The sequence below is a fragment of the Anomaloglossus baeobatrachus genome, chromosome 9 (genome assembly GCF_048569485.1).
Source record: "Anomaloglossus baeobatrachus isolate aAnoBae1 chromosome 9, aAnoBae1.hap1, whole genome shotgun sequence".
Lineage (NCBI taxonomy): Eukaryota > Metazoa > Chordata > Amphibia > Anura > Aromobatidae > Anomaloglossus > Anomaloglossus baeobatrachus.
The window spans coordinates 44,889,146-44,949,015 of record NC_134361.1 but is presented as its reverse complement, the minus strand read 5'-3'; the positions used below and the strand labels follow the sequence as shown (position 1 = coordinate 44,949,015).

At 45.4% G+C, this 59,870-nt stretch overlaps 3 protein-coding genes across 4 annotated transcripts in view; all 3 read right to left on the bottom strand.

Annotated features, from left to right (window-relative positions):
• Positions 1-9,957: 9,957 nt before the first annotated feature.
• Positions 9,958-26,522, bottom strand: LOC142250433 (C5a anaphylatoxin chemotactic receptor 1-like). Of its 2 annotated transcripts, XM_075322605.1 has the most exons (3): positions 26,397-26,522; positions 16,017-16,198; positions 9,958-11,233 (listed from the first exon to the last, which is right to left on the bottom strand). In XM_075322605.1, exon 3 carries the CDS (start codon positions 11,197-11,199, stop codon positions 10,147-10,149), a length of 1,053 nt encoding a protein of 350 aa, XP_075178720.1. In that variant the 5' UTR covers positions 11,200-11,233; positions 16,017-16,198; positions 26,397-26,522; the 3' UTR covers positions 9,958-10,146. The 2 variants fall into 2 exon arrangements, with proteins under 2 accessions (XP_075178720.1, XP_075178719.1); XM_075322604.1 differs by lacking the exon at positions 16,017-16,198.
• An 8,089-nt stretch (positions 26,523-34,611) lies between these two features.
• On the bottom strand, positions 34,612-42,002 carry LOC142250432 (C5a anaphylatoxin chemotactic receptor 1-like). The gene is made up of 2 exons (XM_075322603.1): positions 41,970-42,002; positions 34,612-37,227 (listed from the first exon to the last, which is right to left on the bottom strand). The coding sequence occupies exon 2, from the start codon at positions 37,197-37,199 to the stop codon at positions 36,141-36,143; it is 1,059 nt and encodes a 352-aa protein (XP_075178718.1). The 5' UTR covers positions 37,200-37,227; positions 41,970-42,002; the 3' UTR covers positions 34,612-36,140.
• Positions 42,003-59,315: 17,313 nt separating this feature from the next.
• The window catches only part of LOC142250431 (C5a anaphylatoxin chemotactic receptor 1-like), a 5,992-nt gene continuing 5,437 nt past the window's right edge, over positions 59,316-59,870 (bottom strand). The window contains exon 2 of the mRNA XM_075322602.1: positions 59,316-59,870. This exon is cut by the window's right edge and continues 2,603 nt beyond it. The gene's annotated coding sequence lies outside the window, so the exon portion shown is untranslated.

Below are 59,870 nucleotides of genomic sequence, written 5' to 3'. Positions count from 1 at the left end.
GAAGCAGTGTGTTACATCTATTACACCCCCAGATGGTTACTCCAGCAGAGCCTGTGGAGGTTCTGTTTTTTTTTATTTTATTAGCTATTATAATATGATTTTAACCCTTGTTGTATTCATTAAATGTTGAAATTACCCCGGTTACCCAGAGGCGACACTGTAGGGCTGTAGTCACATAGGGGATTTTAAAGGGAACCTGTCACCAAATTTGGATTTGGGGCCTTTAAGCTGCGGCCACCACCAGTGGGCTCTTATATACAGTATACTAACATGCTGTATATAAGAGCTCAGGCCGCTGTGTAGAATGTAAAAATCACTTTATAACATTCACCTAAAGGGCGGTGCGGCGAGACTGGTCAGATGGGTGTCTCCGTTTTCCGGGTGCGGTGCCTCCTCTTTCGGCCATCTTTGTCCTCCTTCTTCTGAAGCCTGGGTACATGACGCGTCCTACGTCATGCACACTAGCTGGCATTGAGGTCCCGCGCAGGCGCACTTAGTAGGGCAGATCAAAGTATTGTAATGCGCATGCGGAGGACCTCAATGCCGGCTAGTGTGCATGACATAGGATGCGTGATGCACCCAGGCTTCAGAAGGAGGAGGACCAAGATGGCCAAAAGAGGAGGTGCTACACTTGGAAAACGGAGCCACCCATTCGACCAGTCTGCACCGTACCGGCCGTTTAGGTGAGTATTATAAAGTGATTTTTACATTCTACACAGCGGCCTGGGCTCTTATATACAGCATGTTAGAATGCTGTATATAAGAGCCCGGTGGTGGTGGCCGCAGCTTATAGGCCCCAAATCTGGTGACAGGTTCCCTTTAAGAGCTTTTTCGAGTAGATACGTATAAAAAAAACAATGGCTAAAAAAAAAATCACTTAAAAATGCCTTGAATACTTTTTCTATTTATTTAAATGTCAAGGCAACTTTTTGATCTTCACACAATGAGCTTTTCGAACAGTTGGGTTTTTTTCTGAAGAGGTTTAAAAAACGCCTGGCAGTAAAAAGTAAGTGACCAGTCACTTTTTTAAAGTGGATTCTTAGTGAGATGAAATTGACTTCAAATTAAGGCACCATCCAACCAATAGGCTTCAAAAATGCTTCAGAAATAAAAGCGCATCAATAAAAATTCCTCTTCAGAGGTTTGTGCAGCGTCTTTTTGCTGGGTTTTCAGAGCAGAAACTGAACACAACCTCCCGAGATTTTGAAATTTGCGTTTTTGAGGACAATTTCCAGAGTTTCCACTCAGTTTTTGCTTCAACACCTAAAATAACTCTGTGCGCACAGCCCAAGCCTCCAAAACAAAATAAAAAGACTCAAAAGTGTTTCAAAACTTCTTCAAAGATCAAATAAAGGTCTTCACACCTCAAAAACTCTGCGAAACCGATTCAAGCCTTATTAAAAAAAAAGGCTTAAAAACTTTTCAAAACTCCTCAAAAAAATCTCAAAAACTCTTCAAAGCCACTTCATGTCCAATTAGAAATGTAACATAGTTCTCCTGATATGGCCTTTTTCACACGTTCGTGAAAATCCCGCACGTTTTTCACGGACGTGTCAAAGGTGCGTATTGCCGTGCGTGAGCCGTGTTTATGGCCTAACACATGATAATACACGGAGAACGGGAACTTTCTGCTCACTTGTCCCTGGCGCCGCTGTCCGTGGTGCTGATCTTCGGTCTCCGGTCCTGCCGACTCCCCGCTGCTGCTGCTGCTTCCGGCTGCAGTGAAGTGAATATGCAATGAGCATAATGAGCGGCGATCGGAAGCAAGTGACTGTAGCGGCAGAGACAGGAGGGCTGGAGAAGGTGAGTAAAGTTGTTTGTTTTTTTTGTTTTTTTCTCAGACACGTGTGTTTTCTCCGGCAAGTGTCACACGGAACACCTCCGTGTGGTTTGTTTGCGTTCCGTGTGACAACCGTGATGCCGGAGAAAAACGGGCATGTTGACGTGTGGAGCACACAGACACATGATCCATGGCAGAATACGCACGCGAGCGCAGATTCATTGATTTTAATGGGTCTACGTGTGCCTGTGTCTCCAGTACGTGACGAAAAGGACCAAACACGTACCAGAGACACGGACGTGTGAAAGAGGCCTATAGCTGTGTCTCTTACCTCATTTGCAGGGCATTGCAGCTTAGGTATCCATGGTTAAGACCACTCATATAGTGACAGTTAGTTACTCGTGGACATAACCATGGATACCTAAGCTGCAATGCCCTGCACATGAGGTAAAAGACATGGCTATATCAGGAGAACTGTACATTTCTATTTAATCTTTATTTTTAATAATTTTTATTTTTATATAGCGCCAACATATTCCGCAGCGCTTTACATATATCGGCAACACTGTCCCCATTGGGGCATACAATCTAGATTCCCTATCACTATGTCTTTGGAGTGTGGGAGGAAAAAGGAAAACCAGGAGGAAACCCGCGCAAACACGGGGAGAACATACAAACCCCAGATTTGCAGATTTTGTTCTTGGTGGTATTCGAACCCAGGACCCCAGTGCTGTAAGACTGCAGTGCTAACCACTGATCCACCATATGGTGCTAACCACTGATCCACCATATGGTGCTAACCACTGATCCACCATATGGTGCTAACCACTGAGCCACCATATGGTGCTAACCACTGATCCACCATATGGTGCTAACCACTGAACCACCATATGGTGCTAAGCACTGAACTACCATATGGAGCTAACCACTGCACACTATACGGTGCTAACCACCGCACACCATACGGTGCTAACCACTAAGCCACCATACAGTGCTCACCACTGAGCACCATACAATGCTAACCACTGAGCCACCATGGTGCCCCTAATTGGAGGTATTTGCTAATATTATTATTATTATTATTATTATTATTTCACCTACTACATATTGGAAAAGGCTCTTGGAGATTGGAATAACCCTTTAAGCTTCTTTAGCCTGTAAGAACTTGTCCAGTTGTGGACAACCCTTTATTAGGTCTAGTTTCTGTATTCCTGGGGTTTAATATATGTTGATGGAGGTAATGCTAGCACTACTGATGGTTTACGATAGTGATTAGGGAAGGCCATTATCCCTGGTGGCCTAGGGTAGTCAAAAAGCGAATGCAAGTATCAATGGGGGTCTAGGGTAATGATGAGGTTTATGTCAGCAATGTCTTCTGTAGTATTATGGTGATATAGGGGATCGGAGGTCAGTGCTGGCAACTCTGGTGCTCTATAGTAATTAAGGCAAAGTACATGGTGGTCCGGTGGGGGCGGGGGGGTTACCTACCTTTTCTTGCTCCAGTGTATAGCAATGTAGCTGTGTGCGATGGACACCTTGCCTTCATCATCCCCATCGCAAAGTCACAGATCGGTGTGAGCCATAGAGAGGACCAGGTAGCCATCACTTATCATTCTCACAGTTATCTCTGTGCTCAGGTTCAGTCCTTAATGAATGCTCCTCCTAATCGCCAGTGATCTTCCAGGTCTTCCACCAGAAGGGCTCACAAAGCTTTGCAAAAATGGGTCACCGTTCTACTTTTTGTGTCCGTGATTATTTTGAGGTTGGAGATATTTGAGCAGGTTATTATGCCTGTGATAATCATCAGTTTACGGCAGATGCAGCTAATGTCTTGGTTTCGGGTCCTCAATCTTATATCACTTACGATCTTAAAGATTTAGCAGCTCCGAGCTGTCTTGTTTTATCTTGGCTGGGTATCAAAATTGGGGAGGATTGCACGCCATTTTTTTTAAATTATTTATTAAAATAATTTTAAAAAACCACATGCGGTTCTTCTTATTTTGGTACACAGCCAAGATAAGCGCACGGCTGGGGGCTGCAGCCTGTAGCCATAGGCTTTATTTGTGCTGGGTATCAAAAGATAGGGGGACCTTAGGCCAATTTATTTAGTTTTACACCAATATAGACACAGACAGCATGTGGGATTGGTTGCAGTCAGACGCTGTCACACAGGATGGGGGTGTGTCTGACTGCAACCAATCAGTGACGCGAGGACTGCCAATGGGTGGGGAAAGCAGTGCATATGCATGAAGATAATGAGCGGCCCCGGAAGCAGTGTACAGAGACCGGTAAGTATATTCATATTTTCTTTCTTTTTTCTTTGATTTTTCTTTGTTACCCTGGTACCAAATCCGGATCATTATCCAGAGTTCACTGAGAACTCCGGAGTCGGTGCTCGGCTTCTTTTGAACCCACGCGGATCTAGACTTTTATAGTCTGGGTCCGCCCATTACTACCCAAATCCAAAGAGACCTTGCAATCGCAGCCTCTTATATTTATTTCATTGTATTTTATTGAATTTCTTCTACAAAACAAACAGGTAGATCCATTTTATTTAGTATAATTGCGTATAGTAGCCAGAAAACACATATATAGATAAAAATGACAGAGTCCTGTGTATATGATGTGCCTATATGAAGACAATAGCTAAGATACATGCATAAGCCAGCACAGTATACCAGTCGCTGTCTGATGTATTTGGTGAGCAGCATTTTCTAACTTTATCCTTCTTTATGCTATATACACCATGGTGTAAATCCTCTACTTGCTCATATTCAGCTCTTAGGGAGTCTTTTGGGCACTGCTACCTGGGAAAAAGCATGCGAAATAGCTCCCATCTATAAAGAAGAAAACTGTAGCGCCACCTATAGCTCAATATCCAGCACTTTAAAGCGTTTTTTTTCAGGTGGGGGGTAGTGCTGGAGTGGTGTTTTTAATCTAAGCTCCCTGCCCCCGGTCTTATACTCATTCTTTGGCGTCTTCACCTTTGGTGTTGCTCCCATCCTGCGGTGCCATCTTGTGACCACAACTTCTAAATGTCCAGAAGTCAAAAGTTACATCACAAGCTCTCAATACAAGTCTATGAGGGCCTAAACGAGGCTTACATAGACTTGTATTGAGGTATGACCTTCGGCGCACTCCATGAAACACTGGAGCTACCGGCAGGTCACAAATCAACTGGAGCAACGCTGAAAAAAGATGAAACTGTCGGAGGGTGAGTAAAAGGGTGCGTACTAACGATCAGTGTTTGCAACGTTTTGGATGTAATGTGTTTTCGCTGCATCCAAAACGTTGTATTCTACAGGACAAACACAGTGGATGAGATTTCTAGAATTCCCGTGCTCACTGTGCTTGGTTTTTCCGCAGCAAACACTGACCTGCGGTTTGACTTTCCAGACTGCAGCATGTCAATTGTTTGCTGCAGATTCGCATGCGGTCTCCATAGGGAGAACACAATCGAGAGACCGCAGCGCATGGAACCCTGATCGTGGGCACGAGGAGCTGTGGTCTCCTGCGTTCTCCTGAAGAGGAGACTTGCGGACCCGCAGGTCAGGACCCGCTCTGTCCAGGACATTGTGAGTCCTGATCGTGGGCATATACCCTTAAAGTAGGGTCAGAGAACTTAGATTTAAAGCACCACTCCAATGATTTACCTGCTTCTCGACATAGGATCCAAACCTTTATTTACTCACAAGGAAGTTATCAGCTATTAGAAAACTACTAATGTGGTCCCAAAGTGTTTCCAAGTAGAATCCATACTAAACACTTCAAAAGACCATGTTTAAATCAATATATCAATCTTTATTAACATGATTAAAAACATAAACACTAGACATAATAGACATATTAAAAAATTGACAAAAACAGGGTGTAAGATAGAGGGTCCACCATAGTTCATTAATTTATAATATCACAAAATATTTAATTCATAATGAAATTCTCATGTATTTAAGTATCATAAAGCATTAAGTTCATAGTAGTGCTTCATTTAATTTATATATATCAAATGTAATCTGTATACCTTCTCTTGTTACTCAATATTCAAAGGGTTAAATATCTATTTCATCACTACGATATTCAATGCATCAAAACAAGAGGTTATAATTTGTTTTCCTTTTCAGTACCACAGAATGTTTAATTCATGATAATATTCACATTTATTTATGGTAACATAGAGCACTGTATTGATAGTGTTCCCCTGATTTATGTATACCATACAACAATCTGTATGTTTCCTCTTGCTTCTCAACATTTCAAGAGTAAAATCTCTATTTCATTATAGTATCCAGTGTATCAAAACCCAGAGGGTATAAATTCCCAGATCCACAATATATGAAAAGTAAACATCCTCTCCATTCCCATGAAGGGAATTAGCAGAGACCTCCCAGGCAAGAGATAAACCAGATAAACATTTGATTAGTTTTTAAGATACTTTACCTAGGCAGACCCTCCCCACACCACTCCAACGATCGTTTCAACGTATCTTCGTCAGGGAGACCTCCAGCATCTGTCTCTAAAGGCTGCTTTACACGCAGCGACATCGCTAGCGATGTTGCTGGTGAAAGTGTCGCGGGCGGGGAGGAGGGTGTCAGCACTGCGCTCACCCCTCTGCTCGGGTCCGGCTGCTGCTGCTCAGTGGTGGCTCGAGCGGTGGGCCGGATCCCGAGGGTTCTCGAGCGGCGCTCCTCGCCCGTGAGTGAAAGGGGATTTTGGGTGTAGGGATTGGTTATTGTCCGTGACGCCACCCACGGTTGTGGTGAGTTGTTGACACCACCGCTGCTCTGTGTGGGGATCCCGGGAGTGATGGTGTGAAGCAGCAAGTTGTTGTGTTGCCCCTCCGTGGGTAGGGGTTGGTGATAGCGGGGCCCAGTGATGAGGTGGGAGATGCAGGGCTTGGTGGGCGCAGGGACGCGGGGGCAGCGCTGTGCCTTGCGGCACTGTGGTACTCACTCAGCCTGAGACGTTGACACAGTTCTCGGTAAAACACACGGCTGGAAAGACGGTTCCCACGGACGGCTGCACTTGCTTTCCCCAGTAGGTGACGGTGATGTCCCTTTTCCTGCACCTAATGTTGTTGATGGTCTCGATGGGTTCCCACCGGTAACCCGCTCCCCGGCTTCAAGCTGGACCGGAGGAGCTCTACTCTTTGCCCGCAGGCGCTGGCCCTTAGAAACTGGTGCCCTGGCGGTGGCGGTGTCTCTACTTTACTGGTTGGACTGTTGCCTTCAATCGGGACTTGGTTGTTGGGAGACAGCCGTCCCCTTCACTGACGGATTCGGCAAATTGTGGCGACTCCTAGCCTTGCCGGGGTCCGAGAGGCCCCTGCCCTGGTGCTGACTGTTCCTTGTCCACTGCTCCAGACCGCCGGGTCATCACCCGTCCGCGGTCCTTTCAGGAACCTCCGAGCAGTCACCCCTGCGGACAATCACCGCCGTCTGCTGACCTTGCTGTCTCAGTCCGGGGCACACACCCGGACCAGCTTCAGGCTTTCTTACTGTCACTGTTACTCCTTTACTCCAGTTTTCTCCTTTGCTCCTCTACCACTTCACTTCCTTCTACTTTCACTTCCTTAACTCAACTCATGTTTACTCCTTCACTTCCCTAACTGATCTGCCTGGTTCTTCCCGCCTCCAGAGCTGTGAACTCCTCGGTGGGCGGAGCCAACCGCCTGGCCCACCCCCTGGTGTGAACATCAGCCTCTGGAGGAAGGCAACAAGGATTTTTGGGTTAGCTGGTGTGCCTAGCTGGGGTGTAGGGTGTGGTGGTGTGATGACCTGTGACCCCTGGCTTGCCCAGGGCGTCACAAAAGCACCCGCCCCCGTAGTTTGTGCGTCACAGGCAAATCGCTGCCCGTGGCGCACAATATCGCTAGGACCCGTCATACATACTTACCTGCCTAGCAACGTCGCTGTGGCCGGCGAACAGCCTCCTTTCTAAGGGGGCGGTTCGTGCGGCGTCACAGCGACGTCACACGGCAGCCGTCCAATAGAAGCGGAGGGACAGAGAGCAGCCGCATGGAAGTCACTCTAACCTCGTTGCCGGAGGACGCAGGTAAGGTGTTGTTCGTCGTTCCTGGGGTGTCACACGTAGCGATGTGTGCTGCCTGAGGAACGACGAACAACCTGCGTCCAGAACGAGCAACGACATTTGGGAAGTGGTCGACAACGATTTGGTGAGTATTTTGCATCGTTAGCGGTTGCTCGTACGTGTCACACGCAACGACGTCGCTAACGAGGCTGAATGTGCGTCATGAATTCCGTGACCCCAATGACATCTTGTTAGCGATGTCGTTGCATGTAAAGCCCCCTTTACAACTTAAATGCCTCTAACAATGGCCTTTAAGGCAAATGACCACAAGAACACAGTTCTTTGTGCGCCCATCGGTCCCCCTCACTGGCTTGGCTGCCATCTTAATACTCCCAAAATGCACACCTTCAGGCTGAGCTTCATCATAAGAATCAAGTAATTTCTCTACATATTGCAATACAATGGAAATGCTCATTATTGGCATTAAATTTGCCAAAATTGTGGCAAATTTGGCATATTTAAAGACTTTCAAAACCCCCTTCCCAATGGTTACAGAGTTTAGACGGCGGCTTTACCACAAATAATATTTTTTACATCAGAAAATCAATTTATACAATAAAAGCTAAGTTCCCTTTAAGTAATTATTTGCATATAGGGATATCAATATTGGGGGGTGCAGAGATTATATTACCCAAAATGTCTATGTACCCCAATAGGTTCAGACCACATGATAGTTGGTGACATATATTGCATTGGTGCCAAGGAGATTCACGTTAAACCTCTCATTTATCAAATAATCAAAGGCTGAAATCCTAACTAAAAAATACATAAAAAATAGAGAATGTTTTTAGAAATATAAATAAAAATTATATAAAACTTTGAATCACCCCCCCACCCACTATTTCTCAGTTTAAAAATAAAGTAGTAAATAAAGAAAAAATATTTATTAACACCAAATCCATAAAATTCCGATCTATCAAAGTATAAAATTATTTAACTTATACGGTAAACACTGTAAAGAAAAATGTAAAAAAAACCTCAAAACACTAGAATTTCCATTTTCTTCAGTTGTAAGTCTCCCCAAAAATGTCAGCAAAAAGCAATCAACACATTGACTGTACCCCAATATGCTGTATTAAAAACATCACGCTCGTCCATTGATGTGAACATTAAAACCTAGAATGTTTCAAGTCATAGCAAATTTTTTTTATAATTTCTGAGGTTATGATGATGAAAACAACTTTACAAGTTTTGATATCTGACCATTTTGCAAACTTGGATTTTTTTTCATCATTTTCTCTATATTATATGGTAATATGAATGGCGTTAGTCAAAACTACAAAATATCACCCAAAAAAATAAAACAAACCCGAGTACGGCTTTGAAAGAATAAAATAAGTCATCGCTTAAGGAAAGGAAAAAGCCAAAGTGCAAAAACAAAAATTAGCCGTGGTGAAAAGTAGTTAAAGAGACATAAAGAGGTTGTCTAAAATGACACGTCTGCAGTCACTCTGTGTCCCTCTATGTGACTCCTCACATCGCGCACACTGTGCACTGTGAGGATTCTCCGGTCTGAGAGCCAGGAACAGTAGTCAAGTGTTCACAAGTTTGTGATATGCAGACTCCCGGCCAGAATCTGACTAGAAGGGCTTGGCCTCTTTCAATGTAAGTGTACTATATATCACATACTCGCGTTCACGTGACTGCTGTTCCCAGCTCTGACATGGGAGAATCCTCACAGTGCACAGTGTACGCGATGTGAGGAGTAACAAGTCTGTAGTCATATAGAGGAGGAGGAAACCAGGTGATCCAGCTCTACTGGGGCAAAGTCCGGCATGCACGGATACACTCTGACAGTGCAAGGGTCCAATGAAAGAGAAGAAAAAATGTCCAGCTTCCGGAATATTAGTAAAACTGCTGCAATTTTATTTAAGGACGTGAAAATTGACACAATGACAAAAATAGGGAGCCCATATGTGGCATAAGGCTACGCGTTTCGAACGCTGCCTGCGTTCTTTGTCAAGCCCCTTGACAAAGAACGCAGGCAGCGTTCGAAACGCGTAGCCTTATGCCACATATGGGCTCCCTATTTTTGTCATTGTGTCAATTTTCACGTCCTTAAATAAAATTGCAGCAGTTTTACTAATATTCCGGAAGCTGGACATTTTTTCTTCTCTTTCATTAGTCATATAGAGGGACTGCAGACTTGTCATGTTAGACTGGATAACCCCTTTAAAACAATTATGAAGATTTGTTGGTGGTTAGCCAGTTAGCCAGTCCCAAAAATATCATCAGATTCAACCATTTTTGCACCAGTGTGTATGGGCACCTCTTTTGGACTATATGGAAGTGTCTGTGTTCTTTGATTCAGATGTTAGATTTGTCCTGTTAGAGTCAGCAGACTCAGGAGTAATGTCCTCTTCTTCCAAGACGTCCTTTAGAATGCCCTTGACTGACCTTTTAAACTTACTTTTGAAGTCTTGACCCACTAGCACATAAATTATGGGATTGATACAACTGTTCATGAATGCCAAAGCAATGAAAATGTGAAAAAGGTTTAGCGTAGGGTTATAAAATGGCGAACTAACTGCATGCATAGCTATGATGGTTCCCGACACGTGGTACGGTAGCCAACACACGAAGAACCCAATGATCACCACAATGGATACTTTCATCGTCTTAGTGTTTTGAGTAAATCGCAACTTTACCCGATGTATCAGCAAAGTGTAGCAACCAATGATGACCAGAAATGGAAAGACAAACCCAAGCAGTAGACGGCAAGTGGCGATGGAATCTTCCACTTTCTGTCTTTGATGTTTGAGAATACTATAGTCAAGTAAGCATTTTAGTTTTCCCTCGTGTTCCTTGACATGTCGAAAGATTAAGTTTGGGCTACTCAAGATGATGGCTAGGATCCACAAAATGGCACATGCCAAGTAGGCCTTTCGCAGAGTTCTGCTATTCTGACACCAAACGGGTTTCATCACCAAGGCACACCGGTCAATACTGATCATGGTCAGGAGGAGGACACTGGCATACATGTTAATTAACAGAATGGAAGGGATAAGTTTGCAGGCGAAGAGACCCAGGGGCCAGTATCCCAGACTTATGTTCATGATACTAAAAGGTACAGAGATGCAGCACAGGAGATCAGCCACTGCCAGATTTTGGAACCATATGGTGTTCACCGAGCGCTTCATTTCGAAGGCTGTGATCCACACAACCAAGCTGTTTCCAGGAACACCAAGAATAAAAACAAGAAGGTACTGGAATATGGAGACCCAATCAGTGACTGAAAGTGGATCATTCTTATTTTTAGGAAAAAAGCTTGGGGGAAATGTAGAGTTTTCATCATAGTCATAGTCAAAACTATCATTCCATGACGTCTCCATGACCAACCAGAGAATTCTCAGATTCTGTTAGGCCCTGAAAAATATAACAAAAAGAGCTTCTCTTACTTTCTAAAAATATTCAACATTTACAGGATCAGTCTACGCATTTACACAATTCCCAATTTATCATTTATGCTGAGCCACTTGTTAGAAGTGCTATGGTTGGCTGTAGTCTACTGGTGTGAAAGGAGCATGAGAGGAGCATACATTGCAAACTTGTATATTATTATTATTATTATTATTATTTATTTTTATTATTATTATTGTCTTTTTAGGGAGAATATTTATTGTGTTCCCAATTCACAAAGGCAATCATACATGAGTGGTCAACTTTCGACAACTTGGGTCAACGTTCGACAACTTGCTTTGTTTCTTGCACAGGCAGGCAACATCTTCAGTGCCATTATTATTAATCTTCTCTGTCCCTTCCCCTGTCACCTTCTGCAGGCCACCTTTCTGCCAACCAGGCCACCCTTATCAAGGTGTGTCTCACCTGTACCTTCCTCCCACAGTACCATTTTGGTTTGGATTCCCTTCCCCATAAAATCACCCCCTTCCACAGCTTCTCATCTCTTACACAATGGTCTCTAGACCCCCCCAGAAGCTTCTCAGATGTAATAGGTAACATGGAAATCCTCAAATCTCCTTTAGTGAAGGTAATGTGTGATTGCACCCAACGTCGTAATAAGACTTGGAAAATATGACCCTTTTCTGATGTCCATGTTAGTACTTCATGGCAGCTGGACCACAGTAGTGTAAGCGTCTTTGGCTGGCACTCAAATGCCAGGATCCTGGGGGTCTCTTATGTTTACCTAGTAATCACAAGAGGCATCCAGGCTGCCGATGTAATTTGCACTGCCTTGGACAAGCTAACGTGGATCCAGGAGCAGGGTCCTCCAAAAATGTTTGCTCAACTCTAGTTTTGAGTTGTGAATATCAGGACTTGGTGTGACAGTGCTGGAAGTAAAGAGGGCAGTAGAATAAAAAGAAGTAAATAAGGGCTCTCAGTTTTTGCCTTCGTACAGTCAAAAGATTTAGTGTAATAATTTTTTATTATGTTGCTCACTACAACCAAAAAAGAGTCTCTCCATGCCTATGGTCTCTTCTCCCGCTCCTCCACACTAGCCTCCTGCTTCTGCTATTTTCCTCTTCTCCAATTCTCTTCCCTTACCCATAGAGCCCTCCTGCCTGGCATTTGTTTCTGAAATTAAGTTTTGTTGTACGTTTCTGTAATATATCAGAAATTAATATTTACTGCCTGCCTTTTATATACTACTAGCTGTAGTACCCAGGTGTTGCCTGGGATAGTAACTGTCTCTGTCTCTCTCCCAGTCTCTGTCTGTGTGTCACTGTCTGTCTCTTTCCTTTTCTGTCTGTTTATATCTCTCTGTATTTGCATCAGTCTATCTGTCTCAATCTTTGCATCTGTCTGTCTCACTCTCTCTGTCTCTTTGCCCGTCTGTCTCTTTGCCCGTCTGTCTCTTTGCCCGTCTGTCTCTTTGCCCTGTCAGGTTTGTCTCTTTCCCAGGTCTGTCTCTTTCCCAGGTCTGTCTCTTTCCCAGGTCTGTCTCTTTCCCAGGTCTGTCTCTTTCCCAGGTCTGTCTCTTTCCCAGGTCTGTCTCTTTCCCAGGTCTGTCTCTTTCCCAGGTCTGTCTCTTTCCCAGGTCTGTCTCTTTCCCAGGTCTGTCTCTTTCCCAGGTCTGTCTCTTTCCCAGGTCTGTCTCTTTCCCAGGTCTGTCTCTTTCCCTGTCTGTCTCTTTCCCAGGTCTGTCTCTTTCCCAGGTCTGTCTCTTTCCCAGGTCTGTCTCTTTCCCAGGTCTGTCTCTTTCCCTGTCTGTCTCTTTCCCTGTCTGTCTCTTTCCCAGGTCTGTCTCTTTCCCAGGTCTGTCTCTTTCCCAGGTCTGTCTCTTTCCCAGGTCTGTCTCTTTCCCAGGTCTGTCTCTTTCCCAGGTCTGTCTCTTTCCCAGGTCTGTCTCTTTCCCTGTCTGTCTCTTTCCCAGGTCTGTCTCTTTCCCTGTCTGTCTCTTTCCCAGGTCTGTCTCTTTCCCAGGTCTGTCTCTTTCCCAGGTCTGTCTCTTTCCCAGGCTGTCTTTCCAGATCTGTCTCTTTCCAGGGCTGTCTTTTTCCGCGTATGTCTGTCTTTCTCTTTCCCCATTTGTCTCTGTCTGTCTTTTTCTGCCTCTCTATCCATCTCTCCACCGACATCTTATTACCTCACACATAAGCTTCAACTTAGGCTATGTGCGCACATTGCGTACAGTCACTGCAGAAATTTCTGCAGCGATCTGAAGAGCACACGTGCGCTTCAAATCGCTGCAGAAAATGTCCGTAGAGGAAAAAAAAAAAGCCGATTCCATGCGCTCTGCCTGCAGCTCCTGCCATAGACAGAGCAGGAGCTGCCGGCAAAGCGCACGGAAGAAGTGACATGTCACTTCTTAGAACGCAGCGCTTCGGGCAGCAGCCGAAGCGCTGCGCTCTAAGACGCCACGTGCGCACGGCCCCTGCACAATCTCCATAGACTGTGCAGGGGACGCAGGACGCATGCAGTTACGCTGCGCTACAAAGCGCAGCGTAACTGCATGTATTTACTCAACGTGCGCACATAGCCTAACAGTTTATTTTGTTCCTATAGCAACCACTGACAGTTGCTATTAATAACCTATAGCTCCCACCTCCATTCAATTTAATGGCAGCAGGATTTTAGAGACTAACTGTAAAGCACGGGGTTACATTTTTCTGTCAAAACATAGTCTACGACGCTCCATGGGTCACATGAGGCGTCTGTGCAAAATTTTGTGATTGTAAATGCGATGGTGCGGATTCCTTTAGCGGACATACATACACATACATACATACATACATACACACACATACATACATACATACATACACACATACATATACATACACATACATACATACATACACATACATACATACACACATACATACATACATACATACACTCAGCTTTATATATTAGATTTTAATGTAGATTTGAAGCCAAAAAACTGCCAGCGACAATTAGAAGGTGGTACCAAAGGAAAAAGTGTTGAGTAACATAACTCTACTTTTATGTCATATACAGTCAGGGCCAGAAATATTTGGACAGTGACACAAGTTTTGTTATTTTAGCTGTTTACAAAAACATGTTCAGAAATACAATTATATATATAATATGGGCTGAAAGTGCACACTCCCAGCTGCAATATGAGAGTTTTCACATCCAAATCGGAGAAAGGGTTTAGGAATCATAGCTCTGTAATGCATAGCCTCCTCTTTTTCAAGGGACCAAAAGTAATTGGACAAGGGACTCTAAGGGCTGCAATTAACTCTGAAGGCGTCTCCCTCGTTAACCTGTAATCAATGAAGTAGTTAAAAGGTCTGGGGTTGATTACAGGTGTGTGGTTTTGCATTTGGAAGCTGTTGCTGTGACCAGACAACATGCGGTCTAAGGAACTCTCAATTGAGGTGAAGCAGAACATCCTGAGGCTGAAAAAAAAGAAAAAATCCATCAGAGAGATAGCAGACATGCTTGGAGTAGCAAAATCAACAGTCGGGTACATTCTGAGAAAAAAGGAATTGACTGGTGAGCTTGGGAACTCAAAAAGGCCTGGGCGTCCACGGATGACAACAGTGGTGGATGATCGCCGCATACTTTCTTTGGTGAAGAAGAACCCGTTCACAACATCAACTGAGGTCCAGAACACTCTCAGTGAAGTAGGTGTATCTGTCTCTAAGTCAACAGGAAAGAGAAGACTCCATGAAAGTAAATACAAAGGGTTCACATCTAGATGCAAACCATTCATCAATTCCAAAAATAGACAGGCCAGAGTTAAATTTGCTGAAAAATACCTCATGAAGCCAGCTCAGTTCTGGAAAAGTATTCTATGGACAGATGAGACAAAGATCAACCTGTACCAGAATGATGGGAAGAAAAAAGTTTGGAGAAGAAAGGGAACGGCACATGATCCAAGGCACTCCACATCCTCTGTAAAACATGGTGGAGGCAACGTGATGGCATGGGCATGCATGGCTTTCAATGGCACTGGGTCACTTGTGTTTATTGATGACATACCAGCAGACAAGAGTAGCCGGATGAATTCTGAAGTGTACCGGGATATACTTTCAGCCCAGATTCAGCCAAATGCCGCAAAGTTGATCGGACGGCGCTTCATAGTACAGATGGACAATGACCCCAAGCATACAGCCAAAGCTACCCAGGAGTTCATGAGTGCAAAAAAGTGGAACATTCTGCAATGGCCAAGTCAATCACCAGATCTTAACCCAATTGAGCATGCATTTCACTTGCTCAAATCCAGACTTAAGACGGAAAGACCCACAAACAAGCAAGACCTGAAGGCTGCGGCTGTAAAGGCCTGGCAAAGCATTAAGAAGGAGGAAACCCAGCGTTTGGTGATGTCCATGGGTTCCAGACTTAAGGCAGTGATTGCCTCCAAAGGATTCGCAACAAAATATTGAAAATAAAAATATTTTGTTTGGGTTTGGTTTATTTGTCCAATTACTTTTGACCTCCTAAAATGTGGAGTGTTTGTAAAGAAATGTGACAATTCCTACAATTTCTATCAGATATTTTTGTTCAAACCTTCAAATTAAACGTTACAATCTGCACTTGAATTCTGTTGTAGAGGTTTCATTTCAAATCCAATGTGGTGGCATGCAGAGCCCAACTCGCGAAAATTGTGTCACTGTCCAAATATTTCTGGACCTAACTGTACATATATAAGAATATAAAACTGCTGCATGTTATGTAAAGGGTTACCCATCATAAATGCAATAAATTTTATCTTGCTTACCCAGTAACAACCGTCCAAGTTCCCATAGATGTCTGACCAGTTATCTAAGAATCCTCTGAGATTTCTCCTTTTTTGAAGGGGTTTGGTGGTAGATATCTCTCCAGATAACATGACATCACTTGCACATTTGTAAGAAGTTGCTGCATAATTATCTGTGCCGTCCAATGGAGAACCTGAAACTTCTGCAAGATATACAGTAAGTGGTGAGATTTTAGTGACAGTCATAAAGATCTAGACAAAAAAAACCCGACGGCACTCCCAAAACTACAATGTGAACAAGTGCATAACTGACCATGACATGCTTTAGCATTTCAGAGTGCAAACGGTCTCTTTTTTTGTAGTCATAAAGATCTATTCATCTTTGTCTTTTTTGTCATTTATATTTCATTTTTTGCTTCCCCTGAAACTTTGCAATAGGAATCTATATGAACATCTAGCTGTTTTGTTGCAACAGCGTCTATGCAGACCATTACATCTTCGTAACACACTACGGATAAACTTTGTGTAGTCTGTTTAATGACTGAGCGTCGATCTGGCCACTTGCACCAGGGCGAATTATTCTTAATTATAGCTGTCGTATTGTCCCTTTGTTCAGAGGGTAAAGAAAAATTAGCCATTGTTTTCTGTGAGACTGCCTGGAGCCCTTGTCTACTAATTTGTGGAATGACTGCTGATTGTGAATTGCCTCAGCCGCCTAAAGACTACATCATTTAGGGAACAAATTGATTTTTTATTTATTTAATGACAGCATAACAGAAAACACCACACTATTAAAAGAGATGCACACAGAATGAAGTAAAAATGGGACCAGCGGCATACAAGAATTGGCATCAAATTTCATTATCGCCGTTACAAGCTGACAAATATTCTAAATATCCAATCAAGTAATGCAGGACAAAAACACCCACTCCTAACAAAGTGCATATAGTGCCTAATTGCGTATGCATCACAATGAGGTAGATAGGTAGATGAAAACCAGCATCACTATGAGATAATCTATTTGTCATGTAGAGATTTAGACAATCAATAACTGCCACCTCCTGCTGGTGCTATGAGCCAGTAACCACAAGGAGTTATATGCGCTATTCTTCGCATGTCAGAATGAACAAGTGAGCCGTCTTACCATACACTAAAACTTCCGGATTATAGGCTGATCACCATACCCCATATACGGACCAAGTGCATGGCTTTGTGCACACCGTCAACCAATGACACTCAACATACTGCGCCCCTTAATGGTAAGATGGAAATAGAAAGAGGAGATTACCTGCACGGAGGATACGAAGGTGCCACGGTCCCATAGGCAACCCGACGCGCGTTTCGCACCCGGCTTCGACGGGGGGCGTGCCGGGCAAGAGGGAGCATGGGAACTAAATACTAGTATTTCACCAATCAGAGGATAAACAGCGCTCACGTGATCTTTCGCCATCCGATTCAAAGACAACTTCCTGTCAGGCGGCTCTGGTACACAACCTGCGTGTCAAGCACCGGAAGTTGTGCAGCGACGCAGGTTGGTCCCATCATATGCGCCGTTCATTTGGTTCCAGAGGAGTCAGATCATAAGAGCGCATACCCCCGATGGTGTATATAATTTACGGATGTAATGACATATATACTATACTCCATGAGATAGAAAAAAATTTCCCTTGAAGATGGGATATCAGGAGAAAGGAATGACTATAAGGGGATTTGTGATAGCTTAAACTATCAATAATTGTAGTATTTAGTTCCCATGCTCCCTCTTGCCCGGCACGCCCCCCGTCGAAGCCGGGTGCGAAACGCGCGTCGGGTTGCCTATGGGACCGTGGCACCTTCGTATCCTCCGTGCAGGTAATCTCCTCTTTCTATTTCCATCTTACCATTAAGGGGCGCAGTATGTTGAGTGTCATTGGTTGACGGTGTGCACAAAGCCATGCACTTGGTCCGTATATGGGGTATGGTGATCAGCCTATAATCCGGAAGTTTTAGTGTATGGTAAGACGGCTCACTTGTTCATTCTGACATGCGAAGAATAGCGCATATAACTCCTTGTGGTTACTGGCTCATAGCACCAGCAGGAGGTGGCAGTTATTGATTGTCTAAATCTCTACATGACAAATAGATTATCTCATAGTGATGCTGGTTTTCATCTACCTATCTACCTCATTGTGATGCATACGCAATTAGGCACTATATGCACTTTGTTAGGAGTGGGTGTTTTTGTCCTGCATTACTTGATTGGATATTTAGAATATTTGTCAGCTTGTAACGGCGAAAATGAAATTTGATGCCAATTCTTGTATGCCGCTGGTCCCATTTTTACTTCATTCTGTGTGCATCTCTTTTAATAGTGTGGTGTTTTCTGTTATGCTGTCATTAAATAAATAAAAAATCAATTTGTATGTGAATTGGACTGTGTACTCTCTTTTTGTGGAGAAAATATATTATTATTTTTTCTTGGGCTAATTACCTATGTGTATGGGAGTGTCCGTATATATATTGACCGTTTTTTGAAAATAAAATCATTTAGGGAACAATTAGGCAATCGGAATGAACTAGTGACCAATGAGGGAACAACTATCTCCCATGAATCCTAAGACATAATACCCTGAAATGGGAACTGTGGGATATAAAAGGGGCCTTGCTCTTCTTAAGGTACCGTCACAGATAATGAGATCGCTAGCGAGATCGCAACTGAGACACCTATCAGCAATCAGGTCCTTGCTGTGAGATCTCTAGTCGTTGCAGAATGGTCCAGGCCATTTTCTTCAAAGGCGATGTCCTGCTGGGCAGGACGCATCGCTGTGTTTGACACTGTGTGACAGGGTCACAGTGACTGCTGAGATCGTTATACAGGTCGCTACTGCAACCTGTATTGTTCCTGCATCGCTGGTAAAATCTGACTGTGTGACATCTCACGTGCGACCTCCAGCGACTTACCTGCGATCCCTATCAGGACGCATCGTTTTCGGGATCGCTGGTAAGTCGTTGTGTGTGACTGGGCCTTTAGTGTATGTGATTCTACAGGACTTCAACCTAGGGTTTATGGTTCCAGCTAGAGGATTACAGAACTGCCCAACACTGAGCCCACAAATTCGTTTGGAGAACCCAGGATAGAACAATCTGGTCACCTGGCTACATACTTTGCTGTGCTCTGTCACCTTCCTAAGTTTACCGATACCTCCTCTCATTGGGTACATGACAAAAGCGTGGTGCTGCTAGCTGGCTCTGGATGCTCCGAAGTCACAAAGATTCTAATCTGAAGCTGGCTGTCACTTGTATCATCTTATATTCTTCCTGGGAATGTACTATTTGCTATTGATTGTTGGAAACCCAGTAAAGTCTTACTGGAGTGTGTGGTACTTTTATCCTGTGTTGTCTGTGTAGGGTTCCTGCCACAAGGAATGAGAAAGAGCGTGCAGTGGGAAACTAGTCTTTAAAGAGGTGGTCCACTACAATTTATGGTGGCCACATCGATTTAAAGCTCAGAATCAAGGACTTTTCCAAATACAGTACCTTCTGTTGCCAATTATGCCTATGAGGTGCACAATTGCTGTCTGCTTAGTCCTCATCTCCTCATCACGTGACCCTGACTACAGCGGCTTCTGATGTCCAGTGATGTCAAGTCATGTTCTGGATTTGGAAGTTGACCCAGCATCACCAAGGTGGGACCCAGTCTCCCTGAGTGACTGGGCTGTAGTCGGAGTTAGAATCATAGAATATTAGAGTTGGAATGGACCTCCTGGGTCATCTAGTCCAACCCCCTGCTCAAAGCAGGATTCACTAAATCATCCCAGACAGATGTCCGTCCAACCTCTTTTTAAAGACTTCCATTGAAGGAGACCTCACAACCTCTCGTGGCAGCCTGTTCCACTCATTGATCACCCTCACTGTCAAAAAGTTTTTTCTAATATCTAATCTATGTCTCCTCCCCATCAGTTTCATCCCATTGCTTCTAGTCTTTCCTTGTGAAAATGAGAATAAAACTGATCCCTCTACAGTGTGACAGCCTTTAAGATATTTGTAGACAGCTATTAAGTCTCCTCTCAGTCTTCTCTTTTGCAAGCTAAACAATCCTAAATCCTGTAACCGTTCCTCATAGGACATGGTTTGCAGACCAGTCACCATTCTGGTCACTCTTCTCTGAACTTGCTCCAGTTTGTTGATGTCTTTTTTAAAATGTGGTGCCCAGAACTGGACACAATATTCCAGATGAGGTCTGACCAAAGAGGAGTAAAGGGGGATAATGACTTCACGTGATCTAGAATGTATGCTTCTGTTAATATGGTGTTTGCCTTTTTTGCTGCTGCGTCACACTGTTGACTCATGTTCAGTCTGTGATCTATTAGTATACCTAAGTCTTTTTCACACATGCTTTTGGATAGCGCTATTCCTCCCATGCTGTATATGCTCTTTTCATTATTCTTGCCAAGATGTATGACTTTGCATTTCTCCCTGTTAAAAACCATTCTATTAGTTGCTGCCCATTGTTCCAGCTTGCTTAGATCTTGTTGCAGTTTTATTGCCCGGAAGCAGGTTTCAGCATGTTAACAGCTGAGAGGTGTAATAGACGGGCAGGCTGGCAGATTATATATATATATATATATATATATATATATATATATATATATATATAATATATACATATATACATATATATATACATATATATATATATAATATATATATATATATATAAATATATATATATATATATATATAATCTCCACATTAGAATGTGGTCCAGAAGGGGAAATGGAGACCTGTGGATTCCCTTAGGTGTCTGTGTGTATGGAGGTGTGCAGACCTCCACCAGATTGCTTGTTCTAAAAGAACCAGATATTTACCTGCGCAAGGGACCCCACAGCAGTATATGGACTATTAAGTTCTGCATGTTCCTTTATGCCACACAAAGGCTGTTTTGAGTTTTTTATTTTGACTGATTTATGTAGCCTAAATAAACCAACTGTAGTCTATACGGAAACCATTCCTGTGATTCCCTCTACCTGCAGCCGAACGAGCTGAACCTCCACAGGGAGGGGCCATTCAAATATCTTTTCAAAGACCTAATGCATTTGCTCAACTGAGAACATCTACTACAGAGCCATTATCCATTTTGGCACATACAGGCAAGACTGATCCCTTATGTGATGCCAAAATGGCCATATGGACAAGGTTGGTGTTAGACAACCCCTTTAAAATCAAGTTTTAAAATCAAGGGTTTTAGCTTTTAATCCTCAGCATAGACCCTGACCAGGGTATCACAGGTGGTCCAATCTTTGTGAACTCTTCCGATCCTAAGCATGAAGGGACCAGATTGCTGCATCACCGTTGTACCTCTGCATAGGAGCATTCTCGGCCACCCGCCGCAGCACTGCCCTAAGTGAAGGAGTCCAGCTGCAGTTCCCTGCACAGCTGGGTTACCGGAGCACAGTTGTGCACAGTTGTGCAGTAAAAAACTACTAGGAAGGATTCATCTCTGTAGCATCAATGTGATCCAGTGATTGTCTCCGAAGGATATAACATAAATTACCATGATTGGTATACACTTTTATCAACACATAGCAACCTAAGAAGAGCCAGTGTTGTACCATAGAAGCCCATAGTTAGTGTCATGTGCTGTCCGGTTTCGCACACGTGGATTACCACTATAGCATGGAACTCTGGTCACATTCCAAAGTCCGACATGCAAGCTGGTCTCTCTTAAGTGCCCAGCTCTGCCGGGCGTCGGCTGAGTTGTTTCACTGCTCCCAGCCATGCAGGACTTAATCCTTTTGGAGCAGTGTGCAACTCTGCTGAGAGTCAGGTTGCTGATTACCATCCCCAGCTGGTCTCTTCCTATTTAGGGCTGGGGAGTGTAGTAACAGATTGCCGAAGATAGCAGCAGGAATCCCGGTCTTAGTGGTTCTTAGTTCATGGTGAACAACCGTAGCTTGGTTGTGTGGTGTGAATGTTCCTCTGTTGTGAGTTCTTCCCTACCCTATTCTGTATTTCCCAGTACACGTATTGTCTCTCCTTCGTGTCTGAGTGTAATGTGTGTGAGGTTTCGTTCTCCCTTGTCCATGTCTTTTCTGTGTTTTTTTTTACTAGGTTTCTGGCTCACTCCCAGGGTTGAGGGGAGTAGGTTCAGGGCTTGGACAGGAAACAGGGCCAGGTTGGGGATCCGGGCCTCCCTACCTTCAAGTGTACCCCTGGAGTAATGGTGAGCATAGGGGCTCCAGTCTTATTGCCAGCTCAGTACCACTCCAAATGACAGTTGAGGGGGCTTTACACACTACGATAATGTTTTATTGTCGGGGTCACGTTGTTAGTGACACACATCCGGCGTCATTAACGATATCGCAGTGTGTGACACTTACCAGTGACCTCAAAAATGGTGAAAATCGTTCACCATGGAGAGGTCGTCCCAAAACCAAAAATCGTTATTGGTTGATTATCGATGTTGTTCATCGCTCCTGCGGCAGCACACATCGCTGTGTGTGACACCGCAGGAGATAGGAACATCTCCTTACCTGCCGCCGGCCGCAATGCGGAAGGGAGGAGGTGGGCAGGATGTTACGTCCCGCTCATCTCTTCCCTTCCGCTTTGATTGGCCAGCCGCTTAGTGACGTCGCGGTGACGTCGCTCTGATGCCGAACGTCGTTCCCCCTTGAAGGAGGGATTGTTCGCCGGTCACAGCGACGACGCCGACCAGGTAAGTGCGATAATGTTCGCTGCGGCAGCGATCACACGAAATTGCACACTTGACGGGGGCGGGTGCTTTTGCGTACGATATCGCTAGCAATTGCTAGAAATATCGTAGCGTGTAAATCCCGCTTTAGTCCATGCTACAGTTATAAAAAACAAAATAACGACACAAATATTAACAAAAAAGGTCAATATTACTAATTTGTGCATGAAAATAGTTTCTCTTCTGAAACTGTTCACAGTAGAACAAATCTTTTTATCTCAAGTGATAAGTGCAGATAATGAGTGAGCTCCGTCTGGCTGCAGTTATCTTGCTCTTATCTGTATCAATTTAAACTGTTTTCTTTCCTTTTATTCTATTGGACTAAAGCAAATCAAGCCAGAGATGTCACTGCGCTGTGCTTTGTCGTGCACCATTTTCGGAAGTATTCAGTTACTGGAGACGGACACCCAAACGTAGTAGACTGCATCTGGGTGTCCGCCTCCAGTAAGCATATAATTCCGAAAATGGTGCACAACAGAGCACACGTTGACTCGCCTCGTCGGCGCATACGTCCAAAACCCAATTTGGATGAAATCCCTGATGTGACCACTGAACAGGGAGAGAAACACAGTGTGAAAGGCCCCTAAAGTTTAGTCTGATGGGGGTGGGAAGTGTTGCCTTGTAGTGCACTGGTCATAAGTCATTCAAAGCTAAGGCAAATAGAGCACTTGTGTCTGAGGTGGGGGCGGCTGCTCAGACATTCTCACGACACCACCGTAAGACCTGCAAACAAATCTGATATTTATTGCCCATAATTTATTCTGTTATCACTTCCTAGAGTACTTTTTCCTTTTTTATCTAAACGTTTTTGCATAGATATTTCTGGCTAACACGGTATTACAATATACTTGCTTTTTGTAACAAGACGCCACTAAAAGCTAATAGAGACAGGGAAGTCAAACACGCCACTGGTCAAAAGCCAGGAAGTCAAATAAGGTACACAGGAAGTGAGCAGAGCCGCCGGGGTCAGGGTACAAGCCAGAGGTCAGAAGCCAGCAAGTCAGATAAGGTACACAGGGAGTGTGCGGAGCCAGGGTCAGGGTACAAGCCAGAGGTCAGAAGACAGGAAGTCAGATAAGGTACACAGGGAGCGAGTAGAGCCGGGGCCAGGGTACAAGCCAGAGGTCAGAAGCCAGGAAGTCAGATAAGTTACACAGGACGTGAGCAGAGCCGCCGGGGTCAGGGTACAAGCCAGAGGTCAGAAGCCAGCAAGTCAGATAAGGTACACAGGGAGTGTGCGGAGCCAGGGTCAGGGTACAAGCCAGAGGTCAGAAGACAGGAAGTCAGATAAGGTACACAGGGAGCGAGCAGAGCCGGGGCCAGGGTACAAACCAGATGTCAGAAGCCAGCAAGTCAGATAATGTACACAGGGAGCGAGCGGAGCTAGGGTCAGGGTACAAGCCAAAGGTCAGAAGCCAGGAAGTCAGATAAGGTACACAGGGAGCTAGCGCAGCCAGGGTCAGGGTACAAGCCGGAAGTCAGAAGCCAGAGGGATAATGTCAGAATCAGGGGCACGGGCAGAGAAGAGTAACAAAGGTCCGGGGTAGGGAGGCAAGATCAGAACAACAAAACTCACGGAAGCCAGAGAACTGTGAGTGCAGAGCAGGAACTACGACTGGCAGCGTTACGGGTGAAGTTGCTCTCTAATGAAGCAGAGCCCTCACCCAGAACTAGGCGCCAGAACACAGGCCCCTCCCCGCACCAGCACAGGACCCGAAGGCTAAGAAGTTACCCGTCGCCTGGAGCATAATACAGAACATTGGTTCTGCTGGAGAGATCATAACACTTTTTTTCCATTGTACATCATGTTAAATGCTGTACCAACACGGTATCCTAACCGGCGGCCTCAACAGTCATGTGCTGTACACACTTACATCACCGCTGAGGTCACTTACCATTGCTGACCGCTAAAACACCACAGCCACACCCGGGAATAATTAACACTTGAGCAATGTTTATTTTGTTTTCATAACATTTCCTGAGATTAATTTCATAAACTCTCAGAAAACCACAAACTATACCGCCCTTTTTTTATGCAGGTAGAAATTTTTCCTGTAGGAGGCAATGAGTGTCCATTAGTTTATAAATGTGAGCAAGAAAGACGACATTAACTCATATTCTTTCTGCACCTAAATCATCTGAAAGTAAAATGTGTGACTTTTATTTATTAAAGCATTTACCTTATATATTATCTATTGCAATTATTGAAAGTGCATAAAATGAAGAGTGATAATTCCTTGATTGGTGCACGTCCATTCACTGGGACCCCCCACAAATCCCCAGAACAGGGGTTCTTTGTACCCAGTTTAAAAAGAGCGGCATTCCCTTCAGATGGAACTGAATTAGATTATAAAACAAAGCAAAAAAGGTCTCATATGGATATGTCGAAAAATAGAGGGGGAGGAAAAAAACAAAATCAGGAGGAAGGGGTGATCACTGATATTCAATGTACAGGACATTGCAGCATTAGCTGGTGCAGAATGTGCAGAATATCATTATGTAATTAGCAATTTATCAGGAACTAGCTGTATGACCCAGCGCTGCCCGGGATAGGAACTAACTATGCTTAACTATAACAACATAAAATGCATTAACAAAAAAGTACATAAGTCACAAACTAAACAGACATAAATGTTAGTATTAAAACTAAAAATAGTAACGTAATAGACTCAGTTAATATTGTATATTTAACAGCACAGATATGCAAATTAACTAAATGATTACCAAAGTAATGTAAAGTGTCGTTGTGTGTATGTCTCTTTCTGTGTATGTGTTTTTCTTTCTTTGTGTGTCTCTTTTTGTCTGTGTGTCATTCTGTGTGTGTCTCTTTCTGTGTGTGTGTGTGTGTGTCTTTCTGTCTGTATTTGTGTGTGTGTGTATTTGTGTGTGTGTGTGTCTCTTTCTGTGTGTGTCTCTTTCTGTGTGTCTTTTTATGTGTGTGTGTGTCTCTTTCTGTGTGTTTCTTTCTGTCTGTGTGTCTTTCTGTGTGTGTGTCTTTCTGTGTGTGTGTCTTTCTGTGTGTGTCTCTTTCTGTGTGTCCCTCTTTCTGCGTGTGTCTCTTCATGTGTGTGTGTATGTGTGTGTCTCTTTCTCTGTCTCTTTGTGTGTGTCTCTTTCTGTCTGTGTGTCTTTCTGTGTGTCTTTCTTTCTGTGTGTGTCTATGTGTGTTTGTGTGTGTGTTTGTGTCTCTTTCTCTGTGTGTCTCTTTCTCTGTATGTGTGTATCCTTCTGTGTGTGTGGTTCTCTCTATGTGTCTAACAGGAGTGTATAAGAACAGATCCGTTCCCAGCTCCATCGACTTTAATGTAAGCAAGTTTTAAATATAAAGTGCAGGCTTAAATTTTCCCCTCAAAACATAGTCTATGATATTCCCTGAGTCAAATGCGGTGTCTGTGCAAAATGTCTTGATTATAAGACGTTGCGGATTCCTTTAGCGGACATACACATACACACACACACACACACACACACACATACACTCAGCTTTATATATTAGACTACACAAAGCTCACCTTCAAGGACACATAAAATTGTAGTTCGCCAATGAGAAAAAGGACAATTGGTCCCTCTTACATGGCGCCAACTCACTACACTATTGCTATCCCCCCCATAAGGACTGTCCTCTCTGTGACAGATCAGGTCTATATTTTCCATACCTTAATATCACTTACCGTTCACCGTTGCCAAACTGGACCCAATGGCACTGTCTATGGTTTTTTACCACTCAATGGCCATCTATAGCTGTGCCGGAGTTTTCGATTCTTCCTGCACCTTCTTCATCTGCCTGACGATTACTGTTCCCCTTCATGATATAATACAGATATTCCTAACTGCTATATCCTTAACCATTTATCCTCCCCCCCCCCCCCCCTTCCGGCTCATTACTCCTGGCCCAATGCCTAATGTCACATTTAAAGGTAAATTCCAGCGTCTTGCAGAGTCTTCCTCCTAATTCACAGAAGACGTCTCTACTTCTACTTTACAAACCACAGAAGTGCCAGTGTCTTGGTATTAGCATTAGAACTGCCTTATATTTATCCTTTTATTATTATGCCCAGTAAGATATGTAGCTTATTTATTTTTAACTCCTTAAAGACCATGGCTGTGTAGACCATATGATCTAGGTTTTGCTTTTGTCGTTCTTTTCATCGTTGCCAAATTCCTAGAACCGGAGAACTTGTTTCTTTGTAGGATGAGTAGACATTTTTATCAATACAACGTTGGTGTACATAAAACGTTTTGATTATTTTAATTCTGATTTTTTTTTGAGAGGTGATAAACTGCAAGATATATACTGCATACTTAATATACTTATATACTGCAGTAGTGTACACCACCATCGTTCTCCTAAATCATATTCTTGATCTGTGCAGTCTCTAGGACATAAATCTAGAAGACCGTACTGACCATGGCTCTATTTCCGTGTTTCCACCAAAATAAGCCCTACCCTGAAACTAATCCCTAGCAGGATTGTTTGGCCTTAAATATAAACCCTGCCTCGAAGATAAGCCCTAGTCCCGGTTCAATAATGAAGTGTCCATGCAGCTAAACAAAAGTTGAAGAATACATCAAAATACTTCATTATAGAAAGCAGATATCCCCAAAAGAGAGAAGAAAGAAGACCCCGCAATCATACTCACCAGACACCAACGGGAGGACCTGCGGTGGATCGCACACCCACACATCCAGTGATACCGCACTGCTCTGGGGACCTAGGACGCAGTAGAACGCATGAAGGACCTGCAGTGGAACACATCGATGCATTCCACCATGGGTCCTCGATGCGTTCCACTGCAGGTCTTCGCACTCCACGGCACTCCACGGCACTGCGTCCCAGGTCGCCTTGTTGGCCGGAAGCAATGCAATATTACCGGATGTTGTGTATATAGGATCTGATGTGTATGTGAGTGTCGGCTGGAAGCAATGGAGGACCACTGTGGAGCACACCTGATGGCAGCAACTTCAGAAGATCTAGAAACGACGCAGAAATCCAGGGCCTGGTAAGTATGATTCTCCTGGGGCGGTTCTGCTTTTTGGGGGGTAAACTTAAACCCTCGAAAATAAGCCCTAGTGCATTTTTTCAGGGCAAAAAATAATATTTGACATTACTTGCAATCAGAATTATTCAACCTTAGTTCCAAATTAGGTTTATTAGCTGTTTGCAATAATGAAATCAAACAAAAATAATTGAAATTGCTCAGCAGAACTGATATTACGAGTGGTTTCTACAAATTCAACACAAAAAGCCACTTTTATGACTACTGCAATCCCACAATTATTCACCCCGTTATCACAAGTGTCTTCAGTATTAAGTAGAGGACCTTGTGCGACCTGCAACAAATGTGATGCACAGCCAGGCACCACCTTCTGTAGCGTTCCTGAGAAACTTAACGGGCAATATCCTGTAGTTTAATATTCTTGGGTTGTCGAGAGAGTGGTCCAAAAAGTTTTAGAGAAGAAATTGTTGCTTTGTGCAAATGAGGAGGATAAAAGAAGATACAAAGGCATTGAACGTTCCTGGATATAGAGTTGGAAATAGCTTTCACAAGCTAAAAATTAAAGATGCCCGTCCATGATATTTTTTATACCCTAAACCTGTGTATAAATATATATGTAATGTTCTATTAATGTGTTACTATACTCACTAATCACCGTTTTGGACAGTTTCCCGCCATCTTTTCCCTCACCTGACTTGTCTGACTCTCTGGCTTGCCGAGGTGGACATGGATTTCACTGATTATAGTGTGAAGAGTAAAGATTGTCAACAATGCCAGGATCGAAGATAGGAGGGACAAGATAGGGGCATAAACTGGGAATGGAAGGGAGATTTCCAGATCTATATACAGTAGCTCACAGTAGAAACAAAGCCCAGCTCCATGTCTTGTGATCTGCCTCTGCTTCTTTGTTATTAGAGACGGATCTACAGTGGACTTCAAGTTACCGAAGAGGGAGACACTTAAGCCTGCTTTACACGTTGCAATTTCGCATACGATATTGTATGCGATTTGCAACACCCCCATCGTATGGGTGGCACGTTCAATTTTTTGAACGTGCCGCACAAACGATTAACCCCCATCACACATACTTACCCATCCATACGACCTCACTGTGGGCGGCGAACGTCCACTTCCTGGAGTGGGAGGGACGTTCGGCGTCACATCGACGTCACATAGCAGCCGGCCATAGAAGTGGAGGGGCGGAGCTAAGCGGGACGTAAACATCCCGCCCACCTCCTTCCTTCCGCATTGTGGGCCGGGAGCCGCAGGACGCAGGTAAGATCTGTTCATTGTTCCCGGGGTGTCACACACTGCAATGTGTGGTACCCCGGGTACGATGAACAATCTGACGTGCAATTCTAGAGACAGGTACGATGTGTATGCGATGAACGTTTTAACGTGCAATCGCAGGTACCTGTCACACACTGCAATGTACTTACGATGCCGGATGTGCGTCACTTACGACGTGACCCCGCCGACACATTGTAAGATACATTGCAGCGTGTAAAGCGGGCTTAAGTACCCTGTTTTCCCAAAAAGACAGACAGGGTCTTATATTCATTTTTGCTCCAAAAAATGTGTTGGATCTTATTTTTCTCATGTTGTCTCAGGGTTAAATAACTAGTACAGTATATTTCTTGTCCATCTGTTTACGTACGGTACTGTAATGTAGTAAATGGTGAATAGACCCTTCACCAACAAATGCAGACACCCCCAAAAGAGTCACACTCAGAAGACCCCATGAGACCCCAAGCCATAAGACTTGACAACTGCTAGGCTCTCACACACAGATCTCATAGACCTTTTTGTGTCACTTCTGTCACCGGCACGTTGTGTGCTGTCATGTCCCTTGGGGTTTTTGCTCCTCTCTTCTAAATTCCCATGCAGACGTAGCAGTCGTTTCCTCCTGGTGACTGAAATCAGCCACCATCTTCTAATATAATGAGCTCGGGAGTGACCTGATGCTAGCGGGACTACCCGATGTGTGTGTGAGAGTCGCCACTTGCTAACTTATTGTTTTGAGTCTCATGGCGTCTTTTGAGTTTTTGTGATTCTTCTGGGGATGTCCATTTTCCTTGGTGAAGCTTCTATCTGTCCAGCTACATTCTAAAGGCAATGGATTTTACTTTTTTGCATGTATAGCTACCCGAACCGTATTTAGATTGACTTTTTTAACCCCTTTACAACCAAGAACGTAACTGAACATCTTTGGTCATGTCAGAGTAATCACCGCCAGCTGCTGCAGTGAGCCGGCAGTGATCCCTGCACATGTCTGCTGATTTGAAAAACAGACATGTGAGGCTAAGGCTATGTGCGCACGTTGAGTAAATTCATGCAGTTACGCTGCGCTTTGCAGCGCAGCGTAACTGCATGCGTCCTGCGTCCCCTGCACAGTCTATGGAGATTGTGCAGGAGACGTGCGCACGTGGCGTCTCAGAGCGCAGCGCTTCGGCTACTGCCGAAGCGCTGCGCAAAAAGAAGTGACATGTCACTTCTTCCGTGCGCTTTGCCGGCAGCTCCTGCTCTGTCTATGGCAGGAGCTGCAGGCAGAGCGCACGTTCTCGCCGGCACCATGCGCTTCAGAACAGAGCTTTTCAGCTGCGCTCTGAAGCGCACCTTTTCGGTGCTGGGCTAGTACGCAACGTGCGCACATACCCTAACAGGCGCAAGTGGATCCACAATCCACCCGCGTCTGTTAACCCCTTAGATCGCGCGGTCAAAATGTGACTGAGAGATTTAAATGGGCGCAGTGGGGAACACGCTGTTCCCTGCCGCCATTGGAAGCAAAGTGACACGAACACGGGGAGCCAATGGTTGCCATGGTAGCGACGGGTCATGTGATGACTCCTGTCGCTATCATGACGTATTTCCTGTGCAAGCCGACAGAGAAGCAGCTGTAACAAGAATGCAGCATTTCTGCTGATCAGAGCTGTGCTGCTCTGATCAACAGAAATGAATTAGCGATCAGACTTCTGATCCTTATAGTTCCCTATGTAAAAAAAAAATAGTTTTTAAAAAATAACAAAGTACAAATCACCCCTCATTCGACTCATTGAAAATAAAACAGTTGATAAAAATATACACATATTTGGTATTGCAGAGTTCAGAAATGCCCGATCTATCAAAATATAAAATCAAATAATCTGATTACATGTTTTGGTCACTGCAAACATTTTTTAAATGCAGTAACCAGGCAATCAAAACGTAGCATCCGCACAAAAATTATATAATTAAAAACGTCAGCTCAAGACGCAAATACTAAGCTGTCACTGAGCCTCATCCCGAAAAGTGAGAATGCTACGGGTCGTGGGAAATGGCGTAAAAAATGCATTTTTTTTTTGGACAAACTTCAAAATTTTTTTTTTTAACCCCTTAGATAAAAGTAAAAGTATACATGTTTGGAATCTATGAACTCGTACCGACCTGAGGCATCTAACTGACACATCAGTTTTACCATATATAGAACACAATGAATAAAATATCCCAAAAACAATGTATAATTTCACTTTTTTTTTGCAATTTCACCGCACTTGGAATTTTTACCCCATTTTCCAGTGCACTATATGGTCAATCTAATGTATTCATTGAAAAGTAAAACTCGTCCCACAAAAAAGAAGTCCTCATATGGCAGGATTGATGGAAAAATAAAACCATTACGGCTCTCGGAAGAAGGGGAGCAAAAAATGAAAAACGGAAAAGGGGTAAATGAACTGTAAATAGGGCTTACTTTTGGAGGTATATTTCGACCGTACTCAAAAATTCTGAAAAAATCATACTAACACTTTTTTGGTGGCAGGTGTTATTTTTAGAGTTAAGGCCGCTTTACACGCTGCGATATCATGACCGATATCGCTAGCATGGGTACCCGCCCCCATCGCTTGTGCGACATGGGCAAATCGCTGCCCGTGGCGCACAACATCGCCCAGAACCGTCACACTAGTTAACTGCCCTGCGACGTCGCTGTGACCGGCGAAACGCCTCCTTTCTAAGGGGGCGGTTCGTTCAGTGTCACAACGACATCACAGCTGCGTCACTGAACTGCCGCCCAATAGAAGCGGAGGGGCAGAGATGAGCGGGACGTAACATCCCACCCACCTCCTTCCTTCCGCTTTGCGGGCGGGAGGCAGGTAAGGAGAGGTTCCTCGTTCCTGCGGTGTCACACGGAGCGATGTGTGCTGCCGCAAAATCGCTCAAAGGTGTCACACGCAACGGCATCGCTAAAGCGACCGGATGTGCGTCACAAATTCTGTGACCCCAACGAGATCGCTTGAGCGATGTCGCAGCATGTAAAGCGGCCTTTAGTCAATAGTTTAAAGGGGGCTTTACACGCTGCGATGTCGCTAGCGTTCGCAACCCGCCCCCGTCGTTTGTACATCACGGGCAAATCGTTGCCCGTGGCGGACAAACTCGCTGATACCCGTCACACATACTTACCTTCCTAATGACGTCGCTGTGGCCTCTTTTCTAAGGGGGTGGTTCGTGCGACGTTACACGGCAGGCGTCCAATAAAAGCGGAGGGGCGGAGAGCAGCCGCAGGAAAGTCACGCCTGCCTCGTTGCCGGAGGACACAGGTACGGTGTTGTTCGTCGTTCCTGGGGTGTCACATGTAGCGATGTGTGCTGCCTCAGGAACGACCAACAACCTGCGTCCAGAACAAGGAACGATAATTGGGAAATGGACGACGTGTCAACGATCAACGATTTGGTGAGTATTTTACATCGTTAGCGGTCGCTCATACGTGTCACACGCAACGACGTCGCTAACGAGGCCAGAAGTGCATCACAAATTCCGTGACCCCAACGACATCTCGTTAGCGATGTCGTTGCGTGTAAAGCCCCTTTTAGACATGCTTACATGGGTAAGAAAACATTTTCTGTAATTAAAGTGATTTGCAATTTCGCTATTTAGCACAATGGCTACTAAATGGACGGGTTTAGGGTTTATTGAATTGACAGTGACTATTTAATAAGTTCAATGTTTATTAGAAATAAATAACATTGCATTGCAGATAACAGCCAATCACTTCACTTGTGTGTTGCATTAATATCAATAACACCGTCTCCTCCTCTCTACGCGCCATACAAACGCTAGAAAACACTCATGTTACATTTATATGTCATTGTAATTTTTTTCCTTTATTCAATTCAACATACCTTTCTATTTATTACACAAACGATCTTTCATAGATGCATATATCAAAGGCTTGATTTATTGGATTTCTGGTAAATGAACCGCTGCTAAGTGCTTTTAGATTTTTCTCACAATTGAAATAATCAAGCACACATAGGATACGGCCGCTCACATCAATTTCCCCTTGTGATTCTTGGGATAATGCACAAAATATATTCACAGCATGTGCATAAGATTTTTAAAATCACATCCATATTGACACTGACTGTAGCACGCATCTGTCCAGTAAATCTGCTGCATATCCATAGTATGTTGATGTTGTCTTTAAGCGCACCAATCACCAGGATTTTCCTATATAACCTAAAGCCAGTGCTATACTGGCACTATCAGGCTAATTGTATACATACCTGTAATGGTCAGTTCGGATGTATAGGTTTTGAAACACAAGCAAGTAAAGTTTGTAAAATGAGCAGCTTTTTGATTGGCAGCAGCTGCCGATCAGCTGATAGCTGGGGTGTGTATTCATAGTGATTCCCGCCCCCCTGCCTGTCCATCCTCCCCCTATCTGTTATTTATGCTAATTCCATTATAATAGAGCTTTACTAAGTGACTAGAAGGACCTGTGCTGATGTCATTCCCATGTGACCAGAAGGGACAACCAACTCAGCCAACAGAAAAAGAATGTTGCTTCCAGGTATCAGCTATGTTGTCTGAGGCCCAGCCATCAGCACAGGTCCTTCTAGTCACTTAGTAAAACGATTCTGTAATAGAATTAGCATAAATAACGGGGAGGACGGACAGGCAGGGGAATCACTATGAATGTCTGTCACTGTCACTCAAAAAGCTGCTCATTTTGCACACTTTACTTGCTTGCTGATAGCTGGGGTGGGTATTCATAGTGATTCCCGCCCCTTGCCTGTCCATCCCCCCCTGTTATTTATGCTAATTCTATTATAGAATCGTTTTACTAAGTGACTAGAAGGACCTGTGCTGATGGCTGGGCCTCAGCCAACATAGCTGATACCTGGAGCCAACATTCTTTTTCTGTTGGCTGAGGCCCTGCCCCTTCTGGTCACATGGGTATGACATCAGCACAGGTCCTTCTAGTCACTTAGTAAAACCCTTCTATAATAGAATTAGCATAAATAAAAGGGGGAGGATGGACAGGCAGGGGGGTGGGAATCACTATGAATACCCACCCCAGCTATCAGCTGATCAGCAGCTGTTGTCACTCAAAAAAGCTGCTCATTTTGCACACTTTACTTGCTTGCTGATAGCTGGGGTGGGTATTCATAGTGATTCCTGCCCCTTGCCTGTCCATCCCCCCCTGTTATTTATGCTAATTCTATTATAGAATCGTTTTACTAAGTGACTAGAAGGACCTGTGCTGATGGCTGGGCCTCAGCCAACATAGCTGATACCTGGAAGCAACATTCTTTTTCTGTTGGCTGAGGCCCTGCCCCTTCTGGTCACATGGGTATGACATCAGCACAGGTCCTTCTAGTCACTTAGTAAAACCCTTCTATAATAGAATTAGCATAAATAAAAGGGGGAGGATGGACAGGCAGGGGGGTGGGAATCACTATGAATACCCACCCCAGCTATCAGCTGATCAGCAGCTGTTGTCACTCAAAAAAGCTGCTCATTTTACACACTTTACTTGCTTGTGTTTCAAAACCTATGCATCCTACCTGACAACTACAGGTATGTGTAGAATCAGCCTGATAGCGCCAGTATTGCACTGGCTTTAAGTTATATAAGAAAATCCTTGTGATTGTTGCACTATAAGGGGTACTTTGCACACTACGACATCGCAGGTGCGATGTCGGTGGGGTCAAATCGAAAGTGACGCACATCCGGCGTCGCTGTCAACATCAGAGTATGTGAATCCTTTTTACTACGATTAACGAGCGCAAAAGCGTCGAAATCGTATGATCGGTGTAGCGTCGGTCATTTCCATAATTTCGGAAGGACCGATGTTACGATGTTGTTCCTCGTTCCTGCGGCAGCACACATCGCTGTGTGTGAAGCTGCAGGAGTGAGGAACATCGCCTTAGCTGTGTCCCGGCTGCAATGAGGAAGGAAGGAGGTGGGCGGGATGTTTACGTCCCGCTCATCTCCGCCCCCCCTGCTTCTATTGGCCGCCTGCCGTGTGACGTCGCTGTGAGGCCGCACAACCCGCCCCCTTAGGAAGGAGGCGGTTCGCCGGCCAGAGCGACGTCGCAGGACAGGTAAGTGCATGTGAAGCTGCCATAGCAATATTTTTCGCTACAGCAGCTATCACAAGATATCGCAGCTGCGACGGGGGCAGGGACTATCGTGCTCGGCATCGCAGCATCGGCTTGCGATGTCGTAGTGTGCAAAGTACCCCTATATGTTCATAGGTTTCATGTTGACCGAACTCACAGATATTGGCGCCACTGGCGAACCTTCTAATGTGTATGGTGATGTCCCTGCATACTGGTTGTAGGAGATAGCTGGAAGAATTAAAAAAAAGAACAGCAACTTGTGTAATATGTGAAACCTCTTTAGAACAAAATATATACAGTTACATCATATGTTGTGTCTCTGACTTCGATAAGGGCTTGCACGCCGAGCCCGCACCTTTCCTGGCTGATGACCGAGGCCGCACCTTTCCTAGCAGATGATGGCTGAATTATTCAGCCATCATGTGCAGCTATCAGCTGCCGGTGAATAGGCTGTTAACATGTTAAATCAATCTCTGACAGCGGCATTTAACACACTCCAGTGTGGGGGAACGCATAATTCTATACACCCATCGGCACTCCTGGGATCTGATTATGGGGTGTGAATGGGTTGCCATGAAAACCCACATACTTGTCAAAACAATTCTCCTATGAAAGCCAGCGTTTAGCTACCGTTCATAGGAAATTGTGATTTTAGCTATACATAATAGTGCTGATGCACTGCTGTGTATAGCACGGGTGATTGGACGATCTCAGTTTCAAGACTCCTAGGGGGGACTATTAAATACTATTTAATACACTTAAAATTGAAGAAAGAATTTAATTAAAATTCGGAACATAAAACGCTCAAACGTTCAAATCACCCCCCTTTTGTCCAATTAAAAATAAAGCTATTAAGAAAAATAAAAAAAATATACATATTTTGTTTGGCTGTATTTCTAAAAGTCTGATCTACCCAAATAAAAAAAAAATCCAATTGATAAACGGCATAAGAAGAAAAACAATAAAAAAGCACCCAAACTCTGTTTTTTTTGTGTAAAGTCTGTGGTTGGTACAAACACTCGGGTTCGCTCATCTCTACCTATAACATTACAGAAGCTTCTGTACACCTGGTTTCTGATATTGACTTTCTCTTCTTGGAGTCAAGTGACTGACTCGTGTCTTCCGCCAAGACGTTTTTCAGGATAAACCTCATCGATTTTCTGAACTTGCTTTTGAAGTCCTGTCCCATTAATACATAAATGATGGGGTTAACACAGCTGTTCATGAAAGCGATGGCAATTATTATGTTATCAACCTTTTCTGTGGATTTGTATAAATCGGAGGTACTTGGATGTAAAACAAGAATCAATCCCGCCACATGGTATGGAAGCCAACATACGAAGAAGCCAACGATGACTACGAGGATTGTTTTCTTTGCTTTGGTGTTTCGTGTAAATCGCTCTTTCACCCTATTCATTAATATGCCGTAGCAGATGACAATGACAATAAAGGGAATGATGAAGCCCATCAGTACACGGAAAACGGCAATAAAGATTTCTATATTTTTTTCATTCTGTCCCGAAATGCTATAGTCATATGCACAATAGTCTGTCCCATTGATTGAAATGATGGTACGAAAGAAGAAGGATGGGCTGCTCTGGATGATGGCCAGGATCCACATAATGGCACATGCCAAGTAGGCCTTGCCCAAAGTTCTGTTGTTCTGACACCATACAGGTCTCATGCCCAAAGCCCAGCGATCAATACTGATCATAGTCAAGAGGAAGACGCTGGAATACATGGTAATTAAAACAAAGGTAGCTATAAACTTGCAGGCGAAGAGGCCCAGTGGCCAATATTTCAGAATAATAGACATGATGACAAATGGCGCGGCGAGACAGCACAGGAGATCGGCCAGTGCCAAATTTAGGAACCAGATGGTGTTCACCGTGCGCTTCATTTCGAAGGCTGTGATCCACACCACCAAAGTGTTCCCAGGAACACCAAGTATTAAAACAAGAAGATACTGGAATATGGCGACCCAATCAGTGACTGAAACCCGGTCAACATAATTTGGTGAAGAGATTCTGGGGGCCACTGTAAAGTTTGAGACATGGTCATAACTTTTATAACTATCATCCATCATCTCCGTGACCATCTAGAGAATTCTTGGCCTCTATGAGAACCTGAAAAACAGAATAAAAAGTTGTCATCTAACTTTTCAACATCATTCAACATTTACGAGATCAGTTTATACAATTCACAATTTTTAGTTTTTGCCGAGCTGCTTGTGTCACGGGCGGAGAGGGGTTTTCCTTTGGGAACACCGCTCACCTGGGGAATCTCTGGCGCTCGGGTCCGGTGGTTCTCCTCGGTAGCTCGAGCACGGGGCCGGACCCGGGGGCTCGAGCAGCGCCTCCTTGCCCATGAGTGAAAAGGGGGGTAGGTTTGGTGGTGGGATGTCGGTTGTGACGTCACCCACGGGGTTGTGGTGATGGTGGGCACCACCGCTGCTGGTGACGGGGGTTCCCGGGAGCGATGGCGGGGAGCAGCTGAGGTGTTGGCCCCTCCGTGGGTAGGGGCGGTTGGTCCTGGGGCCCCGGTTGGGGGGGGGGGTCGGATGTATGTATGTTGGTGGGTAGGGGCTAGGTGCAGGTGCCGATGCGGGGAGGCAGCGCGGATGCGGGGCAGCAGTGCAGCGCTGTGCCGGATGGCACTGGTGTACTCACTCAGGTAGTCAATGATGGAGTCTCTGGTAAACCAAATGGCTGGGTGGACGGGGCCCGCAGTCGGCTGCGGTTTCTTCACCTTTCCAGGGACGGGTTGATGGCGGCTGTCTTTCCCTGCACCTGTGTGTAAGTGTTTGACCCCTATGGATTCCCACGGGTGGTACGCTCCCCGGCTTGTACGTGTCGGGAGAGCCCATTTTGCCTGCAGGCGCTGGCCCTTGGATCTCTGGCCGTTGGCGGTGGCTTTTATCCAGACGGGTTGGGCTGTTGCCTTTTGACGGGACTTGGGTGGGAATGAACCCCTGAGGTCCAGACCGCAATCAGAGAATTTGACCGTTACGGTGGCTTCCGAGCCTAGTCGGGGTCTGAGTACCCTGCCTTGGTGCTTAGCTTCAATCCACTCCCCGGTTCAGTACCGGCGGGCCACCGCCCGACCCCGGTCCTACGGTTCCGCAGACGTCCACTAACTCCTGCAGACGGCCACCAACATCTGCCGATCTTGCTGACTGTGCCTGGGCTCTGACCCAGACACACACAGTCTCTCCACTTCCACTTCAACTCAACTCCAACTACAAACTGACTACTTTTCCCGCCTCCAGGCCTGTGAACTCCTCGGTGGGTGGGGCCAACCGCCTGGCTACGCCCCACCTGGTGTGGACATCAGACCCTGGAGGAGGCAACAAGGGTTTTGTTTGACGGGTGTTCCCAACCAGGGGAGGGGGTGTGTGTGTATGTGGTGTTATTCTGTGACCCCTGGGGTCTAGGGCGTCACACTTGTAAGTGGCATGGTTGGCTGCATTTACTGGTGTGGGAGGAGCAAACATTGTAAAGGCCCCATCACACGTTACGATATATCAAATGATATGTCGTCGGGGTCACGTCGTTAGTGACGTACATCCGGCATTGTGTGACAGCTACGAGCGACTGTGAACGGGCAAAAATACTCACCTTATCGTTGCTCGTTGACACGTCGGTCATTTTCAAAAAATCGAACGTCCTTCTGCGCGCCGGTTGTTCATTGTTCCCGAGGCAGCACACATCGCTCCGTGTGACACCCCGGGAATGATGAACTGCAGCTTACCTGCGTCCCGCCGGCAATGCGGAAGGAAGGAGGTGGGCTGAATGTTACGTCCCGCTCATCTCCGCCCCTTCGCTTCTATTGGGCGGCCGCTTTGTGAAGTCGCTGTGACGCCGAACATCCCTCCCCCTTCAGGAAGAGGAGGTTCGCCGCCCACAGCAAGGTCGTTTGGAAGGTAAGTACGTGTGACGGGGTTACCGACTTTGTGCGACACGGGCAACAAATTGCCCATAACGCACAAACGATGGGGGGGTGCGATCGCACATGCGATTGCACGATAAATCGCCACGTGTAAAGCGGCCTTAAACCCACACCAAGATGGTGAGTAATGATGTGGAAGCGTGCTCAACAATGCTCAATACTCCATCGAGCATCGGGGTGCTCAAGTACTCGCTGCGCTAGTTCGAGAATCACGGGTGCTCGGATGTTTCATCCATAACACAACGAACACAAAGCACAGGCTTTCTTCACTGCATGATGTGAGCAGGCACCCCAGGAAGAGCCATTTACAGTCTCTGAATGGCTCTTACTGGGGGTTAAAACAATTTTTTTGGATGTAGTGTGTCCAAAAAAAAAATGTATGGAGTCGGAGAGGTGAACTACCCAATCATGGACTACCATTATACTCATTACTTGAGTTGAGCCCTTTCAGAGCTTCTGACCTGCTCGGCTTGAGTAATGAACACCCAAGCATTTTTGTGCTCACCCATCTCTAATGGTGACCAGTGGTGAAGTATAATTTGACCAAATTAAATGTATTACTGTATTTTTCAGATTATAAGACACACTTTTGCTCCCAAAAATTTGGGAGGAAAATGAGGGGTGTAATTTATAAGCCAAATATAGCTGACTGGGGAGGTGCTGAAGAGGGGTCACAGAAGGCAGGGGTGATGGGCGATGCTGTGGCCTGTTCTGTAGGCTGGGCTGTACTGTGGGCAGAGTGCTGTGGGCTCTGCTGCACTGGGGTCTCTGCTGTGCTGTGCTGTGGGCTCTGCTGTGCTGCGGGCAGTGAGGCAGGGGCCACCATCCTGAATGCCAGTGGTGCGGGCTTCAAATAATGACGACCAGAGACACCACCTGTGCAGATTGAGCTCTCGACTCAAGATCTCATCTGCACACTGACTGCCTCCGTTCAATTGATCTCCCAGCAGCAGACTTAAGGAAAATAGTGCCCGGAGGTGGTGCGTGCGCAGATGAGATCTAGGCTTCTGATTGAGCCGATAACGCAATCTGCACACGCGCCGACTCAGAGCGCCATTTCTTTGAAGCCCACACTGCCAATATTCAGGATGGCGGCCCCTGCCTCACCGCCTGCAGAGCCCATAGCGCAGCAGAGTCTCTCAGTGCTGCCGTCCTCAGCAAGTATCTGGGACACCCGCTGCACCGACAGCAGCATTGCCCTATGTCAGCATTGCCCCTTCCTCCTCCAACCCTGCTCCACCACCGCTGCCACCCCCTCCGGTAAGACATCACTGGATTATAATAAGACGGACCCCATATTTTTTTTTTCATTTTTTTTTTCTCCTCTAAATTTAGGGTGCGTCTTATAAAACTAAAAATACGGTATGTTATTCTTTTTACTTGGACTATTTATGATGTTCCCTAATATTCATTCACTTCTATGAAGAGGCAGTCATGTATTAGTGCTCCCCTTTTTGGTAGCCTACCCTAAAGGTAGATAGATTCCAAAGATCTGCAAACCAAATTTGCTACTGAGCAATGAAACGTTCTTGAGTACAAGTCTATACTTCATGCTCAGGAGCACATATGTAGCACCCTGGGGTTGAGGGGGTTAACCCGTCCCGTCGGCGGATCTGGGATGCAGATCCTCTGCGTCATCACGGGGTGGCCTGGCCCGTTTTCATGACCCCAAAGCGTACAGAAAGAAGGGTGGAGGGTGGTAGGAAGGATGGAGGTGGTGGAGGATGGGGGTTGACGCTGAGGAAAGTCTCTTTATGATCGTGACGCCACCTGTGGTATGCGGGCAGGTATTGGGCCGCTGTTGCGAGTGCTGGTCTCCAGGGCTGATGGTGAATGTCGCAGCCGGGATACTGTTGCTCCCCACAGGCGGAGCAAGGTTCCCCGCCGAGGATGATGGAGGAAGGGACGAGGGTGGTGGTAGTCCCCGTTGGCGCAGCAGCGCTGGGCGGGGGCAAATGAGAGGCAGAGACAGGGGCTGCAGTTCCAGGTCTTTTATTCACTGGTAGTTTCGGTGCTGCCCCAGAGTACCGGTCTCTGCCACGATGGGCTACAGCCGATCTCGGATAGTCGGCGGTCACCGCCGGTGCCCGTGAAAGTCTTTCTAGTGTAGTGTCCCCTGGTTGCTCTCTGGAACCTGGGCCGAGCCTCCAGCTCCAAGCCACAGGCCCACGAAGTAAGAGGAACGCTCAACTCCCATTGTCTGTGCTAAATGTTGTCAAAAGCTGCTCTAGTGAGATGGTTGCGCCTACTTCTTACCCCCAGTGGTGCCGCCCCACAGTGGTTGTCCTAGCGACCCGGAAAGTCCCATGCTTCGTGATGGCTAACCACCCTGTCTGCCCTAGTCCAGCCCCCTGTAGGAAAACACTTTATTGTTTTATGTGTGTGTTTTGTGAAGGCACCGGCAGTTAACCTTCTCCTAACCCGGGATGGATATTGTCCCTTAAAAGAGGTGCAATACCCTGTGGCGCCTGAAGCCTCTGGGGTGCCACACATAGTACTCCTGCCTTTTGGATTCTGGCTTGCTTGGGGTATGTGCACTCGTAATGACTGACAGCTCAGGCCAGTGGCATGGCTGAGCTTTAACTCTTCACCATCAGAGGACAGCAGGGGAACTGAGGCATCTATTGATCTGGCCAGCTTCTAAGAGGCACATTGAAAGCTATGTCACATGTTCCTTGCTTAGGAAACCAGCCAATTCTGCAGAAGTGGCTGATAACTGAGGCAATGAGCTGTACAATACTGAGTTTAAAAACGCCATTCTTGAGAACGGGTAAACTGCACAGTTTCTCTTTTTTTTCAAGCAGTTTACAATTTTACCCATTTAATAAGATAAAACAAGAATACCAATACTGATATAAAACTAGTGCATGGTATGTAAGGCATTGCCCAGTAAATATGTCCTATATATTATCTTGCTTACCTGGTGCCGAGCGTTCACGTTCTTGGCGACTTTTGAACGATGATTTAAGAACTCTGCAAGCGATCTCTCTTTTTATAAAGCAAACATGTGGTAGATATCACTCCCGATAACATGGCATCTCTTGCTCATTTTTAAGAGGATGTTATGTCACTCCGGTAAAATAGCATCGCTGATATATCTGTAAGAGGATGTTGTATAATCACCTGTACTATTAGAGACCATAAAATGTTTGCTTGCCTTAAATTAAACGTAGAATTTTCAAGATATTAGTGATATTCGTGAAGATCTCTCAACAGTTGCCATTGATTCACTATTGCCACAACTGTATCTAAAGGGTACTTTACATGCTGCGACATCGCTAGCGATCTCGTTAGCGATGTGAAATTCTAGATCGCAAGTGCGATCTTTCGAGAGCGCACATAGGTCATTTTACGCATGTGCGATCTCGAAAGATCGCACTTGCGATCTAGAATTTCATATCGCTAACGAGATCGCTGGCGATGTCGCAGCATGTAAAGTACCCTTTAGATGAGAAAGGAAACAACTTTGTAATAGGACTCAATAAAAATATCCTTTTGTATGAACAAACAGAATGTTTATTGAGGACTACCTGTCTTTCCCTTACAACCCTCTGAGCCATAGAGTTTCATTGATCCATAAATACATGTCATGGAGGTGTCACAGCCATCTGACAATCCAGTGGCAGCAAGTATTAGAAAATCTCAGAGATTGGCAGCACATGTTATCTGATAGTTCCCTGTTTCTGCAGCTGCAGACTCTATAACCCTGACAAACTGTCCATTTTTCCTTTCTGTTGCCAGCCTCTGACTTCCTTTATAAACCTCACCCTGCGGTGGTTTGGGTGTGGTTTATAGTTGTTCCTGGCTGTGGTTTGTAGTGGACATCTCTTCTTGTTGTTCCAGAGACTTTTCTGGTTGCTGCTCCTAAGATAAGTATTTGACTTTTGCTATCTACCTGGGCTCAGATGGTAGCATCTGTGTTTCCCCTGTATTGTTTCCTTTTGTCCCCCTTAGCGTTAGTAGTGTTGACAAGCGCTCATACCCACCATCGTTATTGAGGGCTCAGATCAGGGTTTGCTTAGAGTGAGGTATTCATTCACGGGAGTGAGGCATAGGGTCGGTGAGGATAGTGAGGGTGAGCTGCAAGGTGTTGTCAGGGTTCACCACTTCCCCCATTCCCTAGTGATAGAGCATTTCTTTACCCTTCCCTTTGTGTTGTACCATACGGACGGTATAGCTTCTATCCCTGGCCGTGACAATACATTAGTGTAATAATTTGTCTGTCTCTCCAGTCTGTATGACTTAAGGTGGCTTTACACGCATCAACATCGCTAAAGCGATGTTGCTGGGGTCACGGAATTCGTGACGCACATCTGGCATCGTTAGCGATGTCGTTGCGTGTGACACCTTCGTGCGATCGGAAAAGGTCGCAAAATCGTTTTAAATCGGTGATTGCTTACATGCCCCCCTATTCCCAATTATCGTTGCTACTGAAGGTACTATGTTGTTCGTCGTTCCTGCGGCAGCACACATCGCTATGTGTGACACCGCTGGAACGAGGAACCTCACCTTACCTGCATCCGCCTGCAATGAGGAAGGAAGGAGGTGGGTGGGATGTTCCAGCCGCTCATCTCGCCCTTCTGCTTTGATTGGTGACGTCGCTGTGACGCCGAATGAACCGCCCCCTTAGAAATATAGTGGTTCGCCGGTCACCGCGACGTCGCTAGGCAGGTAAGTACATGTGACGGGTCCATGCAATGTTGTGCGCCACGGGCAGCGATTTGCCCATGACGCACAACCGATGGGGGCGGGTACGCATGCTAGCGATCTCGCTGCGTGTAAAGCGGCCTTTAGTGCTTGCATTAAGAGTCAATAGATAAAAAAGAGTTCAGAAAGTCTATCTGCTTCAGTGAAAAAAATTGATGCAAGTAGGCTGACACCTGAGAAAAAAAATCAGTCTGTGTCTCTCGTTGATATATAAATGTAGCCTAAAGAACATCAGTCGCCCTGCTTGAACAAAGTGTCTGTATTACTGTCTCTGACTGCATGAATCCCATTTTTGCATAACACTACACACCTAATCTACCACTGTTACTGGTGTGTCATGGTTGACAGACAGTCCTGTGGTGTCCGGCTGTAGAAAGTCACAGCGTTTGGCTGCACAAACTGGTCCCTGACATTCTATTCTTCTTGCTGTAGTGTAAATGGTATCCTATGTATCTTCTCTGCTTGGGTTTAATCCCTTTTTTTTTGGGACCCTGCGGATATCCTCACCTTTCAGCCATTAATCATCATCATCACCTTCCCTTGTGTCCTTAAATACCCACATTTCCCCTTGGTGTTTGCTGGTGATAGAGTTAAATTCCTATTCAGACCTTGGATGCAAGCAGTCAGCTTGTATTCATCTAAAGACACATTGTTGTTTGTTGCTGTACCTCTCCCTGAGTCATCCTTGAAATAAGTTGTTTGTATACTTTCCCTGTGTGTATTTCCTGTGTGCTCTTTAGAACTTTAGTGGGCTTGACTAAGCGCTCATCCCATCCGTTTCTTACCTAGAGCCTAGTTTAGGGTCAGCCAGAGCCAGGTATCCGGCTTGACGCATAGGTGTGTAAACTATTTAGGGTGCTAAGGGGAGCCAGCGGCCAGTGGAAGGTTTGATCAGGAGTCACCATCCCTCCCCTCCCTAAACAGAGTTTCCCATCCTTTTCCTCTCGCTGTTCTAGTACTTCCCTATACCTAGTTTGGCACTCATCCTGTGTCAACATCCACTCAACTGAACATCATCTGGGAAAATAGCAATTAAAGGGGTTGTCCGTTATTCAGACAACCTCTTCTGAATCCTTATGTTTCTCGTGAGGAAAATAATAACTCTAATATTCCCCTCTGTGCTGATACAAGTCCAGTGGTGTCGGCAGTGCTTCTCCTGGGGATCATATGACATTATGTCACACAATCCATGCAGCTAATCAGCAACCAATTCACTCTTTGACTTGAAACAAATCACATATATGCGAAGAAAGTGAGCACTGCTACTCTCTCAATTCTTCCAGATGTATGTGATGCATCTGAAGGTGGGGAGAGCGAAGCAACTTGGCTGCAGAGATCGCATTACATAATGTCACGTGATCCCCGGGAGAGGCAGAGGTGAGTATACGTGGGTTTTTTTTCGTTTTTTTGTTTTTTTTTTTACAAAGGTAAAAATAATGATTTAAAAGGGGTTTTCCTAGAAATGGACAACCCCTTTAATATATCCTTATTGTACAAACAATCCTTGATGTACGGGTCTGGCCCCTGCTTTATAACTTATACTCAATGGACTCAGAGTGGTTTAAGAATAAACAATAACTTTCCTGACTGTTCCTCTTGTCTGCGCTCGTACTCCATCCAAGACTAGTCTGCTGGCATAAACATTTGTGTTGGTTGACGGTTCGTCCCCTACAGAGTTTTTCCTCTGCATAGTAGTATTTTCAACCACTAACTACAATGCAGTTCCATTCAAGTGAATGAGGCCAGCTGCAGGCCCCTGCATATCTGGATGGGGCACTAAAGCACTAATGTGGCTCTTTAATTCCTAGTATTGGTGGAGGTCCATTTTGATGGTTTTGTGTGAATCGGATCCTAAAAATTTCAGATTTGCTAAAACGTAAAAATATTCAGAGGAAATTTGTATCAAATTCTATTGGGTATGGATTGGTTTTCTCATTTCTGATTACTTCCCTTTAAAAAGGGGTATTCTAATATGGCATCTTGAGCAGCTCAGAGCAATGCAGTCTCCTTACTTCCTTGTAGCAGGGTGGGCTTTCATCCTTGAGTGACAGTTCTGGTGAGCAGCAGAGCTGTAGTATTAGTAGAACTATAAAGCTCAGCACAAGTTCTGCTGTAGCAATCAGTAGTTTGCTCTGGAGTCTACACTACAATCACTATGTTTACACACGGAGACAACAGGGCATGTGAACAAGCGCAAAGCCTGCCAGCCAAGAGAGATGAGATTAACAGAAATGCTGTGAAAGCTGCAGGCTGGTCACATAGAAATATTTATAACAGCATCCCATCAAGAGCTGAAATGGGGTGGGAGGCACTGAGAGCTGACTAGGATGTTAAGAGTTAACCCCTCCCCTGGAATTTACCGTCATTTTTGTTTTATAAGATGCACCGGATTATAAGAAGCACCCCAAATTTACAGAGAAAAAAATGGGGTCCGTTTTATAATCCAATGGTGCTTCATCGGGATCACAGGAGGCAGGGGCGGTATTGGAGCAGGTTGATGCTGCAGGCGGTGCACCGCCATCCCAGATCCTCGCTGCGGCACTCTGAGGTAGGGAACCTCCAGAAACTGTCGGCGGTGCGGGCTTCAAATAAATGGCACCCAGAGTTGGTGCATGCACAGATTGAGCTATTGGCTCAATGACAACCCAAGATCTCATCTGTGCATGTACCAACTCCAGGCGCCATTTTCCTTAAGTCTACTGTTGGGAGATCAATGGACCCGGAGGCAGCGTATGCGCAGATGAGATCTTGAGACGAGAACTAAGTCTGTGCACGCGCCGACTCCGGGCGCCATTATTTTAAGCCTGCACCGCCGACATTTTCAGAATGGCCCCTGCCTCACCACCCACAGCGAGCACCAGCATAGCCCCCACAGCACAGCGCCTGCAGCCCACAGCATTGCCCCTACCTCCTGTGACCATTCTCCACCACCTCCCAGTACCAACTCCAGGCGCCATTTTCCTTAAGTCTACTGTTGGAAGATCAATGGACCCGGAGGCAGCGTATGCGCAGATGAGATCTTGAGCCGAGAACTAAGTCTGTGCACGCGCCGACTCCGGGCGCCATTATTTTAAGCCTGCACCGCCGACATTTTCAGAATGGCCCCTGCCTCACCACCCACAGCAAGCATTAGCATAGCCCCCACAGCACAGCGCCTGCAGCCCACAGCATTGCCCCTACCTCCTGTGACCATTCTCCACCACCTCCCAGTAAGCTACATTTGGATTATAAGATGCACCCCTCATTTTCCCTCCGATTTTTTTGGAGGAAAGTGTGTCTTATGATCTGAAAAACATGGTAAGTACTTCTCACTCTTTGCCAAGGTCTAAATTCCCAGCTCCATGGAAAACAGCTGTGTACTATAAAAGATAAAAGCTCTCATTACAGGATAATGACAGCAGATAGAAAAAGCAAGTCTGTTGCAAACTTGCTTATTTTCATGCTGTCTACTAAACTAAAGCAATTTAAGAACTTGAAAATTGTCATTTTAGTGATGTAATCCGTTGCTAAAGTGGGTCATAAATAACAGGAAATAAAGCTGTGCAATCTTGTAGATTTGGTGCAGATAAGAGCTAGATAGTTAGTGAGAAGAGACTCCCTGATATTATCTGCACTAATCACTTGAGATGCAAAACGTTTTGCTCAAATATCCCCAGTTTCAGAAGAAAAACAACAGGTGCATAGCAATAAATTAGAATATCATCAAAAAGTTAATTTAATTTATTTCAGTAATTCAATACAAAAAGGGAAACGAATATATTATACAGTCATTACACATACAAGGATCTATTCCTATACAGTGTGTCCACCCATATTCTGTCCACCGCCATTAACTTGAGAACGGTGGCAGCTATAGGCATAAAAGTGGTGTCTAGGTATAGTAAAGTAGTCATGCGCTACGCAATAAAACCACCTATAGCGCCACCTGGTGGAAAACAACGGAGTTAGCATTTTTATCTTGAGGATATGTTTATTAACCACAGTATCACTGTGCTTGATTGGCCAGCAAACTCGCCTGACCTAAACCCCATAGAGAATCTATAATAGACATCAGAGCCAACAATGCAGACGAGCTGAAGGCTGCTATCAAAGCAACCTGGGCTTCTATAACACCCTAAGCAGTGCCACAGGCTGATCGCCTCCATGCCACATTGCCGCATTGGTGCAGTAATTGATGCAAAAGGAGCCCTGACCAAGTATTGAAACGTTTACTGTACAGACTTTTCAGTAGGCGCCAACATTTCTGAGTTTAAAATCATTTTTTCAGTTGGTCTTATATAATATTTTCATTTTCTGAGATAATGACTTTTGGATTTTCATTGGCTGTAAGCCGTAATCATCAACATTAACAGAAAGAAACACTTGAAATAGATCCCTCTGTGTGTAATGACTCTATATAATATACTAGCTGTACTACCCGGCTTCGCCCGGGTTAATAACTGCTGTTAACAAAATAGAATGTATTAACATTCCCGGGATAGAATGTATAAATAGAATATATTAACGCCCGGTATAGTAACTGTCTCTCTGTTTCTCTCCCATTCTCTGTCTGTCTCCCCCTCTGTATATATCTCTCTGTCTCTCTCTCTATCTTTGTCTGTCTGTCTCTTTCCCTGTCTGTCTCTGACGGTCTCTGTCTCTTTCTCCGTCTGTCTCAATCTCTTTCCCTGTCTGTCTATCTATCTCTGTCACTCTCCCTGTCTGTCTCTTTCCCTGTCTGTCTCTTTCCCTCTCTTTCTCTGTCTGTCTCTTTCCCTCTCTTTCTCTGTCTGTCTGTTTCCCTGTGTCTGTCTGTCTCTTTGACTGTGTCTGCCTCTTTCCCTGTCTGTGTCTGTCTCTTTCCCTGGCTGCATTGTGACACTCCAACATTCCATATAAGGGCGTAGCTGCGCATTCTTCTGAAGTTCTGGCTGCACTGTGGCTCTCAGCTCCATTCGCTTTAATGGAGGCAGGTTTTTTGGTGAATAACTGTAAAGAGCGGGGTTAAAATTTCCCCTCAAAACATAGCCTATGACGCTCTCGGGGTCCAGAAGTGTGAGTGTGCAAAATTTTGTGGCTGTAGCTGCGACGGTGTGGATGCCAATCCCGGACATACATACACACACACACACACACACATTCAGCTTTATATATTAGATAGAAATAGATCCCTCTGTGTGTAATGACTCTATATAATATATAGGAATAGATCCCTCTGTGTGTAATGACTCTATATAATGTATAGAAATAGATCCCTCTGTGTGTAATGACTCTATATAATGTATAGGAATAGATCCCTCTGTGTGTAATGACTCCATATAATGTATAGGAATAGATCCCTCTGTGTGTAATGACTCTATATAATGTATAGAAATAGATCCCTCTGTGTGTAATGACTCCATATAATGTATAGGAATAGATCCCTCTGTGTGTAATGACTCTATATAATGTATAGGAATAGATCCCTCTGTGTGTAATGACTCTATATAATGTATAGGAATAGATCCCTCTGTGTGTAATGACTCTATATAATATATAGGAATAGATCCCTCTGTGTGTAATGACTCTATATAATATACAGTTGTGCTCAAAAGTTTATATACCCCGTCAGATTTTTTGCTTTCTTGGCCTTTTTTCAAAGAATATGAATGATAACACAAAATCTTTTTTTTCCACTCATGGTTAGTGGTCGGGTGAAGCCATTTGTTGTCAATCTACTGTGTTTTCTCTTTTTAAATCCTAATGACAACCAAAAACATCCAAATGACCCTGATCAAAAGTTCACATACCATGGTGATTTTGGCCTGATAACATGCACAAACGTTGACACAAATGGGTCTGAATGGCTAATAAAGGTAACATCCCCACCTGTGACCTATTTAATTGTAATCAGTGTGTGTGCATAAGGCTATGTGCGCACTAGAGCTTTTTACCCGCGGATTTGCCCGCGGATTTGCCGCGGAAATTTCTTGAGAAATGTCTGCAATCTTTGTGCAGACATTTCCCAGCAATTTCTATGGCAAAAAAAAAAAGCTGTGCGCACTGGTGCGGATTTTTCTCGAGAAATTTCCGCATGCGGATTTTCTCGAGAAACTTTCTCGAGAAAATGAACATGTCCATTATTTCCGCGGGTACCCTGCGGATTTCTGCAGTACAGCCTGCAAAACTCCGCAGGGAACCACCCGCGGGAAAATCGCGGCAATTCCGCGGCAAATCCGCGGCAAATCCGCATGCGGATTTGACGCGGATTTTTTCCGGAGGTCCGGAAATCTTTCACTCCCAGAAGTTTCTCGAGAAAGTTTCTTGAGAAACTTCACATCTCTAGTGCGCACATAGCCTAAGAGCTGATTGAGTTTCTGGGATCCAGACAGACTCTTGCATCTTACATCCAGTCACTGACTTTTCTGGATTGTGAGTCATGAGGAAAGCAAAAGAATTGTCAACAGATCTATGGGTAAAGATAGTTGAACTGTACAAAACAGGAAAGGGATACAAAAAGATATGCAAGGAATTGATAATGACAGTCAACAGTGTTCAAACTGTGATTAACAAATGGAAAGTCAGGGTCTCTGTAAAAACCAACCACGATCAGGTAGACCAACAAAACTTTCAGCCACAACTGCCAGGAAAATTGTTTGGGATGCAAAGAAAAACCCACAAATAACATCAGCTGAAATAGAGGATTCACTGAAAACTAGCAGTGTGGCTGTTTTAAGATGCACGATAAGGAGGCACTAGAAGAAAAATTGACTGCATGGTTGAGTCGCCAGAAGAAAGCCAATACTGCACAAATGCCACAAAGTATCTTGCATACAATATGCCAAACATCGCAGAGATAAGCCTCCAAACTTCTGTAACAAGGTAATATGGAGTGATGAGACCAAAATCAAACTTTTTGGCCACAACCATAAATGTTACATTTGGAAAAGTAACAACAAGGCCTATGATGAAAGGAACACCATTCCTGCTGTACAGCATGGAGGTGGCTCGCTGATGATCTGGGGATGTGTGAGCTACAAAGGCACAGGAAACTTGGTCAAAGTTGAAGGAAAGATGAATGCAGCACTTGATCAGAGAATACTGGAGGCAAATTTACACTCATCAGCCCGGAAGCTGCGCATGGGACATAAATGGACGTTCCAACATGACAACAATCCAAAACGCAAGGCCAAGTCGACCTGTCATTAGCTACAGCAGAACAAAGTGAAGGTTCTGGAGTGGCCATCTCAGTCTCCTGACCTCAATATCATTGAGCCACTCTGGGGAGAACTCAAGCGTGCAGTTCATGCAAGAAAGCCCAGGAATTTACAATACCTGGAGGCTTTTTGCCAAGAAGAATGGGCAGCTTTATCATCTGAGAAAATAAAGAGCCTCACCCACAACTACCACAAAAGACTTCAAGCTGTCATTGATGTTAGATGCGGTGCAGAGCCTGATGTGAGTATGCGGTGCAGAGCCTGATGTGTGTATGCAGTGCAGAGCCTGATGTGTATGCGGTGCAGAGCCCGATGTGTGTATGCGGTGCAGAGCCCGATGTGTGTATGCGATGCAGAGCCTGATGTGTGTATGCGGTGCAGAGCCCGATGTGTGTATGCGGTGCAGAGCCCGATGTGTGTATGCGGTGCAGAGCCCGATGTGTGTATGCGGTGCAGAGCCCGATGTGTGTATGTGGTGCAGAGCCTGATGTGTGTATGCGGTGCAGAGCCTGATGTGTGTATGCGGTGCACATCCTGATGTGTGTATGCGGTGCAGAGCCTGATGTGTGTATGCGGTGCAGAGCCTGATGTGGTGTGGGGTGCACATCCTGATGTGTGTATGCGGTGCAGAGCCTGATGTGTGTATGCGGTGCAGAGCCTGATGTGTGTATGCGGTGCAGAGCCTGATGTGTGTATGCGGTGCACATCCTGATGTGTGTATGCGGTGCAGAGCCTGATGTGTGTATGCGGTGCAGAGCCTGATGTGTGTATGCGGTGCAGAGCCCGATGTGTGTATGCGGTGCAGAGCCTGATGTGTGTATGCGGTGCAGAGCCTGATGTGTGTATGCGGTGCACAGCCTGATGTGTGTATGCGGTGCACAGCCTGATGTGTGTATGCGGTGCAGAGCCTGATGTGTGTATGCGGTGCAGAGCCTGATGTGTGTATGCGGTGCAGAGCCTGATGTGTGTATGCGGTGCAGAGCCTGATGTGTGTATGCGGTGCAGAGCCTGATGTGTGTATGCGGTGCAGAGCCTGATGTGTGTATGCGGTGCAGAGCCTGATGTGTGTATGCGGTGCAGAGCCTGATGTGTGTATGCGGTGCAGAGCCTGATGTGTGTATGCGGTGCAGAGCCTGATGTGTGTATGCGGTGCAGAGCCTGATGTGTGTATGCGGTGCAGAGCCTGATGTGTGTATGCGGTGCAGAGCCTGATGTGGGGCTGTTATTTGCAATGCTGTAGTGATAACAGGTCAGGTGCTGGGGCAGAATTTACTGACAGGGACTGTGTGTGCAGGGGGCGGGCAGGGGGCGAGGCTGGACACTGAGGCTGGACACTGAGGCCGGGCGGTGCCAGCTCTGACTGGGAGGTTCAGCACAGGAAGTGGTCAGTTTGTTTGTGCTGAATGTAAACAAGGAGCTGCAGAGAATAAAGGGTGAATTCAAGAGGAACAAAAGTTAGAAAACAAAAAATAACAATGTAGGGGTGTTTTATATGACAATACAGCACAGATTAGCTTAAACTCAAAAATGTTTGTTATGTTGGACAACCCCTTTAACTTTGTGATGATATTCTAATTTATTGAGATGCACTTGTAGAAGTGAAGATGCAAAATTGTGCTTGATGGTTCTAAAAAAAAAAAGAAAAAAAAAAATCTGAGAAAATAATCGCTCATGTGAGCTGATATACAGGCTAATATTGGTCCGAGTAGAATGCGATGTTTTATCGCACTCCACTCGCACCGATTTTCTCGCCGTGCGGCTTAGGCCTTAAGTAAATGAATTGTTGCCGTTCTTTTTTGCTCACATATTGTATACAGCTATTAAGAAGCTAATGCACATACTGCCCCCTACAGGCAAATGTTGTTACTGCATGAAATTTTGCAGTTGTCCAAGAGGTTATGAAATTCATCTAATTTCAGGAAATGTTAAAGAATAAAAACCACAAACATTACTCAACTTTTAATCTCATGCCAGCCGTTAGCATCGGCGGGCGAGTGGTTTCGTATGTGACCTCAGTGACCTCAGCATGATGCAGGGACGTGACCGCCCAAGCCAGTAATTAGGTGGAGCAGCATATGAAGGGATTTCTAAAATAAAAATACCAGTATTGTAATACCGTCTTAGCCAGAAATAATATCAACGTAAAAACTTGTGTGTGTACGTATGTATGTATGTGTGTGTGTATATATATATATATATATATATATATATATATATATATATAATGTATGTATGTGTGTGTGTGTGTATGTGTATATATATATATATATATATATACATATATGTGTGTGTGTGTGTGTGTGTGTATATATATATATATATATAATGTATGTATGTGTGTGTATATATATATATATATATATATATATATATATATATATATATGCATATGTGTGTATATGTATATATATATATATATATATATATATAAGTAATGCCAGAAAATCAATGGTAGTCCAACCCTAGACATTCAAACAAATCATCTCTGAGTACAATGTAGGGAATTAGACCATGTGCTCTTGGTGAGTATGTGCAAATCTGCATCTCCAAAACTTCCAGATTATCATTGACTTGACAGGCATAAGGAATTGCATGCAGGTTTTTTTTTTACAAAACTGTACTAAAAAAAACACAAACGCAAAAAAAACCCAACGCACTTACTACATGCTTAATACTGTAATATTGCTGTGACGCCCCTGGACTATCAGGTTGTCACAGGGTACTGCACGCTCTCTCTTTAGTGCGGTATTCAAATCCCTCATGGTTCTGGACCCCCATCGTACAGTGCTGCCTCCAACAGCAAATCAAATCCTAGGAACACCCTGCACCACACCTACCAGACACACCAGTGGACGGCTTGAGCGGAACAGGGTCGCCCACCTAGGGGTCAGGAAGGGGAGGTGAGGAGTGAAGTAAGGACTAGTAAAGTGCAGTAGTGATGTGGAGGAGGCTGCGAGTAGTCGCTCCCAGGAGAAGCTGACTAGGTTGCAGACGGTGGTCTGGACCTAGAGGAGTCGGACCCCCGGTCGCAGGGGATTGCGGCTAGGTGCCTGGACCTGTCAAGGAGGACGGTCAGCAGCCTAGCACTATCACCGGTCCGGGGCCGAAGGCACGGCGGGGTACACGGACCCTAGGTCGGAGAGAAGCTTCAGGCAACCCGGCAATTAACCTGCGGAGAATGGAGCCTTTATGGACTGTTCCCACCCGCTCCAGAATCGGGGCACTAGCGCAACGAGGGGGAAATGGCCTTCCATACAAGCAGCCCACTAAAATCCCAAGCATGAGCCCTGAGAGCAGACTCCCACACTTAGCCACAGTGGGGAGCGGAGCCCAGCAAGTTTCAGACTACTGGGCCACTACGGTGAATTTCAACTTTGTGCCATGAGGCAGGTCATGGATGACCAGGCAGCACGATTGGGACGGGACCCGAACTAAGCTCCCCTCAGCACCAGCGGTGTCCAGAGACTTGTTTTACCAATTGTCGGTGTCTGCTTAATGGACTGAGTGAGTACCAAAGTGACCCCCTCCCCCTGCACCCAACAGCATCCCCCTCAAACACCGAGTCCCAGGGTATACCCCCTACCCGTGGACGGTTCTAACACCTGGCTGCCCCATTCCATCACCCCCGGGTACTCCCAACTGCTGCGTTGGTACTCCTAATTACCACATACCACGGGTGGCGCCACAAACTCTATACTATCTCTTGTAAATACACCCTTTATTTGAGTGGCCGCACAACCCCCGGGTCCGGAGATCCTCGAACCACTGAGAACCCGGATCCGAGTAACTCGGCTGCTGATACGGGGGCGGCACATATTCTCTTTCATGCGAGAGAATTGGATGTGATTTGCTAATGACACTTGGTCAAACTCTGCTGCGAGTGTGTGTCATCCTGCTGCGAGCGTGTGTCATCCTGCTGCAAGTGTGAGCCGGGTGTCATGCTGCTGCGAGCCTGAGCCGGGCGCCATGCTGCTGCGAGCCTGACCCGGGCGCCATGCTGCTGCGAGCCTGAGCCGGGCGCCATGCTGCTGCGAGCCTGAGCCGGGCGCCATGCTGCTGCGAGCCTGAGCCGGGCGCCATGCTGCTGCGAGCCTTAGCCGGGCGCCATGCTGCTGTGAGCGTGAGCCTGGCCCAATGCTGCTGCGAGCGTGAGCCGTGCACCATGCTGCTGCGAGCCTAAGCCGGGGACCATGCTGCTGCGAGCCTGAGCCGAGCACCATGCTGTTGCGAGCGTGAGCCGGGCACCATGCTGCTGCGAGCTTGAGCCAGGTGGCATGCTGCTGCAAGCCTGAGCCGGCCGCCATGCTGCTGCGAGCCTTAGCCGGGCGCCATGCTGCTGCGAGCCTTAGCCGGGCGCCATGCTGCTGCGAGTGTGAGCCTGGCCCAATGCTGCTGCGAGCGTGAGCCGTGCACCATGCTGCTGTGAGCCTAAGCCGGGGACCATGCTGTTGCGAGCGTGAGCCGGGCACCATGCTGCTGCGAGCTTGAGCCAGGTGGCATGCTGCTGCGAGCCTCGTTATTCTATTGTAACGCCTGCCTGGATCCACAGACTCAGGTGGGCTGTAATGGACAGACTAGAGGGAAGCCACTCACCAAGCAGGACCCCCAGAACCCTGAAACCCTTTAACCCCTATACAGGGATTTGGAATTACACGATGAGAGTAGTCGTCAGGCAGGGTCAAACCAGGAATTGCGGAACAGGGACAGAATCGGCAGGCAATGACGTCAGCAAATGTAGCAGAGGTCAAATCCGGATCGGGCAGCGAGGTACAAAAACAATAGGCAGGAGGGTAGTCAGAAAACACGCAGAAGTCAGCACACAGGAATCACCAAACAGAATAGGACGTAACAGGAGTCAGGAAATCAGAACTATCTCTGGCAGAGGTCAGCAGACAGGAGGGGAACTAAGAAGGGTGTGGTGTCTTCCCATTGGCTGCAGCTGAACGCTGGCAACTGCAGCTGGAAGACACACGCCACCCACAGTCAGCCAGTGGTACCGCTGGCATCGACTCCTCTTCCATCACCAGCACCATCCACGGCAGGAACACGGCGTCGCCTGGCGATTGGAGCAGAAGTCGCTGGAGCAGACTCCGGTGGCGACGTGACATCTATGGTGCTCTGATTTATCTCACTTGATAATCTGTTCAGAGAGAATTGGATGTGATTTGCTAATGACACTTGGTCGAACTCTGCTGCGAGCAAGTGTCATCCTGCTGTGAGCGTGTGTCATGCTGCTGCGAGCCTGAGCCGGGCGCCGTGGTGCTGCGAGCCTGAGCCGGGCGCCATGCTGCTGCGAGCCTGAGTCGGGCGCCGTGCTGCTGCGAGCGTGAGCCGGGTGCCGTGCTGCTGCGAGCGTGAGCAGGGTGCCGTGCTGCTGCGAGCGTGAGCCGGGCGCCGTGCTGCTGTGAGCGTGAGCCGGGCGCCGTGCTGCTGCGAGCGTGAGCCGGGTGCCGTGCTGCTGTCAGCGTGAGCCGGGTGCCGTGCTGCTGTCAGCGTGAGCCGGGCGCCGTGCTGCTGTGAGCGTGAGCCGGGCGCCGTGCTGCTGCGAGCGTGAGCCGGGTGCCGTGCTGCTGTCAGCGTGAGCCGGGCGCCGTGCTGCTGCGAGTGTGAGCCGGGTGCCGTGCTGCTGCGAGCGTGAGCCGGGCGCCGTGCTGCTGCGAGCGTGAGCCGGGTGCCGTGCTGCTGCGAGCGTGAGCCGGGCGCCGTGCTGCTGCGAGCGTGAGCCGGGTGCCGTGCTGCTGTCAGCGTGAGCCGGGCGCCGTGCTGCTGCGAGTGTGAGCCGGGTGCCGTGCTGCTGCGAGCGTGAGCCGGGTGCCGTGCTGCTGCGAGCGTGAGCCGGGTGCCGTGCTGCTGCGAGCGTGAGACGGGCGCCGTGCTGCTGCGAGCGTGAGCCGGGTGCTGTGCTGCTGCGAGCGTGAGCCGGGTGCTGTGCTGCTGCGAGCGTGAGACGGGCGCCGTGCTGCTGCGAGCGTGAGACGGGCGCCGTGCTGCTGCGAGCGTGAGCCGGGTGCTGTGCTGCTGCGAGCGTGAGATGGGCGCCGTGCTGCTGCGAGCGTGAGCCGGGTGCTGTGCTGCTGCGAGCGTGAGCCGGGCGCCGTGCTGCTGCGAGCCTCGTCATTCTACGGTGTAGTGATTATCTCACTTGATAATCTGTTCACAGGTGAGGAGAAGATGTAAAGAATAAAATCTTCATCTTGTCCATTGCTGGACTCTATTATCAGACTGCACTTTAATGTCATCCAATTCCGATGTTTTGCACGCACCCATAAACTTCAATGGCTCCTCGCCGTTTGAGATATGCTGCCAATGACCGCATGCAGCGAATTTTTAATTCATTCATTTATTTATTTATTTTTAAACATGCCAATTCGGTATGAGAAAAATAATGCTAGTCGGCGCTGCCCCATAGTATAACATTAGAGCGAGGGCTATCCGATAAAGCGGATTTGTCAGTGAAATGCAGTTAGTTTTTCACATTGGTAGAAGATGATCAGAGGATACGAGGTCTGTGATAACGAGGAGTCATGTGCAGATTTTCCTTACAAGATGATAATCGCTCATAGCTATCAGATACCGCGCATTCGGCCGTTTATCTGATTTCGGACTAATTCTGCAGATTTCACAGCTAAAGCCGCCACAATATATAGTGTAACCCCCTTTTCCCCACCCCCTTGGTATTTTTTTTCCTTCCCTTCCTCCAAGAGCCGTAATTTTTTTATTTTTCTGTCAATATATTCGTTTATGATCTTGTTTTTTTGCGGGACAACTTGTACTGTTACAAAATTCTACAACATGGTGTACTGGAAAAAAAAATCCCAGGTGTGGTGAAATTGTAAAAAAGAGCAATTCCACAATTTTGTTTTTTATTTATTTATTTATTTATTTTTTACTTACAATGTTCCCTTTATAGTAAAACTGACCTGGCAATATGATTCTCCAGGTCAGCACATGTACGCAGATACCAAACATGTATAGCTTGGGGTTTTTTTTTTAATTTGAAAAGAAAAAAAAAGTTTTTCCTTTTTTGTCGTTATTTTTCAAAACCCATAACATTTTCACTTTTTTGGGAAATGGGGCTGTTGAGTGCTCATTTTTTTCTCCCTGAGAATGGGGGGGGGGGTTATACCTTTTGGGGGTGAATGCGTTGCTTTACATAGATTTATGTAATAAAGAATGTTTAAATTTGTTTTTCATACATATTTTATTTTTTTTGCTGGTACTTTTTTTTTAGAATTTTATTTTTTACATACTTGTCCCCCAAGAGATCATAAAAGATCTGAGGACCTTTATTTTTGTTTGTTTTATTTCTATTTCTGGTTTGTTTGTTTTTTTGTTTTTTTTACTAACTGAGGCATCTATATAAGACCCACATATGGGGGAAAACAGACCCCCTTTGCTATGTCATACATGAGCTGCAGAGCTGATCTGGGTCTGTGATTGCCGGGTCCTACACAAGATGCTTCGATACAATACATAATGCTTATGGAGTGCTACTATGTAGCTGGTAAAAGAAGACAGAAGCGGTGATAAACCACCTCTGTCTTCTGCCCAATGCACCTGGATGTGTTTTCCAGCTGTGGATCAGTCCTGTTCCTTCGTGATTGCAGGAGCTTTAACCTACTGCCTTACATCTACAATGTTGCTGCTTTAAAGCGCAGGACAATGCGCCATCAATTTACAGCTTTTTTATGTCATCTGGTAAGAAAAATAAATGGAAATTTTGCATTTTTTTTTTTTTATCTTGGCCACTGGAGCTAATTTAGACTCGTACTTCCTATGCTGTATAAAAGACTTTTCAGAAGTCGCATTATCATTACAGACAGGTAACACCTCTATATACAGCTAATAACACAGGATCATCCACAAAATGATCGGCGCTCCACCCCAACTTGGGTGGTGCTGTGGTGTGGAAAAGATAATCCAAAATCAAAGAAAATCCCAGCAACAGTTGATAAGAGCTTGGGACAAGCTGAAACGTCCAGGAATGTGAATTAAGAACCAAACAAAGATAAACCTGGTGAGTGCCGGGATTTTCTTTGATTTTGGATAACACAGGATCCACCATTCAAAATAGGTCATGTCACAGCTCACCTCCTCCCCCTCCCTTCACTCTTGCACATGTGCATTAGATGCTTCAATACAAAAGATAGGATTGGACTATTTATATATATATATATATATATATATATACATATATATATATATATATATATATATATATATATATATACTTGCACACACACATTTTTTTATATATATATATATATATATATATATATATACACATATATATATATATACACATATATATAACAGTCTGAAAAATCACAGACTGTTGACAACGAAGATTTTCATTTTTAGCTTTATAGATATTGTGATGTGCATAACTTACAGAAATATAATAGAATATATCCAAAGTCAATGTTTATTAGAAAAATAGCATTCCATTGCAGATAGAACCCAATAACTTCGGCGTGTCATGATATATGTGCGTTATATATATGAAGAATATATGAAGAATAGTATTCTTTATCTTTCCATGGCCCATACAAACACTATAAAACATGGATTTGTGGATTTGCCATTGTGAAATTTTCCTTTAACAATTAGTTCTATTTATCCTTTCCTTCTGTTAAAAATGGACCTAGCTCTTGCCAGAAATATATTGTTGTAAACGCCGCGGTTCTCCTCAATCTGGAGCTTTGTCTTTTGTTCCTCTCCATTCCTAAGATATGGTTTCCTCATTTCTGTATGTTAATGTAGTCTTTTATACCAGGTGGGTGTGATCCTCAATTATTATTTGTTTTTGATGACCACACCCAGTTGGCTAAAAAAAAAGTACTTGATTTACAAAGCGGTAAGAGGAGGCCATATCTCAGGAAAAAGAGAGGAAAGAGGAGGTCATATGTAAGGAGAAAAAGCATTAAGAGGAGGCCATA

Coding starts and splice junctions, on each gene's coding strand:
- LOC142250433 (XM_075322605.1), bottom strand. CDS start 11,199: ATGGAGACGTCATGGAATGATAGTTTTGACTATGACTATGATGAAAAC.
- LOC142250432 (XM_075322603.1), bottom strand. CDS start 37,199: ATGGTCACGGAGATGATGGATGATAGTTATAAAAGTTATGACCATGTC.